At 44.6% G+C, this 70,895-nt stretch overlaps 5 protein-coding genes and 2 non-coding genes across 8 annotated transcripts; 5 read left to right on the top strand and 2 right to left on the bottom strand.

Annotated features, from left to right (window-relative positions):
• Positions 1 to 45,697: 45,697 nt before the first annotated feature.
• TRNAG-CCC (transfer RNA glycine (anticodon CCC)) lies at positions 45,698 to 45,768 on the top strand. Its single transcript has one exon. It is a non-coding gene; the product is annotated as a tRNA-Gly (tRNA).
• A 295-nt stretch (positions 45,769 to 46,063) lies between these two features.
• On the bottom strand, positions 46,064 to 46,945 carry LOC109739267 (photosystem I reaction center subunit N, chloroplastic). Its single transcript, XM_020298355.4, has 3 exons — positions 46,618 to 46,945; positions 46,391 to 46,516; positions 46,064 to 46,302 (listed from the first exon to the last, which is right to left on the bottom strand). The coding sequence occupies exons 1-3, from the start codon at positions 46,837 to 46,839 to the stop codon at positions 46,213 to 46,215; spliced, it is 438 nt and encodes a 145-aa protein (XP_020153944.1). The 5' UTR covers positions 46,840 to 46,945; the 3' UTR covers positions 46,064 to 46,212.
• A 376-nt stretch (positions 46,946 to 47,321) lies between these two features.
• On the top strand, positions 47,322 to 47,392 carry TRNAG-CCC (transfer RNA glycine (anticodon CCC)). The gene has a single exon. It is a non-coding gene; the product is annotated as a tRNA-Gly (tRNA).
• A 369-nt stretch (positions 47,393 to 47,761) lies between these two features.
• LOC109739266 (uncharacterized) lies at positions 47,762 to 50,585 on the bottom strand. Its single transcript, XM_020298354.4, has 2 exons — positions 49,895 to 50,585; positions 47,762 to 48,033 (listed from the first exon to the last, which is right to left on the bottom strand). The coding sequence occupies exon 1, from the start codon at positions 50,460 to 50,462 to the stop codon at positions 49,896 to 49,898; it is 567 nt and encodes a 188-aa protein (XP_020153943.1). The 5' UTR covers positions 50,463 to 50,585; the 3' UTR covers positions 47,762 to 48,033; position 49,895.
• Positions 50,586 to 53,100: 2,515 nt separating this feature from the next.
• Positions 53,101 to 53,779, top strand: LOC109739263 (uncharacterized). The gene has a single exon (XM_020298350.4). The coding sequence runs from the start codon at positions 53,294 to 53,296 to the stop codon at positions 53,597 to 53,599; it is 306 nt and encodes a 101-aa protein (XP_020153939.1). The 5' UTR covers positions 53,101 to 53,293; the 3' UTR covers positions 53,600 to 53,779.
• Positions 53,780 to 56,446: 2,667 nt separating this feature from the next.
• Positions 56,447 to 64,453, top strand: LOC109739265 (probable histone-arginine methyltransferase CARM1). Of its 2 annotated transcripts, none has more exons than XM_020298352.4 (15): positions 56,447 to 56,811; positions 56,954 to 57,025; positions 57,700 to 57,808; positions 58,302 to 58,445; positions 58,618 to 58,721; positions 58,811 to 58,909; positions 58,999 to 59,068; positions 59,724 to 59,820; positions 60,785 to 60,839; positions 62,129 to 62,212; positions 62,902 to 62,979; positions 63,076 to 63,179; positions 63,298 to 63,470; positions 63,573 to 63,727; positions 64,003 to 64,453. In XM_020298352.4, the coding sequence occupies exons 1-15, from the start codon at positions 56,635 to 56,637 to the stop codon at positions 64,090 to 64,092; spliced, it is 1,611 nt and encodes a 536-aa protein (XP_020153941.1). In that variant the 5' UTR covers positions 56,447 to 56,634; the 3' UTR covers positions 64,093 to 64,453. The 2 variants fall into 2 exon arrangements, with proteins under 2 accessions (XP_020153941.1, XP_020153942.1); XM_020298353.4 differs by having other exon boundaries at positions 56,464 to 56,811; positions 56,954 to 57,164.
• Positions 64,454 to 65,868: 1,415 nt separating this feature from the next.
• On the top strand, positions 65,869 to 67,913 carry LOC109739264 (stress-related protein). Its single transcript, XM_020298351.4, has 3 exons — positions 65,869 to 66,040; positions 66,142 to 66,357; positions 66,868 to 67,913. Exons 1-3 carry the CDS (start codon positions 66,017 to 66,019, stop codon positions 67,633 to 67,635), a joined length of 1,008 nt encoding a protein of 335 aa, XP_020153940.2. The 5' UTR covers positions 65,869 to 66,016; the 3' UTR covers positions 67,636 to 67,913.
• The last annotated feature ends 2,982 nt before the right edge of the window (positions 67,914 to 70,895 follow it).

Genomic DNA, 70,895 nt, shown 5'->3' with positions numbered 1-70,895 from the left:
CTACTCATCTACGTTGGAGATGAGCCGATGAACAAACCGGCAGTCTAAGCATCATTGGCGGCTGGCTCGAAGATGCCTGAGCCACCGGCGCCCTCCTCTCTAGCGTATTTGTCGCGCTTGGAGTCCTCATCTTCAAGGTCCCAAAGAGGATGGCGCACTTGGTGTCATGGATGAACTCGAAGATCGCCCGGTTCTCAGCAACGAGCTCTGCGTCCGCGAAGAGCGGGAGCATGATGGCGGGATCCGCGAGCTTTGCGTCAATTTTTGGCTCGTCCAACGCGAGGTGGTAATGCTCCTCCACCTCCTCCATGGAAAGGAGGCGGACGTCATTCCCCCACCTATCGTGGTGTTGGCCACCTCTAACCCCGCGGCTGCAAAATTGGCGGCGGGGTCAACCGCCATTAGTTCCTCCTCCTCTTCCTTGTGCTCCTCCATGGCGACTGATACGTCTCCAACGTATCTATAACTTTTTATTGTTACATGATGTTTTATTATCAATCTTGGATGTTTTATAATCATTTTATAGCCATTTTATATCATTTTTTGGCACTAACCTATTGACATAGTGCCAAGTGCTAGTTGATGTTTTTTGCATGTTTTTTACATCGCAGGAAATCAATATCAGACGGAGTCCAAATGCCACAAAACTTCACGGAGATTTTTTATGGACCAGAAGGAACATGTTGGGTCCTGGCTATGCCTGGGGGGAGTCCCGAGGAGGGGACAACCCACCAGGGCGCGCCAGGAGGCCCAGGCGCGCCCTGGTGGGTTGTGCCCACCTCAGGTGCCCCCCAGACCGCCTCTTTGCTCTATAAATACCCCAATATTCCAGAAACCCTATGGGAGTCGACGAAATATTCATCCAGCCGCCGCAGAGTCCAGAACCACCAGATCCAATCTAGACACCATCTCGGATGGGGTTCACCACCTCCATTGGTGCCTCTCCGATGATGCGTGAGTATTTCTTTGTAGACCTTCGGGCCCGTAGTTAGTAGCTAGATGGCTTCCTCTCTCTCGCTGAATTCTCAATACAATGGTCTCCTGGAGATCCATATGATGTAACTCTTTTTGCGGTGTGTTTGTTGGGATATGGTGAACTTTGAGTTTATGATCAGTTATATCTTTTTATATCCATGAAAGTTATTTGAGTTTCTTTGATCTCTTATATGCATGATCTCTTATAGCCTCGTATTTCTTCTCCGATATTTGGGTTTTGTTTGGCCAACTTGATATATTTATCTTGCAATGGGAAGAGGTGCTTTGTAGTGGGTTCGATCTTACGGTGCTTGATCCCAGTGACAGAAAGGGAAACGACACATATGTATCGTTGCTACTAAGGATAAAACGATGGGGTCTATCTCTACATAGATAGATCTTGTCTACATCATGTCATCGTTCTTATTGCATTACTCCGTTTCTCCATGAACTTAATACACTAGATGCATGCTGGATAGCGGTCGATGTGTGGAGTAATAGTAGTAGATGCAGGCAGGAGTCGGTCTACTAATCTTGGACGTGATGCCTATATAATGATCATTGCCTGGATATCGTCATGATTATTTGAAGTTCTATCAATTGCCCAACAGTAATTTGTTTACCCACCGTTTGCTATTTTTCTCGAGAGAAGCCACTAGTGAAACCTACGGCCCCCAGGTCTTCTTTCTCATATTTGCCTTTGCGGTCTACTTTTCCTTTGCATATATTTTCAGATCTATTAAACCAAAAATACAAAAATACCTTGCTGCGTTTTATTTCTATTTATTTTATTTGGCGTTCGATTTATCAATCTATTACAACGTTCTCCCGTCCACACGCCGTTTCTGGCGCCATTACCCGAAAGGGATTGACAACCCCTTTAACACGTCGGGTTGCGAGGTGTTGTTATTTGTGTGCAGGGGCTGTTTACATTGTGTTGCTTGGTTCTCCTACTGGTTCGATAACCTTGGTTTCATATCTAAGGGAAATACCTACCGCCGCTGTGCTGCATCATCCCTTTCTCTTTGGGGAAATTCCGACGTAGCTTCAAGCAACATCAGTGACCCCGCCATCGCCATGGGGTCACCCTCCTCCTTCTCTTCCTCCGAGCTTGCCTACACAGAGCTCGAAGGTTGGCTGGCCACAATGCAAGCCGCACGCCGGGCTTTGCGACGCTTACCTCGGAGACGTTTTCTGCGCGCTGCTCTGGCATGAGCATCTTGTAGTATGTGATCTTTTGTCGAGCCATGATGACATTGGACAACCTCACGGCGAGATCGACTATGAGCGGCGAGATCGACTATGAGCGGCGAGATCGGCTATGAGCGACGACAACGGCGAAAGTGCGTGGGACAGTTAGGGTTTGGGGGTCGTCAGCCTCCTTTTTAAAGCCGGGGACGCTCCTCGGGTTGTGAATTGACTATCGCACTATGAATGCAGGTAGGCGAAGAGACGATGAGCTTCCATTAAGTGTGAAACCACGAGCACCGGTTGGACTTTTTGATGGTTTTGGATTGTCGGAGTCTTACATGACAGACGTCTAGATTTCCCTATACCACCACTGATTTGAGGTTGTGCTAGGGAGTTTTGGGTGTCCAAACCAGACCGGCAATATGGACGGCCGTATTGGAGGCCTAAAAGTGTTCGGTTTAGACAAATAGGTTTTAGTGTTGTTCGGACGTATAGGTGAGGGGATATTTAAGGAAGATGCCCTTATTAGACTGGATTTACGATTGTACATGTTCTTCATGGATGTGTCTATATGTCCCCTATAACGACGAGCATTGCTTTGTCTTGCTTAGAGCAAGATGGACGGTGTGCTCGCCTCAAGCGGTCCCATAGATGGGTTGGCCTAGCGTGTGAGAAATGCCGCGCTCTGGTGCATTTTCTTTTTTTCTTTACTTAGATCTCTAAAGTGGAAAAGAATATAAATTTTAAAAAACATTCATCCTGTCTTCAAAAAATGTTTATAGAATGCCAAAAAAGGTTTGTGTAATACAAAAAAATACATGTGACATTTTAAAAATGTTCACGTGTTCCAAAAAAATTAGTGACATTTAATAAATGTACAATATAAAAAAACACTAGTGTCAAAAATGTTCTTATATTATGGGACGGTGAGAGTACCATACAAAAAATGTATGTGACACATAAAAATTATTTACAGAATTCAAAACAATGTCGAAAAAATTTCACAAAAATATTTATAAATGATAAAAATGTTTTCTTAATTCAGAAAAATAATACTTGAAAATTAAAAAAAATGCGTGTTCTAAAATTATACTCGGTGACATTTTATGAATAATATTTATACAGTGTAAACAAATTTCGTCATAGTTCAATACAAAAATTTGTGGTGGTTTCAATGTGTATTTGAAAAATGTTTGACATGTCTTCGAAAAAGTATTCAAAATATGTATTTGAAAATAAAGTACTTCACGTATTTGCAACGTGTATAAAAAAAGTTCTACGAGTATAGGAAAACATACATTGTTTATTGAAAACAATAGACATGAGCTGAAAAAGAAAAAGGAAAAAGAAATGCAGAAAAGCTGAAGAAACAAACTAAAAGATAAAACAAAAGGACAAGAATAAAAAATACAAAAAATCGGTGGAGAAACATAGAAACCCCGAAGAAATATGTTAAAAATGGAAACGAAGAAAGGAAGGAAAAAAGAAATAAAAAGAGTAAAGAAACACAGAAAAACGAAAGAAGCAAACTGAAAATAAAAAGGAAAAACTGGAAGAAAACCAAAGAGAATCGCGCGACAGGGCCGGCCCACTAAAGGAACTATATCAGGCGGGAACGACTCGCTATAAGCAAGAAATAGCTTTCGCGCTATAGCGACAGGCAAATCCTATTCGGCGCCTGTTGCGCCCGTTAAAGGCAACGGCGCAAACGGGCGCACACCCCACCACCTCAGTCGATGTTGCATGGGCCCGCCCAATTATCGTTTTTCTGTTAAACTTTTAAAAAATGATGCAGGTGACAAGGATCGAACACAAGACGTCATCCTTCGGATACAGCGCGGGTTGCCACTACGCCAACAAAACCCTAATTATTTTCTTCTTTATATTCTTTTGTTAAATTCGTTTCCCAGCTGGGGTTTTTTTCATTTTTTGATACGTTTTCTTTCTGGACCGAATTTGTTTCATTTTTTTCTCTTTTCCTTTTTACTGTTTCTTTTTTCAAAATGCGCAAGCTTTTTACAATATTGATTAAAAAAATATAATCGATGAACTTTTTCAGATTTGATGAACGTTTTTCGATTTGATGAACATTTTTCCAAAATCGATGAGCTTTTTTCAAAATTTGTGACCTTTTCAGAATTGATGAACTTTTTTTGAAATTGATGAAATTTTTTCAAAATCAATGATTTTGTTTTAATATCGATGAACTTTATTCAAAATCAATGAACTTTTTCTTCAAATTCGATGAACTTTTTTCAAAATCGATGAACTCTTTTTCAAAATCGATGAACATTTTTTCAAGTTGATGAACTTTTTCTTCAAATTCGGTGAATTTTTTTCAAAATTGATGAACTTTTTTCGAATTAAATGAACATTTTTCCAAATTGATGAACTTTTTTCAAAATTGATGATTTTTTTCCAATATCGATGAACTTTATTCAAAATCTATGAAATGTTTTTTCAAATTCAATGAACTTTTTTCAATATTGATGAACTTTCTTTTCAAAATCGATGAACCTTTAAAAAAGTAATTAACTTTATCTTCAAAATGGATGATCTTTATTTCGAATTTCTTGATTTTTTTTCTAATTTTTTTACTTTTGTTTCCATGCCGGTGAACTTTTTTATTGCAAATCTATGACATTTTTTTCAATTTTATGTTTTATTTCTTTTAAATGATTTATCTAGTACAAATATATATATATCAATGTTGTACAAATAGAAGTATTAAAAACCTCTGTTTTGTACTTGCAGTCAACTAAGAGCTCGTGGTCCAGTGGTTAGTGCGAGGGTGTTGGTCTGACGACATTGTGCTACCTGGTTCGAATCCCAGGTCTCTCATTTTTCCTGAATTCTTATTCACGCAACTACGCTGGTTCGTTGCCTGATCCGACCAGGTGGCGTTACGGGATAACGCGGGGCGTGCGGCGTGTGGTGGGCCCGGCTCCTTTATTCCAGGCGAAACCGCCCGCACCCTGCTCCTCTTGTTTGAAACCTCCCGCAAAGATTTCATTCGAACTTCCCTCGTCTCCTTCCTCTCCTCTAGCAACGACCGGACGACGCGAGGTGCTGCGTTGGTGGATCCCGTGCGGAGTCGCCGGTGCGGGAGGCCGTCCGCGAGCGCCGCGAGTCGCCGGCTACAGGCGGAGGTAAACACGGCACCTATTCTCGCTCTGCTCCCCGGTTGCGGTCCAGATTCGGGTGGTGGAGTTCGTTTTGCAGCGTTTAGGGTTTCGGTGACGGGGCGGGCACGAGGTTGTCCATGGCGCCCTCGGGCTCCATGTTGCCATGGCCGGGGAAGGGCGCGACGTTGCTATGGCGGGGAGAGAGCTCGGCGTTGCTATGGCGAGGGGGTGGGGTGGTGGTGGGGGGAGGCGGAATTGAATCGCTGTAAGGGGATACACGCGACCGAATCCTGGTGACCGGGGCACAGGATTCATTTTTTTATGTTGCTTGCTTCTCAGGACGCAATTGTTCATAAATTTGATGGTAGTTGCTTAGATTTTTCTTGCAATTTGCGAGATGGAGGGGCAGGGTAAGGGGATGCATCTGACTTGGGCAGTTGTTCATCAATTTGATGCAGGCAGCAGCCCCTCCCACGCAAAGTGCGGAAGCAACTGCTGTGTTGGAGGAAGCAACCCCTGAGCAGGAGCAAGCAACTGTTAAAGCAACAGCCTAGGAATCAACAGACAAGCCTCCGGTACTCCCCAACAAGCAAGCGTGCTCTGCAAAGGGGAAAGAAATCTCATTCCATGATATTAGGGGCATCAACGAGTTGCTCGAGAAGTGTGTGATCCCAGGTTCGACGCCACCGCTCGCGAGGAGTAAATATGCTGGCACCATACCTGTAATACGGACATCAGCTGCCATCAATCTACTAGCAAACAAAGGAGCATGTGATTCAGGTGAAGAAGCACGATTGCTGCAAAGATCAAAGTCTAGAAGTGCTGTGTTGGATGATTACTATCCAGCTCCACCTTTCGATCTTGGGATAGATGAGCCAGCAGGAATAACAGGTGAGGAGGGCAAGGCAGCAGAGGATAAGGGGGCGGCAAACGCACCTGCCACCGACGACATTGAGTGGGGAATTGACTGGGGCAACATGGATTTCGATGAAGTTGTCGAGGGGGCAGTGAAAATGTTGTAGGACAGAGTGTGGGGCACATGTCACCTGCCGGTTTCAGTACACCAACTGAAGTTACAAAAACTACTGCTGAGGGGGAATCGGGCAAAAGTGCAGCCAGCAGCTCGGAAGAGCCCGTTCCTGAGAAGCGCGAGAGGGGGATACTGAAAGCTCCACCATCACAGAGGTCACCATATGTGAATGTAGAGATGAGGAAGGATTTCACATGCAATGCAGAAACAAACAGAGTGTACGCACTAGTTTTGTTGCTTGGAGGAGGAGGGACGAGAAGGACGTCGCAGGGTGATGATACAACGTGTGTGTTTCTTCCAGTAGCCACTTTTTTCCTGCTTTTTCCCTTTGCATTCAATGATCTTTCTTATTGTTATTTTTCTCATCAGAGCCTTTCTTTTGTTCTATAGGCCGTAAATCATAAACTATCGTGGTTACTTTTGCACAATCAAGGAGCTTGCTCGATCAATGAGGAAGGCAGGATGGATGAAGACACATGTCTTTGAGTTAGGGATTGAAGCAATCATGTACAACAGACAAGTGGGGTCCAAGAAAATAATCATGCATGTTAGGTTTTCGGTAAGAGAAATAAAACCCACAGTTTTTCCTTTTGTTTGGCACTGAAGTTGTTTCTTTATCATCTCATTCTACCCTTTTTCACAGACTTGGCTTCAAAGACTTGATTTCGATGTGAAGGAGCTGCATGACAGGTTCAAAGAATCAAACCATTTGGATGAGCAACACATGGTATGCTCCATGTGTTTACTAGTTGTTCCCCTTTTAAAAACATATTTAGTTGTCTATAATCGTGTGTGTGTGTTGTTGCCTAAATTTCTATGACCTGTGACACATAATTAGGATGGCTTTAGGTGCATGTACAAACCACAGTGTTGTGCATGTACAAATCACCCTACTGTGTACCTACTATAATAGCCCCCTCAAGATATGAGTGAGCAGTATCTGTCAGTTGGATTTTTTTTACATATAAGTTGCCTGTTATAGAGTGCATTGTTGCCTAAAAAGTGCATGGTTATAGTGACATTTTTTCTGCACAGGTTGAAAACCAAGTGCATTGCCTGTGCTTTGTTGTTCAGAAGTCAGATTTTTTTTTTGGTTTTTACATATCTGTTGCACCGACTCAAGTAAAGTTGCTCCTACAAACTCAGGGTTGCCTGAAATCACATCAGAAAGTTGGTGTTTTTTCTAAGATCATTTTTTCAGAAGTTGATATCGGGAAATCATAGGGAGTTGCCTGAATCACATCACAAGTTGCTCATAAAAACCCACAGAGTTGCCTGATAAGCCATACCAGAAGCTTCATACACATGTCAGAAGTTTTTTGATGTTTTTTTGTGTTTTGAGAGCCATATCAGAACTTACCTAAAATTATTGAGAGTTTCCTGAAAATTATATCAGAAGTTGCTCCTAAAACATATAGAGTTGCCCAAAATCATATCAACAGTTGATGTCCTTGTTATGCACCACCTTTTCTGTTATAGCTGACATGGTTTTTTTAAGGTTATGATTCATGTGCTTGAAAATTTAGATCCAGATAATGACGAAGGTGCACACCACTACTGGCTATTCAACATCAATCTGAGGGACAAAAGGTTCAAAGTGTTTGACTCATGGAGGATGTTAAAAAAAGCAAGAGGCTAGATGATGTAGCAAGGGCTATTGTAGCAACAGTTCGTGTGTTGTGGGACAAATACTATCCAAAACAAGCAAAGACAATGGACAAGTTCCCGCTTCTGGATATCGATGCACCAAAGCAGACTGTATCGTAAGGACTAACCCACCTACATACATCTCGTTGTTATAAGACGGAGTTTTGCCTTTTTTTGCAAGTGCTTTCTCGACATTTTGTCTTTTTTGCAGTGGTGACTGTAGCATATTCGCATTGATGAACGCGTTATTGTGGAACGGGACATGGCTCCTAAACTACGGACAAAGCAACATACCAAACATCAGGAAGAAAATGACCATCTCCATGCTAAAGTGTGACCTGAATAAGATTCCATGGCAGGAGATCCTCAAACCGGTCAACAAGTGAACGAATAACTAGGTACATTTTTTTTATTTTTCCTGATCAATATGTGCCATTAGAGAACACAAATGCGAATGCTAATGTGTTCCATTAGAAAACTCGCAAAAGTTTGTTCCAAAACCACCTATAACAAGTTTGCATAAATCATAAGCGTCCATAGGTTTTGCAAGTTTATGAGTAAGGAATATAAGCACAAATGTCAAGCATCCACCTCCACATTTGTGAATTTAAAGCTAGGAAAACACATAGATTAAAACAAGTCCCTGCAAATCATTTCATAGTTGCTTTTTTAAACTGGCATTTGCTTGATTTCCCTTCTACATCTGCTCAGAAACCAGACCACGATTGCTTCATCTACCAGGACACTCTTGCTTTTTTGCTTCAGCTAGTTTGCAAGCCCAGGGGTCATTATCTTCATGTGGTAACGATCACAGCAGCTTCCCTAGGCATGTCGCAGTAGGGTGATCGATTGATTCACAAATGTTGCACTTGTTCTTTTTCTTAGGGTGTAGCTCCAGGGTTGATTTGAAGCGCTTGTTGCGGCTGTGCCCTTTTGTGACTGGCCGAGGTGGATCCATAGGAGCAGGGGCAGGGGGGCAGGAGGTTGGTTTGAACAACTTGGGGCATTATGGTTTGATGCTTCCCTAGCCCGAGCCGCTTCTCGGGCTGCCTTTAGCCTCTTCTTCCTTAGTTTATTCAGCTTAGTGACCTCAATATCTGCTGCTTTCATGTGCCTCCTAGCTGCAGCGGCTGCCTCATCACTAGTCATTGCCTTCTTGGCTAGCTTTGAAAAATCCATTGTCAGAGTCACTTGCCGAACCTGGTTCTCCGACTCAGCGAGCAAGTCCGGTGGAGGGCCCTCGTTAGTTGGCGGTGGTGCACTTGGCACCGTATCCTGCGTCCAGTGGCGCTTGATGTAGTGTGCAGGTATCTCATTGACGCCAAGGTGTGTGAAGATTTTCAAGACATGGCAACAAAGTATGTTGTCCCTATGCCACTTGCAACATTCACAATCATAGATTGCTGGCTCTGGCCTCACTGTGACTAGGTACTTCCTTGAGCCATACCCTAGAACTTCTTCTGTATTGGGCTCAAGGTGATAGAAGTTGATTCCAGCTGGGCGCACATCGTACTGGCCAATCATCTGAAACTCAGTTCTAAATTCCACATAGATGTCCCTAGTGTATGCCTTGTAGGCATGCTTCTCGATGGGGAAACACGACCATCTTTGTGCATCTAGATGCTCTGTTCGGTAGTCGTTCCCGCCCTCCCTCACGAGTATGTGTACCTGAATCTTCTCATGTTGCTTGACGAAGTTGAGAATTGACTTGTGTGGGTTCTGTTGGGAATCGTAGCATAATTTAAAATTTTCCTACGCTCACCAAGATGCATCTATGGAGTCTACTAGCAACGAGGGGAAAGGAGTGCATCTACATACCCTTGTAGATCGCGAGCGGAAGCGTTCCAATGAACGTGGATGACGGAGTCGTACTCGCCGTGATCCAAATCACCGATGACCGAGTGCCGAACGGACGGCACCTCCGTGTTCAACACACGTACGGTGCAGCAACGTCTCCTCCTTCTTGATCCAGCAAGGGGGAAGGAGAGGTTGATGGAGATCCAGCAGCACGACGGCGTGGTGGTGGATGTAGCGGGTCTCCGGCAGGGCTTCGCCAAGCTTCTGCGAGAGAGAGAGAGAGGTGTTGCAGGGGAGGAGGGAGGCGCCCAAGGCTGTAGATGGCTGCCCTCCCTCCCCCCCTTTATATAGGCCCCCTTGGGAGGGGGGGCGGCCAAAACCCATCTAGGGTTGGGGGGCGGCGGCCAAGGGGTGGAAAGGGGTGCCTTGCCCCCCAAGGCAAGGAGGAAGCTCCCCCCCTAGGGTTCCCAACCCTAGGCGCATGGGGGGAGGCCCAAGGGGGCGCCCCAGCCCACTAAGGGCTGGTTCCCTTCCACTTTCAGCCCACGGGGCCCTCCGGGACAGGTGGCCCCACCCGGTGGACCCCCGGGACCCTTCCGGTGGTCCCGGTACAATACCGGTAACCCCCGAAACTTTCCCGGTGGCCGAAACTTGACTTCCTATATATAATTCTTCACCTCTGGACCATTCCGGAACCTCTCGTGACGTCCGGGATCTCATCCGGGACTCCGAACAACTTTCGGGTTTCCGCATACATATATCTCTACAACCCTAGCGTCACCGGACCTTAAGTGTGTAGACCCTACGGGTTCGGCAGACATGCAGACATGACCGAGACGCTTCTCCGGTCAATAACCAACAGCGGGATCTGGATACCCATGTTGGCTCCCACATGTTCCACGATGATCTCATCGGATGAACCACGGTGTCGAGGATTCAATCAATCCGTATGCAATTCCCTTTGTCAAACGGTATGTTACTTGCCCGAGATTCGATCGTCGGTATCCCAATACCTTGTTCAATCTCGTTACCGGCAAGTCTCTTTACTCGTACCGCAATGCATGATCCCGTGACTAACGCCTTAGTCACACTGAGCTCATTATGATGATGCATTACCGAGTGGGCCCAGAGATACCTCTCCGTCACACGGAGTGACAAATCCCAGTCTCGATCCGTGCCAACCCAACAGACACTTTCGGAGATACCCGTAATGCACCTTTATAGTCACCCAGTTACGTTGTGACGTTTGGCACACCCAAAGCACTCCTACGGTATCCGGGAGTTGCACGATCTCATGGTCTAAGGAAAAGATACTTGACATTGGAAAAGCTCTAGCAAACGAAACTACACGATCTTTTATGCTATGCTTAGGATTGGGTCTTGTCCATCACATCATTCTCCTAATGATGTGATCCCGTTATCAATGACATCCAATGTCCATAGTCAGGAAACCATGACTATCAGTTGATCAACGAGCTAGTCAACTAGAGGCTTACTAGGGACACGTTGTGGTCTATGTATTCACACATGTATTACGATTTCCGGACAATACAATTATAGCATGAATAATAGACAATTATCATGAACAAAGAAATATAATAATAACCATTTATTATTGCCTCTAGGGCATATTTCCAACAGTCTCCCACTTGCACTAGAGTCAATAATCTAGTTCACATCACCATGTGATTAACACTCACTGGTCACATCACCATGTGACCAACATCTAAAGAGTTTACTAGAGTCATCAATCTAGTTCACATCACTATGTGATTATCACCAATGTGTTCTGGTTTGGTCATGTTATGCTTGTGAGAGAGGTTATTAGTCAACGGGTCTGAACCTTTCAGAACCGTGTGCTTTACGAATATCTATGTCATCTTGTGGATGCTACCACGCGCTATTTGGAGCCATTTCAAATAATTGCTCTACTATACGAATCCGGTTTACTACTCAGTGTCATCCGGATTAGTGTCAAAGTTCGCATCGACGTAACCCTTTACGACGAACTCCTTTCCACCTCCATAATCGAGAAAATTCCTTAATCCACTAGGTACTAAGGATAAGTTCGACCGCTGTCATGAGATCCTTTCGGGATCACCATTGTACCCTCTTGACCAACTCATGGCAAGGCACACTATATGTGCGGTACACAGCATAGCATACTATAGAGCCTACGTCTAAAGCATAGGGGACGACCTTCGTCCTTTCTCTATCTTCTGCTATGGTCAGGTCTTGAGTCTCACTCAATACTCACACCTTGTAACACAGCCAAGAACTCCTTCTTTGCTGATCTATTTTGAACTCTTTCAAAATCATGTCAAGGTGTGCTGTCTTTTGAAAGTATCATCAGGCGTCTTGATCTATCTCTATGGATCTTGATGCCCAATATGTAAGCAGCTTTATCCAGGTCTTCCTTTGAAAAACTCCTTTCAAACAACCCTTTATGCTTTCCAGAAATTTTACATCATTTCGGATCAACAATATGTCATTCACATATACTTATCAGAAATGTTGTAGCGCTCCCACTCACTTTATTGTAAATACAAGTTTCTAACAAACTTTGTATAAACCCAAAAACTTTGATCACCCCATCAAAGCGTATATTCTGACTCCGAGATGCTTGCTCTAATCCATGGAAGGATCGCTGGAGCTAGCATACCTTTTAGCATCCTTAGGATCGACAAAACCTTTCTGATTGTATCACATACAACCTTTCCTTGCGAAAACTGGTAAGGAAACTTGTTTTGACATCCATCTGCCAGATTTCATAAATGTAGCTAATGCTAACATGATTTCGACGGACCTAAGCATCGCTACGGATGAGAAAAACTCATCGTAGTCAACTCCTTGAACTTGTGAATACAGTCCATGTCCGTCTTCTTCTTAAAGATCCATTTATCTCAATGGCTTGCCGATCAACGGGCAAGTTCACCAAAGTCCATGCTTTGTTCTGATACATGGATTCTATCTCGGATTTCATGGCCTCGAGCCATTCGTCGGAATATGGGCCCACCATCACTTCTCCATAGCTCGTAGGTTCATTGTTGTCTAGCAACATGACTTCCAAGACAGGATCACGCATTACTCTGAAGTAGTGCGCATCCTCGTCGTCCTACGAGGTTTGGTAGTGACTTGATCCGAAGTTTCATGATCACTATCATAAGCTTCCACTTCAATTGGTGTAGGTGCCACAGGAACAACTTCCTGTGCCCTGCTACACACTAGTTGAAGCGACGGTTCAATAACCTTATCAAGTCTCCACCATCCTCCCACTCAATTCTTTCGAGAGAAACTTTTCCTCGAGAAAGGACTCGTTTCTAGAAGCAATTACTTTTGCTTCCAGATCTGAAATAGGAGGTATACCCAACTGTTTTTGGGTATTCTATGAAGATGCATTTATCCGCTTTGGGTTCGAGCTTATCAGCCTGAAACTTTTTCACATAAGCATCGCAGCCCCAAACTTTTAAGAAACGACAACTTAGGTTTCTATAAACGGTGTCGTCTCAACGGAATTGCGTGCTGCCCCTTTTAAAGTGAATGCAGTTGTCTCTAATGCCTAACCCATAAACGATAGTGGTAATTTGATAAGAAACATCATGGTATGCACCATATCCAATAGGGTGCAGTTATGATGCTCGGACACACCATCACACTATGGTGTTCCAGGCGGTATTAATTGTGAAACACTTTCCACAATGTCTCAATTGTGTGCCAAACTCGTATCTCAGATACTCATCTCTATGATCATATCACAGACATTTTATCCTCTTGTGACGACGATCTTCAACTTCACTCTGAAATTACTTGAACCTTTCAATAATTCAGACTAGTGTTTCATCAAGTAAATACACTCAGCATCTACTCAAATCATCTGTGAAGTAAGAACATAACGATATCCACTGCATGCCTCAGCACTCATTGGACTGCGTACATCAAAATGTATTACTTCCAATAAGTTGCTCTCTTGTTCCATCTCACTGAAAACGAGGACTTTCAGTCATTTTGCCCATGTGGTATGATTTGCATGTCTCAAGTGATTCATAATCAAGTGAGTCCAAACGATCCATCTGTATGGAGTTTCTTCATGCATATATACCAATAGACATGGTTCGCATGTCTCAATCTTTTCAAAAATGAGTGAGTCCAAAGATCCACCTACATGGAGCTTCTTCATGCGTCCTACACCAATATGACTCAAGTGGCAGTGCCACAAGTATGTGGTACTATCATTACTATCTTATATCTTTTTGGCATGAACATGTGTATCACTACGATCGAGATTCATTTTAGGTGCAAGACCATTGAAGGTATTATTCAAATAAACAGAGTAACCATTATTCTCCTTAAATGAATAACCGTTTTGCGGTAAACATAATCCAATCATGTTCAATGCAAACACCAAATCTCGATGGTAGAGGGAGCATGCGATGCTTGATCACATCAACCTTGGAAACACTTCCAACACACATCGTCATCTCACTTTTAGCCAGTCTCCATTTATTCCGCGGCTTTTATTTCGAGTTACTAACACTTAGCAACCGAACCAGTATCTAATACCCTGGTGCTGCTAGGATTACTAGTAAAGTACACATTTATATAACGTATATCCAATATACTTCTGTCGACCTTGCCTGCCTTCTCATCTACCAAGTATCTAGGGTAGTACTGCTTCAGTGACCGTTCCTCTCATTACAGAAGCACTTAGTCTCGGGTTTGGGTTCAACCTTGGGATTCTTCACTAGAGCAGCAAACGACTTGCTGTTTCATGAAGTATCCCTTTTGCCCTTGCCCTTCTTAAACTAGTGGTTTTACTAACCATCAACAATTGATGCTCCTTCTTGATTTCTACTCTCGCGGTGTCAAACATCGCGAATAGCTCAAGGATCATCATAACTATCCTTGATATGTTATAGTTCATCACGAAGCTCTACTAGCTTGGTGGCAGTGACTATGGAGAACTATCACTATCTCATCTGGGAGATTAACTCCCACTCGATTCAAGCGATTGTGGCACTCAGACAATCTGAGCACACGCTCAACGATTGAGCTTTTCTCCCTTAGTTTGCAGGCTTAAGAAACTTGTCAGAGGTCTCATACCTCTTGACGTGGGCACTAGTTTGAAATCCCAATTTCAGTCTTCGGAACATCTCACATGTTCTGCGACGTTTCAAAAACGTCTTTGGTGCCACAATTCTAAACCGCACTGAACTATCACGTAGTCATCAAAACGTGTATGTCAGATGTTTCGTAACATCTACAGACGACGCTGAGGTTCAGCACACCGAGCGGTGCATTAAGGACATAAGCCTTCTGTGCAGCAATGAGGACAATCCTCAGTTTACGGACCCAGTCCGCATAATTGCTACTACCAACTTTCAACTAAATTTTCTCTAGGAACATATCTTAACCAGTAGAACTAAAGCGCAAGCTATGACATAATTTGCAAATACCTATTTGACTATGTTCATGATAATGAAGTTCATCTGATTATGAACTCCCACTCAGATAGACATCCCTCTAGTCATCTAAGTGAAACATGATCCGAGTTTAACTAGGCCGTGTCCGATCATCACGTGAGACGGACTAGTCAAGATCGGTGAACATCTCCATGTTGATCGTATCTTCTATACGACTCATGCTCGACCTTTCGGTCCTCCGTGTTCCGAGGCCATGTCTGTACATGCTAGGCTCGTCAAGTCAACCTAAGTGTATTGCGTGTGTTCCGAGGCCATGTCTGTACATGCTAGGCTCGTCAACACCCGTTGTATTCGAACGTTAGAATCTATCACACCCGATCATCACGTGGTGCTTCAAAACAACGAACCTTCGCAACGGTGCACAGTTAGGGTGAACACTTTCTTGAAATTATTATAAGGGATCATCTTACTTACTACCGTCGTTCTAAGCAAATAAGATGCAAAAACATGATAAACATCACATGCAATCAAATAGTGACATGATATGGCCAATATCATCATGCTCCTTTGATCTCCATCTTCGGGGCACCATGATCATCTTCGTCACCGGCATGACACCATGATCTCCATCATCATGATCTCCATCATTGTGTCTTCATGAAGTCGTCACGCCAACGATTACTTCTACTTCTATGGCTAACTCGTTTAGCAACAAAGTAAAGTAATTTACATGGCGTTATTCAATGACACGCAGGTCATACAAAATAATAAAGACAACTCCTATGGCTCCTGCCGGTTGTCATACTCATCGACATGCAAGTCGTGATTCCTATTACAAGAATATGATCAATCTCATACATCACATATATCATTCATCACATCTTCTGGCCATATCACATCACATAGCACTTGCTGCAAAAACAAGTTAGACGTCCTCTAATTGTTGTTGCAAGTTTTTACGTGGTTTGTAGGTTTCTAGCAAGAACGTTTCTTACCTACGTATGACCACAACGTGATTTGCCAATTTCTATTTACCCTTCATAAGGACCCTTTTCATCGAATCCGTTCCGACTAAAGTAGGAGAGACAGACACCCGCTAGCCACCTTATGCAACTTGTGCATGTCAGTCGGTGGAACCTGTCTCACGTAAGTGTACGTGTAAGGTCGGTCCGGGCCGCTTCATCCTACAATGCCCCCGAAACAAGAAAAGACTAGTAGCGGCAAGAAGAATTGGCAAACTCAACGCCCACAACTGCTTTGTGTTCTACTCGTGCATAGTAACTACGCATAGACCTGGCTCATGATGCCACTGTTGGGAATCGTAGCATAATTTAAAATTTTCCTACGCTCACCAAGATGCATCTATGGAGTCTACTAGCAACGAGGGGAAAAGAGTGCATCTACATACCCTTGTAGATCGCGAGCGGAAGCGTTCCAATGAACGTGGATGACGGAGTCGTACTCGCCGTGATCCAAATCACCGATGACCGAGTGTCGAACGGACGGCACCTCCGCGTTCAACACACGTACGGTGCAGCGACGTCTCCTCCTTCTTGATCCAGCAAGGGGGAAGGAGAGGTTGATGGAGATCCAGCAGCACGACGGCGTGGTGGTGGATGTAGCGGGTCTCCGGCAGGGCTTCGCCAAGCTTCTGCGAGAGAGAGAGAGAGGTGTTGCAGGGGAGGAGGGAGGCGCCCAAGGCTGTAGATGGCTGCCCTCCCTCCCCCCCTTTATATAGGCCCCCTTGGGAGGGGGGGCGGCCAAAACCCATCTAGGGTTGGGGGGCGGCGGCCAAGGGGTGGAAAGGGGTGCCTTGCCCCCCAAGGCAAGGGGGAAGCTCCCCCCCCCCTAGGGTTCCCAACCCTAGGCGCATGGGGGGAGGCCCAAGGGGGGCGCCCCAGCCCACTAAGGGCTGGTTCCCTTCCACTTTCAGCCCACGGGGCCCTCCGGGACAGGTGGCCCCACCCGGTGGACCCCCGGGACCCTTCCGGTGGTCCCGGTACAATACCGGTAACCCCCGAAACTTTCCCGGTGGCCGAAACTTGACTTCCTATATATAATTCTTCACCTCCGGACCATTCCGGAACCTCTCGTGACGTCCGGGATCTCATACGGGACTCCGAACAACTTTCGGGTTTCCGCATACATATATCTCTACAACCCTAGCGTCACCGGACCTTAAGTGTGTAGACCCTACGGGTTCAGGAGACATGCAGACATGACCGAGACGCTTCTCCGGTCAATAACCAACAGCGGGATCTGGATACCCATGTTGGCTCCCACATGTTCCACGATGATCTCATCGGATGAACCACGGTGTCGAGGATTCAATCAATCCGTATGCAATTCCCTTTGTCAAACGGTATGTTACTTGCCCGAGATTCGATCGTCGGTATCCCAATACCTTGTTCAATCTCGTTACCGGCAAGTCTCTTTACTCGTACCGCAATGCATGATCCCGTGACTAACGCCTTAGTCACACTGAGCTCATTATGATGATGCATTACCGAGTGGGCCCAGAGATACCTCTCCGTCACACGGAGTGACAAATCCCAGTCTCGATCCGTGCCAACCCAACAGACACTTTCGGAGATACCCGTAATGCACCTTTATAGTCACCCAGTTACGTTGTGACGTTTGGCACACCCAAAGCACTCCTACGGTATCCGGGAGTTGCACGATCTCATGGTCTAAGGAAAAGATACTTGACATTGGAAAAGCTCTAGCAAACGAAACTACACGATCTTTTATGCTATGCTTAGGATTGGGTCTTGTCCATCACATCATTCTCCTAATGATGTGATCCCGTTATCAATGACATCCAATGTCCATAGTCAGGAAACCATGACTATCAGTTGATCAACGAGCTAGTCAACTAGAGGCTTACTAGGGACACGTTGTGGTCTATGTATTCACACATGTATTACGATTTCCGGACAATACAATTATAGCATGAATAATAGACAATTATCATGAACAAAGAAATATAATAATAACCATTTATTATTGCCTCTAGGGCATATTTCCAACAGGTTCACATAGCGCTTCAAGACAGCATTGAACCCTTCGCTACGTTGCGTTGACTGAAGGAAAAGGAAGAACCTGAATTTGAATTAACACTGCACCCATGTAGCGTGGTATTCATAGAGTTTCTCAAAGTGGCCATGCATAAGACCTTCATATTTCAATTGAAGCGCAGCCCATTTCCTTTCAAACTCAGCCGGGGTGAAACTAAAGTCAGTGCATTCATTGAAGTCTTTCACCAAATCTGGGTTCCTAGCCAACACAGGGCCAAGCTTCTCTTGTGCTTTATTCATTATATGCCAACGGCAACAGCGGTGAATCATTGCTGGGAACTTCCTCTTGATAGATTGTGCCATAGCAACATCTTGGTCTGTGATGATGTTGTCCGGAGCCAAACCATCCATTGCCTCTAGGATAGCATCAAACAACCAGTCATAACTTGAGGCTAGTTCCTGTTGCACAAATCCACATCCAAGCATAATTGACTGCCCATGTCTGTTGATGCCAATGAAGGGGGCAAACGGCATATTGTACATGTTCGTGAGATAAGTTGCATCAAATGATATGCAATCATGATAAGCCTCCGCGTATGCTTTCCGCGCCACACCATATCCACCCAAAACAAGTTTTATGTCCTGCCTTCCGCATCTGTCTTGCATTTAAAGAAGAATCCTGGGTCGTTTTCCATCACCTTGCAAAAGAAGTTTAGTGTTTCTTCAATCTCAATGTCCTTAGTTGGGGCATTGACCTTCAAACAGTGGTTATGGATGGCTTTAGCTATGTACGGAACAATTAACTCCGATCCGTAGTATGATGACATTATCATCATCATCTTTCCTGTCATAAAAAAACAGAAACTTGTGTTTCAAGACAAACTAACCACAATGCAGTGAGCAACTTGTTTTTATAGAGAACATAAAGCAACAATTATGCGTAAGTAGAACAAGACCAAGTCTGTTTCCTCACCAAGTGTTTTTTTCTGTTGGGTGATGCTTTTTTTTATTTGTCATAGTTGCACCAAAAGTGAACATAGTTGCCTTAGTTTAGTGTTCAAGTTGTCTGGGTTTTTTGCTGATCAGGGTCGCCCATGAACCCTAAGCACCTTATACTAGGATAGGAAAGAAAGCCAAGTAGTTGAGGTAGGAATAGGCAACACCAAGGTTTTCTGTTGGGTCATGCTTTATCAGAGTTGAATAAAAAATGAACATAGTTGCATAAAATATGAACATAGTTGCCTCAGGTCAAAGTACTTGACGCAGGAATAAGTAACAGTTCTCTAGTAACAAGATTTAATTCAATGTGAGTTGTACCTGCTGTCAAGTTGCAGTCGTTAAGGTGAGTAAGAAATTTTTTCTCTTCCGGCGGGATGCCTTGGTGAGAATGGAGGTATTTCAAAAGCGATGGCTTGTCAATCAGTGGGTGGTTGTGATCTGCAATAAAAGTGATAACCTCACATCTGTCATCTATAAGCTTCACCACCATCTTAGCACGACATTTTGTTTGCTTCACAGTTTCTCGCTTCCTCTTCTTCTTGTAAGTGTGTTCCTCGCCATCCTCTTCAACATCTTGTTCAGGTGAACTCAAGCATGTAGTGTTTTTGCTTGACAAGGCAACATCCGGGATCTCAATCCTCTCAACTGGTTTGCGGAACTTGTTACAGTAGAATTGTTGTTTTTCCAGCACGCATGTGTAGGCTAACCTATAAGACATACTCCCTCCGTTCCTAAATATAAGTCTTTTTAGAGATTGCAACATCGACTACATACGGAGAAAAATGAGTGAATCTACACTCTAAACTACGTATACATACATCCGTATGTAGTTTGTAGTGGAATCTCTAAAAAGACTTATATTATGGAACGGAGGGAGTATTCGACTTGATAGAAAAACCCTCCATCAAAGCATAACGATTGTAGTGTTCCCTCGCATCCTCTAATGTGTCGAAGCGCATGCCAACATAAGGTTATTGTGGCTGTGACCCAGCTTCTTCGTCTTCCAACTCATGTGCCTGCTACCTCTTGAGCACTGCGTTGGTTTTCCCTTGAAGAGGAAAGGGTGATGCAGCAAAGTAGCGTAAGTATTTCCCTCAGTTTTTGAGAACCAAGGTATCAATCCAGTAGGAGGCCACGCACGAGTCCCTCGCACCTACACAAACAAATAAATCCTCGCAACCAATGCGATAAGGGGTTGTCAATCCCTACACGGTCACTTACGAGAGTGAGATCTGATAGATATGATAAGATAATATTTTTGGTATTTTTATGATAAAGATGCAAAGTAAAATAAAAGGCAATAAAAATAACTAAGTGTTGGAAGATTAATATGATGGAAAATAGACCCGGGGGCCATAGGTTTCACTAGTGGCTTCTCTCAAGAGCATAAGTATTACTGTGGGTGAACAAATTACTGTTGAGTAATTGACAGAATTGAGCATAGTTATGAGAATATCTAGGTATGATCATGTATATAGGCATCACGTCCGAGACAAGTAGACCGACTCCTGCCTGCATCTACTACTATTACTCCACACATCGACCGCTATCCAGCATGCATCTAGAGTATTAAGTTCATAAGAACAGAGTAACGCTTTAAGCAAGATGACATGATGTAGAGGGATAAACTCATGCAATATGATATAAACCCCATCTTGTTATCCTCGATGGCAACAATACAATACGTGCCTTGCTGCCCCTACTGTCACTGGGAAAGGACACCGCGAGATTGAACCCAAAGCTAAGCACTTCTCCCATTGCAAGAAAGATCTATCTAGTAGGCCAAACCAAACTGATAATTCGAAGAGACTTGCAAAGATAACTAATCATACATAAAAGAATTCAGAGAAGATTCAAATATTGTTCATAGATAAACTTGATCATAAACCAACAATTCATCGGTCTCAACAAACACACCGCAAAAGAAGATTACATCAAGTAGATCTCCACGAGAGAGGGGGAGAACATTGTATTGAGATCCAAAAAGAGAGAAGAAGCCATCTAGCTAATAACTATGGACCCGAAGGTCTGAGGTAAACTACTCACACATCATCGGAGAGGCTATGGTGTTGATGTAGAAGCCCTCCGTGATCGATGCCCCCTCCGGCGGAGCTCCGGAACAGGCCCCAAGATGGGATCTCACGGGTACAGAAGGTTGCGGCGGTGGAATTAGGTTTTTGGCTCCGTATCTGGTAGTTTGGGGGTACGTAGGTATATATAGGAGGAAGGAGTACGTCGGTAGAGCAACAGGGGGCCCACGAGGGTGGAGGGTGCGCCTGGGGGGTGGTAGGCGCGCCCCCTACCTCGCGCCCTCCTCGTTGATGTCTTGACGTAGGGTCCAAGTCCTTTGGATCACGTTCATTCCGAAAATCACATTCCCGAAGGTTTCATTCCGTTTGGACTCCGTTTGATATTCTTTTTCTGCGAAACTCTGAAATAGGCAAAAAACAGCAATTCTGGGTTGGGCCTCCGGTTAATAGGTTAGTCCCAAAAATAATATAAAAGTGTATAATAAAGCCCAATAATGTCCAGAATATAATATAGCATGGAACAATCAAAAATTATAGATACGTTGGAGACGTATCAAGCATCCCCAAGCTTAATTCATGCTCGTCCTCGAGTAGGTAAATGATAAAAATAGAATTCTTGATGTGGAATGCTACTTGGCATAATTTCAATATAATTCTTCTTATTGTGGCATGAATGTTCAGATTTGATATGATTCAAGATAAAAGTTTAATGTTGACATAAAAACAATAATACTTCAAGCATACTAACTAAGCAATTATGTCTTATCAAAATAACATAGCCAAAGCAAGTTATCCCTACAAAATCATATAGTCTGGCTATGCTCCATCTTCCCCACACAAAATATTCATATCATGTACGACCCCGGTTTTGGCCAAGAAATTGGTTCATACTTTTAACGCGCTTCAGCCTTTTCAACTCTTACACAATACATGAGCGCAAGCCATGGATATAGCACTATGGTGGAATAAGGTATAATGGTAGGGGTTATGTGGGAAGACAAAAAAGGAGAAAGTCTCACATCAACGAGGCTAATCAACGGGCTATGGAGATGCCCATCAATTGACGTTAATGCGAGGAGTAGGGATTGCCATGCAACGGATGCACTAGAGCTTTAAGTGTATGAAAGCTCAAAAAGAAACTAAGTGGGTGTGCATCCAACTTGGTTGCTCATGAAGACCTCGGGCATTTGAGGAAGCCCATCATTGGAATATACAAGCCAAGTTCTATAATGAAATTTCCCACTAGTATATGAAAGTGACAAAATGAGAGACTCTCTATCATGAAGATCACGGTGCTACTTTGAAGTACAAGTGTGGTAAAAGGATAGTAACATTGTCCCTTCTCTCTTTTTCTCTCATCATTTTTTTTATTTGGGCCTTTTCTCTTTTTTATGGCGTCTTTTTTTAGTCTGGAGTCTCCTCCCGACTTGTGGGGGAATCATAGTCTCCATCATCCTTTCCTCACTTGGGACAATGCTCTAATAATGATGATCATCACACTTTTATTTACTTACAACTCATGAATTACAACTCAATACTTATAACAAAATATGACTCTATATGAATGCCTCCGGCGGTGTACCGGGATATGCAATGAATCAAGAGCGACATGTATGAAAGAATTATGAACGGTGGCTTTGCCACAAATACAATGTCAACTACATGATCATGCAAAGCAATATGACAATAATGGAGTATGTCATGATAAATGAAACGGTGGAAAGTTGCATGGCAATGTATCTCGGAATGGCTATGGAAATGCCATGATAGGTAGGTATGGTGGCTGTTTTGAGGAAGATATAAGGAGGTTTATGTGTGATAGAGCATATCATATCACGGGGTTTGGATGCACCGGCGAAGTTTGCACCAACCCTCAAGGTGAGAAAGGGCAATGCGCAGTACCGAAGAGGCTAGAAAATTGCGGAAAGGTAAGTGTGCGTATAATCCATGGACTCAAATTAGTCATAAAGAACTCATATACTTATTGCAAAAATTTATTAGCCCTCGAAGCAAAGTACTACTACGCATGCTCCTAGGGGAAGGGTTGGTAGGAGTTAACCATCGCGCGATCCCGACCGCCACACAAAGGAAGACAATCAACAAATACTTCATGCTCCGACTTCGTTACATAACGGTTCACCATACGTGCATGCTACGGGAATCACAAACTCCAACACATGTATTTTTCAATTCCACAATTACTCAACTAGCACAACTATGATATTACTACCTTTATATCTCAAAACAATTATCAAGCATCAAATTTCTCATGATATTAATTAAAGCAAATTGCCATGCTATTTTAAGACTCTCAAAATAATATAAGTGAAGCATGAGATATTAATAGTTTCTATAAAACAAATCCACCACCGTGCTCTAAAAAATATAAGTGAAGCACTAGAGCAAAAACTATATAGCTCAAAAAATATAAGTGAAGCACATAGAGTATTCTAATAAATTCCGAATCAAGTGTGACTCTCTCAAAAGGTGTGTACAGCAAGGATGATTGTGGTAAACTAACAAATAAAGACTCAAATAATACAAGACACTCCAAGCAAAACACATATCATGTGGTGAATAAAAATATAGCTCCAAGTAAAGTTACCGATGGAAGTAGACGAAAGAGGGGATGCCTTCCGGGGCATCCCCAAGCTTTGGCTTTTAGGTGTCCTTAGATTATCTTGGGGTGCCATGGGAATCCCCAAGCTTAGGCTTTTTCCACTCCTTGTTCCATAATCCATCAAATCTTTCACCCAAAACTTGAAAACTTCACAACACAAAACTCAGCAGAAAATCTCGTAAGCTCCGTTAGCGAAAGAAAACAAAAGACCACTTCAAGGTACTGTAATAAACTCATTCTTTATTTATATTGGTGTTAAACCTAATTTATTCCAACTTCTCTATGGTTTATAAACTATTTCACTAGCCATAGATTCATCAAAATAAGCAAACAACACACAAAAAACAGAATCTGTCAAAAACAGAACAGTCTGTAGTAATCTGTAACTAACGCAAACTTACGGAACTCCAAAAATTCAGCCAAAATAGGAAGACCTAGAAAATTTGTTTATTGATCAGCAGCAATTGGAATCAATATTTTATCACGTGCTGGTGATTTTTAACAATTATTTTCGTGAACAGAAAGTTTCTGGAATTTACAGCAAGATCAAATAACTATCATCCAAGAAGATCCTATAGGTTAAACTTGGCACAAACACTAATTAAAACATAAAAACACATCTAACCAGAGGCTAGACCAAATATTTATTCCTAAACAGAAGCAAAAAGCAAAGAAATTAAAAATAAAATTAGGTTGCCTCCCAACAAGCGCTATCGTTTAACGCCCCTAGCTAGGCATAAAAGCAAGGATAGATCTAGGTGTTGCCATCTTTGGTAGGCAATCCATAAGTGGCTCTCATAATAGATTCATAAGGTAATTTTCTTTTCTTTCTAGGGAAGTGTTCCATGCCTTTCTTTAATGGAAATTGGAATCTAATATTCCCTTCCTTCATATCAATAATTGCACCAATCGTTCTAAGGAAAGGTCTACCAAGAATAATAGGACATAAAGGATTGCAATCTATGTCAAGAACAATAAAGTCTACGGGTGCATAGTTCCTATTTGCAACAATAAGAACATCATTAATTCTTCCCATAGGTTTCTTAATAGTGGAATCCGCAAGGTGCAAGTTTAAAGAGCAATCAGCAAATTCACGGAAACCTAATAAATCACATAAAGTTTTTGGAATCGTGGAAACACTAGCACCCAAATCACACAAAGCATAGCATTCATGATCTTTAATCTTAATTTTAATAGTAGGTTCCCATTCATCATAAAGTTTTCTAGGGATAGAAACTTCCAACTCAAGCTTTTCTTCGTAAGATTGCATCAAAGCATCAACGATATGTTTGGTAAAGGCTTTATTTTGACTATAAGCATGAGGAGAATTTAGCACGGATTGCAACAAGGAAATACAATCTATCAAACAGCAATTATCATAATTAAATTCCTTGAAATCCAAAATAGTGGGTTCATTAATATCTAATGTTTTGATCTCTTCAATCCCACTTTTATCAATTTTAGCATCAAGATCTAAAAACTCCGAATTTTTGGAATGCCTTCTAGGTAAAGATAGATCATATTCAATCCCATCATTATCAAGATTCATATTAAAAACAAAGATTTAATAGGGGATACATCAATAACTTTTAGATATTCATCTTTATTTTCATAGAAACTAGAAGAACACGCTTTCACAAAGCAATCTTTCTTAGCACGCATCCTAGCAGTTCTTTCTTTGCACTCATCAATGGAAATTCTCATGGCTTTGAGAGACTCATTAATATCATGCTTAGGAGGAATAGATCTAAGTTTTAAAGAATCAACATCAAGAGAAATTCTATCGACGTTCCTAGCCAATTCATCAACTTTAAGCAATTTTTCTTCAAGCAAAGCATTGAAATTCTTTTGCGAATTCATAAATTCCTTAACACTAGTCTCAAATTCAGAAGGCATCTTATTAAAGTTTCCATAAGAATTGTTGTAGGAATTACCATAGTTATTAGAGGAATTGCTAGGATAAGGCCTAGGATTAAAGTTTCCTCTATACGCGTTGTTACCAAAATTATTCCTACCAACAAAATTCACATCCATAGATTCATTATTATTCTCAATCAAAGTAGACAAAGGCATATCATTAGGATCAGAAGAAACACTCTTAGTAGCAAATAATTTCATAAGTTCATCCATCTTTCCACTCAAAACATTAATTTCTTCTATCGCATGCGCTTTTTTATTAGTAGATCTTTCAGTGTGCCATTGAGAATAATTAACCATAATATTATCTAGGAGTTTAGTAGATTCTCCTAAAGTGATTTCCATAAAAGTGCCTCCTGTGGCCGAATCTAAAAGATTTCTAGAAGCAAAATTCAATCTGGCATAAAAATTTTGTATAATCATCCACAAATTCAAACCATGCGTAGGGCAATTACGTATCATTAATTTCATCCTCTCCCAAGCTTGTGCAACATGTACATGATCAAGTTGCTTAAAATTCATAATATCGTTTCTAAGAGAGATGATCTTAGCGGGAGGAAAATACTTAGAGATAAAAGCATCTTTGCACTTATTCCAAGAATCAGTACTATTTTTAGGCAAAGATGAAAACCAAGCTTTAGCACAATCTCTAAGCGAAAAAGGAATAGCTTCAATTTAACAATATCATTGTCCACATCTTTCTTCTTTTGCATATCACACAAATCAACGAAGCTATTTAGATGGGTAGCGGCATCTTCACTAGGAAGGCCGGCGAATTGATCTTTCATGACAAGATTCAACAAAGCAGCATTGATTTCACAAGATTCAGTATCGGTAAGAGGAGCAATCGGAGTGCTAAGGAAATCATTATTGTTGGTATTGGTAAAGTCACACAATTTGGTATTATCTTGAGCCATCGTGACAAGTAAGCAATCCAACACACGAGCAAACAAGAAGCGAGCGAAAAAGGCGTACTTGAAAAGAGAGGGCGAATAAAACGGCAAGGGTGAAGTGGGGGAGAGGAAAACGAGAGGCAAATGGCAAATAATGTAATGCGGGAGATAAGGGTTTGTGATGGGTACTTGGTATGTTGACTTTTGCGTAGACTCCCCGGCAACGGCGCCAGAAATGGCTCGTTGTCGGGAGTCCAAATCTTGACTTGACCTTGCGTAAGCCTCCCCGGCAACGGCACCAGAAATCCTTCTTGCTACCTATTGAGCACTGCGTTGGTTTTCCCTTGAAGAGGAAAGGGTGATGCAACAAAGTAGTGTAAGTATTTCCCTCAGTTTTTGAGAACCAAGGTATCAATCCAGTAGGAGGCCACGCATGAGTCCCTCGCACCTACACAAACAAATAAATCCGTGCAACCAATGCGATAAGGGGTTGTCAATCCCTACACGGTCACTTACGAGAGTGAGATCTGATAGATATGATAAGATAATATTTTTGGTATTTTTATGATAAAGATGCAAAGTAAAATAAAAGGCAATAAAAATAACTAAGTGTTGGAAGATTAATATGATGGAAAATAGACCCGGGGGCCATAGGTTTCACTAGTGGCTTCTCTCAAGAGCATAAGTATTACGGTGGGTGAACAAATTACTATTGAGCAATTGATAGAATTGAGCATAGTTATGAGAATATCTAGGTATGATCATGTATATAGGCATCACGTCCGAGACAAGTAGACCGACTCCTGCCTGCATCTACTACTATTACTCCACACATCGACCGCTATCCAGCATGCATCTAGAGTATTAAGTTCATAAGAACAGAGTAACGCTTTAAGCAAGATGACATGATGTAGAGGGATAAACTCATGCAATATGATATAAACCCCATCTTGTTATCCTCGATGGCAACAATACAATACGTGCCTTGCGGCCCCTACTTTCACTGGGAAAGGACACCGCAAGATTGAACCCAAAGCTAAGCACTTCTCCCATTGCAAGAAAGATCAATCTAGTAGGCCAAACCAAACTGATAATTCGAAGAGACTTGCAAAGATAACTAATCATACATAAAAGAATTCAGAGAAGATTCAAATATTGTTCATAGATAAACTTGATCATAAACCCACAATTCATCGGTCTCAACAAACACACCGCAAAAGAAGATTACATTGAATAGATCTCCACGAGAGAGGGGGAGAACATTGTATTGAGATCCAAAAAGAGAGAAGAAGCCATCTAGCTAATAACTATGGACCCGAAGGTCTGAGGTAAACTACTCACACATCATTGGAGAGGCTATGGTGTTGATGTAGAAGCCCTCCGTGATCGATGCCCCCTCCAGCGGAGCTCCGGAACAGGCCCCAAGATGGGATCTCATGGGTATAGAAGGTTGCGGCGGTGGAATTAGGTTTTTGGCTCCGTATCTGGTAGTTTGGGGGTACGTAGGTATATATAGGAGGAAGGAGTACGTCGGTGGAGCAACAGGGGGCCCACGAGGGTGGAGGGCGCGCCTGGGGGGTCTTGACGTAGGGTCCAAGTCCTCTGGATCACGTTCGTTCCGAAAATCATGTTCCCGAAGGTTTCATTCCATTTGGACTCCGTTTGATATTCTTTTTCTGCGAAACTTTGAAATAGGCAAAAACAGCAATTCTGGGCTGGGCCTCCGGTTAATAGGTTAGTCACAAAAATAATATAAAAGTGTATAATAAAGCCCAATAATGTCCAAAACAGAATATAATATAGCATGGAACAATCAAAAATTATAGATACGTTGGAGACGTATCAGTGCCTCATGAACTAAAGCATTAGCAGGAGCAACCATAGGTGGGGGAGCAGCAACACGATTGTTCGGGACATGAGTAGTGTTAGAGCCAACGTTGGGGTCAAGAGACTCACCAACCTCCTCCTCCAAATGTTGATGCTCCTGCTCATCCCTTGCATGCAAGAAGGGTGCACCCAACTCGACTGAAATGTTGATGGACTCTACGTCAAGCGGTAGTTCATTCTGATCAATCATCATGAACAATCAACCCGCAACAAACTGTGTGTTAGCCCACCACAAAAAGCATGCATGACCTTTTCGAACAAACTAGTTGTAGAATAAAAGGAGCAACTATAAACACTTGTTTGGGCAACTATAAAGTTAAACAGGGGCAATTTTTATCTTCTTTTTTCTCAAAAGTTTCTTGTTTCTCTTTTTTCTTATACGTTTTATGTTTCTACCAGTATGGCACACATATATAGCAGCAAAGATTTGTTTTACATGACATGCGCTTTTTCATTTGTGCCTTTTTTCAGCAGCAGATTACAACTTTTGACGATGGGAAATAACGTGCATATCTTACGAAGAGCTTGCCAGGAGCAGAAGGCCTATCATTTGGTGTAGTTTATGCCTTTTTTATTTATTTTTTAGTGAGAACATATGCAATGTAGCAAAGTATCTTAGTGTGGCATTGTTCGAATCTGTTTATTACGTGTCCGTCGTTTTATGCGTTTGTCGTTTGTGTCTTTTCAGCGAGAACCATTCTGATATGACAAAAGTTGTGTGTTAACACATGCAAGTTACTACTTTCTACCTCGCTTCTAACATGCATTTTATGTTCTTGGTAGTGCATGCTTTCATGCACAGGCAGTTGCATGTGTTTTAGTACTAGAGTTTGCCATGTTCTTACATCTGGAGGCAACTCTAGATTATTTGAACAGATACGCTTGCACAGCTTTTTTTATCAGAGTTGCATCAAAAATGAACATAGTTGCCTCAGTTAACTGTTCAAGTTGCCAGGTTTGTTTCCTGACCAGGGTCGCTCATGAACCCTAAGCACCTTATACTAGGATAGGAAAGAAAGTCAAGTAGGTTTCAATGCATACAATATAGAGAAATTAGGTTTTGGCGTTGCAATGCACCTGCAAAACTGTGCAATGGTCCTGCATTTTTTTCGCACTAGAGTTGCCCTATTTTTGTACTGGTGTTGCTTTTTTGTCTCATAACAGTTGCTCAAGATGCATGCCATACATAGGGTTGGCTGAAAGCAGTCTACAAGTTGCTCTTATTTTTTTACCAGATCAAAAGAACGAACTAAAAACTAGTTGATGTTCAAGTAGGGAAGGGCTGGGGTGGTTGAGTAGGGAAGAGTGAGGAGTCAGGGGAGGGGGGAGGTAGGTCTCCTTTTTTGTCTCCAGATCTAATTTTTGGAGAAAGGAGGAGGAAGGATGTTACGCCCTCGATTCAATCATACACTAATCATACACGCAAATGTGTACAATCAAGATCAAGGACTCACGGGAAGATATCACAACACAACTCTAGACATAAATTAAAATAATACAAGCTTTATATTACAAGCCAGGGGCCTCGAGGGCTCGAATACATAAGCTCGAATACACAAGAGTCAGCGGAAGCAACAATATCTGAGTACAGACATGAGTTAGACAAGTTAGCCTTAAGAAGGCTAGCACAAAAGCAACATCGATCGAAAAGGCAAGGCCTCCTGCCTGGGAGCCTCCTAACTACTCCTGGTCGTCAGCGGTCTCCACGTAGTAGTAGGCATCGGCGGTGGCATCTGGCTCCTGGGCTCCGACATCTGGTTGCATCAACCGGAAAGAAGAAGAAAGAGGGGAAAGGGGGGAGCAAAGCAACCGTGAGTACTCATCCAAAGTACTCGCAAGCAAGGATCTACACTACATATGCAACATTATCAAAGGAAGGCTGTATATGTGGACTGGGCTGCAAAAATGCCAGAATGGAGAGAAGGCCTAGTCCTATCGAAGACTAGCATCTTCTGGAAACCACCATCTTGCAGCAACAGGAGGGAGTAGAGTAGCATAAAGTAAAGTAGTAGTACTGTCATCAACCTCGGCCAGAGATCCTTTCTCGACTCCCTGCGAGAGAGCAATCCCAGAGCCATACTATCCAATTCTCATCACAATCCATTTCTCATCACAAGTATCCAGTTCTAGTTGTATCGATCGGGATACAACTCCAAGTGTCCGTTACCGTAGGACAGGCTATCGATAGATGTTTTCTTCCCTGCAGGGGTGCACCAACTTACCCATCACGCTCGATTAACTCCGGCCGGACACACTTTCCTGGGTCATGCCCGGCCTCGGCCAAACAATACGCCGCAACCCGACCTAGGCTTAATAGAGAGGTCAGCACGCCGGACTAAACCTATGCCCCAGGGGTCATGGGCCATCTCCCCGGGAACTCCTGCACGTTGCGAGCGCGGCCGGTGAGCAGACCTAGCTACCTCCTTCAAAAAGGCAGGTGCTTACGCAGTCCAACCCGGCGCGCGCCGCTCAGTCGCTGATGTCTATTAAGCTTCGGCTGATGCATACGACGCAGAACGCCCATACTATGCCCACGTGATGGTTAGTACTATCAGGCCAGAGGCCCCTCGGATCAAATATCCAAATCGTAGTGGATTAGGAGCACACGGTAACAAGCAGAGACTCACGAAAGATGTGACCCCGTTGCCCCGTCTCGAGGACTTGCGGCAAGGGCTAGGAATGCCCGGCCACGCCTCATAATTATCTCGCGAGCACCCTCCAGGTCAACCCGTCTCCACATCACTCGCGGGTACCCCTCAGGGTCGACCCGCCTTTCCAAGTAACAGTGGTAAAGTCCAAGTATCCGTGTGTCCAAACATCAAGGGGAAAACCCGAGGAATCACCCCCGGTGAATTCCACTCGATGTAATCATCAAGGTGAACGTAAGAGGAACCACCCCCGAGGTTCACACTTGAGGGGTTGCACGACAGAGTCGTATCGGAAGTGGTTAAGGCGGAATCACCCTCGATGACCACGACCGAATAGCTACACTACAAGGTTAACATCAGAAGTGTTGTAGAGGTCTCACCCTCGGCACTCGATAGTAACCTAGTAGTGTCGAGCAACTAAGGGGAAAGTGATGTGTGGTGCCGGGGCCTGGTCTTCAATCCCGTTGATTGGGTCTTCGATGATGAAGCAGGGGCAACAAGGACAAGGTGGGGGTCACTGATGGATCACTAACCAACCTATACTAAGCAGTTTAGGATAAGCAGGTAAGGTACAATAAGCAGGTTACAAAAGCAGGCTATGCATCAGAATAGGAGCAAACAATAACAATAGCAAAATCTAATGCAAGCAAGAGAGAATGGAATGGGCGATATCGAGATGATCAAAAGGGGGGCTTGCCTGGTTGCTCTGGCAAGGAGGGGTCGTCATCGACGTAGTCGATCACAGGGGCAGCATCGGTCTCGGGGTCTACCAAAGAGAAGAGGGGGAAGAAACAGTAAATATAAAGCAAACATAGCATCACAAAGCATAACATGGCAATATGATGTGCCGTGTGTGACCTAACGTATGGCTACAAGATAAAGGTGAAGGGGGAATTCAACCGGGAAAGTTTTCCCGGTTTCGGACCTGTGTCAGACAGATGACCGGAGGGGGAATGTTCCATGTTCAGATAGTTAGAGGCATCTGACAGCTAAACGGACCGCGTATTCGGATTCGTTGGATTTTTCTGAGCAACTTTCATGTAGAAAACATTTTCATCCGAGTTACGGTTTATTTTCTATGAATTTCTGAAGATTTAAACAATATTATGCAAATATCTTTAATTCAAAAAGGGGGTACTGCGTCAGCACGATGTCACCCAGACATCAGCAGTCAACCAGTCAGTTTGACTTGTCAAGCTGACGCCTAGGACCCACATGTCATGGGCAGAGGGTTAATAGGGGGTTCTAACTTAATCAGATTAGTTAAATAACAGGCTGGGCCCACCAGTCATTGATTAATTAGCTTAAATAAATTTTAACTAATTTAGTTAATTCAAAAAGCGGTGGGGGTCACTCGTCAACGACTGGACCAAGTCTAGTCAGCAAGTTGACTCGGTCAACAGGGACCGTGGGACCCAGCTGCCAGTGACACAGAGGGCCCAATGGCAGGGCCACATCGGACCGGCACCGGAGTGAGCTCCGACGAGTCCTGCTCGCGGCGGAGGGCTCGGGCGGCCATCGGGATTCGTCCCCCGTCGTCCGTTTGACGCGCGCGGGGGTGCGTTCAGTCGAGGGCGATGAGCCGCATCGAACTGGGGCGGTAGCCGGACCGGGGGCGGCCGGAGACGGCGCCGGCGTCGACGCGTCGGCGACCAAAGAAGGGCGGAGCGCGTCGGGTTCGCGTCGCAGGTGCCCATTTGGCACGCGGCGCGGTGCGTTCGGATGCGGGCAAGTCACCGCGTCGAACGGTGCAAGTGGCTGGAGCGGGGGAGGTCCCAAGCATCGCCGGTGATGAGCAGAAGCGACGGCGGCTTCGGGCAAACGCTGGCGCGGGGCTGCGATGCGCGGCGGGGCAGTGAGCGAGCGTGGGTGGCTCCGTGGCGATGCACCAAGCACGACCACGTGCTCAGTGGCAGGCCATAGCGGCTGTGGCTGTGACGGCGAGGCGGGCGACGACGGCGAGCTCGCAGGTGCGGCGACAGCTAGCTAGAGAGGGAGGCGGCCTACTTGAGAGAGGGGAGAAGGGGAGGAGCTCACCGGGTGGGCGCACGAAGGCCCGGCGTGCAACGGGAGCGCAGTGGCGATGAATCGCGACGACGGCGTCGCGATGGCCGGAGAAGGGGATCGGGTCGCCGGCGTTGCTGTGCTGCTCCCCGACTTGATCCAACGGCGCCGGACGAAGGGGTCGACGTCGCTTGGGCTCCCGGATAGTTCGGCGGGGTCGGAGGGACCCGGTGGCCGCAGGCTCGACCGGCGCACGGCGACGGTGGCGCTCGGGAGGAGCGAGCGCGTGAGGGAGAGGGGAACGAGCGAGGGGGAGGAGGCGGATCTGGGTCTGGCTAGGGTTTGGCAGGGGCGGGGTGGCCTTATCCGCCGGGGGGAGACGATGGGGAGGCGCGGGATGGCCGGCGCGTGGCCATCGCGGCCACGGGCAGTGATACGTCTCCGTCGTATCTATAATTTTTTATTGTTCCATGCCAATATTATACAACTTTCATATACTTTTTGGCAACTTTTTAAACTATTTTTGGGACTAACATATTGATCCAGTGCCCAGTGTCAGTTCCTGTTTGTTGCATGTTTTATGTTTCGCAGAAACCCCATATCAAACGGAATCCAAACGGGATAAAAACGGACGGAGAATATTTTTGGAATATTTGGAAAATTCCGGAAGAAGAATCAACGCGAGATGGTGCCCGAGGTGGCCACGAGGTAGGGGGCACGTCTGCCCCCCTGGGCGCGCCCCTGACCCTCGTGGGCCACCCGTAAGGCAGTTGATGTCCTTCTTCGGCCGCAAGAAAGCTAATTTTTGGCAAAAAAATCACGGCGAAGATTTCAGTCCAATCGGAGTTACGGATCTCCATATATACACGAAACGGTGAAAGGGCAGCAGGAAGAACACAGAAACAGAGAGAGACAGAGAGACAGATCCAATCTTGGAGGGGCTCTCGCCCCTCCCACGCCATGGAGACCATGGACCAGAGGGGAAACCCTTCTCCCATCTAGGGAGAAGGTCAAGGAAGAAGAAGAAGAAAGAGGAGGGGGGCTCTCTCCCCCTTGCTTCCGGTGGCGCCGGAACGCCGTCGGGGGCCATCATCATCACCGCGATCTTCACCAACACCTCCGCCATCTTCACCAACATCTCCATCACCTTTGCCCCTTCTATCTACAGCGGTCCACTCTCCCGCAACCCGCTGTACCCTCTACTTGAACATGGTGCTTTATGCTTCATATTATTATCCAATGATGTGTTGCCATCCTATGATGTCTGAGTAGATTTTCGTTGTCCTATCGGTGGTTGATGAATTGCTATGATTGATTTAATTTGCTTGTGGTTATGTTGCTGTCCTTTGGTGCCCATCATATGAGCGCGCGCGTGGATCACACCATAGGGTTAGCTGTATGTTGATAGGACTATGTATTGGAGGGCAAGGGTGACAGAAGCTTCAGCCTAGCATAGAAATTGATGCATACGGGATTGAAGGGGGGCCAATATATCTTAATGCTATGGTTGGGTTTTACCTTAATGAACGTTAGTAGTTGCGGATGCTTGCTAATAGTTCCAATCATAAGAGCTAAGAGCATAGAATTCCAAGTAAGGGATGACATGCTAGCAGTGGCCTCTCCCACATGATACTTGCTATCGGTCTAGTAAAGTAGTCAATTGCTTAGGGACAATTTCGCAACTCCTACCACCACTTTTCCACACTCGCTATATTTACTTTATTGTGTCCTTATCTAAACAGCCCCTAGTTTTTATTTACGCGCTCTTTATTATCTTGCAAACCTATCCGAAAACACCTACAAAGTACTTCTAGTTTCATACTTGTTCTAGGTAAAGCGAACGTCAAGTGTGCGTAGAGTTGTATCGGTGGTCGATAGAACTTGAGGGAATATGTGGTCTACCTTTAGCTCCTCGTTGGGTTCGACACTCTTACTTATCGAAAGAGGCTACAATTGATCCCCTATACTTGTGGGTTATCAAGACCTTTTTCTGGCGCCGTTGCCGGGGAGTCATAGCGTGGGGTGAATATTCTCGTGTGTGCTTGTTTGCTTTATCACTAAGTAATTTTTATTTGTTGTTCTTAGTTGTTTTCTATCTTTAGCTATGGGTAGGAAACGCAAAATACCAAAAAAATTAGTTGTACCTACTGAACCAATGGTTGAAGAACCACTCAAAATCTATCACACTCCTGAAGCTTATTACTTGGACCATCTTCGATCCCTATGTGCTCGGGCTGAAACCCCAACTAGCTTAGTTGAGGGCAAATCTTTAGATGAGCATGCTTGTTATGTACGACACCGTATATCTGAAAAAGGGAAACTTTTACTGGGTCAAATTCATCGTTTGCAATGCTATGCTTGGAATTTATGTTATATATATGATTTTACTTGTTGTTCTGAAAACCCTAAGAAACACCTTCCCTACCAATGTGAGTTTAGTGATAATGGAATCTTATCTTCTTATGCTAAAGGTGTTTATAATTACCATGATGTTCAACAAATTGAAGAATTTGTTGCTTTTAAGGGTGCTTATGAAATTGCTTCTTTGATTGAAAAGTATGATGCTACTCTTTACAAATCTGAAAAATTTGCCATACTTAAATATTGCTATGATAATTATGCTTCTAGTGCCTATGTTGAACCATATATTGAGGACTACTCCGCTGTCCAAGAAGAGACTAATATTTTGCAGGAATCTATGGAAGAAGAAATTGATGAAACTGTGAGCTCATTGGATGAAAAAGATGATGAGGAGAGCGAAGAACAAAACGAGGAAGAGCGGATTAGCTACCCGTGCCCACCTTCTAATGAGAGTAACTCTTCAACTCATACATTGTTTAATTTCCCTTCGTGCTTACCGAAGGATGATTGCTATGATGATTGTTATGATCCCGTTGATTCTCTTGAAATATCCCTTTTTGATGATGCTTGCTATGCTTGTGGCCAAGATGCCAATATGAATTATGCTTATGGAGATGAACTTGCTATAGTTCCTTATGTTAAACATGAAATTGTTGCTATTGCACCCACACATGATAGTCCTATTATCTTTTTGAATTCTCCAAACTACACTATATCGGAGAAGTTTGCCCTTATTAAGGATTATATTGATGGGTTGCCTTTTACCGTTGCACATGATGATTTTGATGAATATAATATGCATGTGCTTACTGCTCCTACTTGCAATTATTATGAGAGAGGAACCATATATCTCCACCTCTCTATGTTTCCAACACGATAAAATTGCAAGAAACTGTTTATACTATGCATTGGCCTTTACTTTGTGTGCATGAATTGTTCTTTTATGACATGCCGATGCATAGGAAGAGAGTTAGACTTCGTTGTTTCATGATATATGTTACTTCGTGCTCACTACTAAATGCCAAATCATTGCTAATTAAAATTGGCTTTGATATACCTTGGGATCCGGGTGGATTCATTACTTGAGCACTAAATGCCTAGCTTAATGGCTTTAAAGAAAGCGCTGCCAGGGAGACAACCCGGAAGTTTTAGAGAGTCATTTATTTCTGTTGAGTGCTTTTACATAGTTTAAAAACAAAAAAAATAAAGAGGGGAACCTAAAACTTTTCAAAAAGGAAAGTGAAAGTGAGAAAGACAAGCATTGTTGAAGTGGGAGAGCTCCTTGAACTTTGTTCATGCTCACGGAAACTTTGTGAATCTTGATTATAGAAACTTTTCAACAGAAATAATTATCCTCTTGTACAATTCCATTGTATTATAAAAATAATGTGTCAAGGTTTGCCTTTAGGATGTTGACAATGCTTGTTGGTTTGTGCGGTGCAGGACAGAAACTTTGGATGTAGTGCGCGATTTTTAATTTTTTACTGGAACGTCAACTGGTTCTGATTCTGTTTGAACTGTCTTTGTATACAAATTTTTTATTTCTCCTAATTTTGGCAGATTTTTTCAAGTATCAGAAGTATGGTGAATGTTCAGATTATTACAGACTGTTCTGTTTTAGACAGATTCTGTTTTTGATGCATAGTTTGCTTGTTTTGATGAAACTATCAATTTATATCAGTGGACTAAGCCATGAAAAAGTTATACTACAGCAGACACAATGCAAAAACAAAATATGAATTGGTTTGTAACAGTACTCAGAGTAGTGATTTGCTTTATTATACTAACGGATCTTACCGAGTTTTCTGTTGAAGTTTTGTGTGGATGAAGTGTTCGATGATCGAGAAGGTCTCGATGTGAGAAGAAGGAAGAGAGGCAAGAGCTCAAGCTTGGGGATGCCCAAGGCACCCCAAGTAAATATTCAAGGAGACTCAAGTGTCTAAGCTTGGGGATGCCCCGGAAGGCATCCCCTCTTTCTTCAACAAGTATCGGTATGTTTTCGGATTCGTTTCGTTCATGCAATATGTGCAAATCTTGGAGCGTCTTTTTCATTTAGTTTTCATTTTTCTTTTACGCACCATGCTGGTATGAGATAGTCCTTGGTTGATTTATAGAATGCTCATTGCACTTCACTTATATCTTTTGAGTACGGCTTTATAGAATGCTTCATGTGCTTCACTTATATCATTTGAAGTATGGATTGCCTGTTTCTCTTCACATAGAAAACCGCCATTTGTAGAACGCTCTTTTGCTTCACTTATATTTGTTAGAGCGTGGGCATATCTTTTGTAGAAAGAATTAAACTCTCTTGCTTCACTTATATCTATTTAGAGAGATGACAGGAATTGGTCATTCACATGGTTAGTCATAAAATCCTACATAAAACTTGTAGATCACTGAATATGATATGTTTGATTCCTTGCAATAATTTTGCGATATAAAGATGGTGATATTAGAGTCATGCTAGTGGGTGGTTGTGGATTGTAGAAATACTTGTGTTGAGGTTTGTGATTCCCGTAGCATGCACGTATGGTGAACCGTTATGTAACGAAGTTGGAGCATGAGGTATTTATTGATTGTCTTCCTTATGAGTGGCGGTCGGGGACGAGCGATGGTCTTTTCCTACCAATCTATCCCCCTAGGAGCATGCGCGTAGTACTTTGTTTCGATGACTAATAGATTTTTGCAATAAGTATGTGAGTTCTTTATGACTAATGTTGAGTCCATGGATTATACGCACTCTCACCCTTCCATCATTGCTAGACTCTTTGGTACCGTGCATTGCCCTTTCTCACCTCGAGAGTTGGTGCAAACTTCGCCGGTGCATCCAAACCCCGTGATACGATACGCTCTATCACACATAAACCTCCTTATATCTTCCTCAAAACAGCCACCATACCTACCTATCATGGCATTTCCATAGCCATACCGAGATATATTGCCATGCAACTTCCATCATCATCATATACATGACTTGAGCATTTATTGTCATATTGCTTTGCATGATCGTAAGATAGCTAGCATGATGTTTTCATGGCTTGTCCGTTTTTTGATGTCATTGCTACGCTAGATCATTGCACATCCCGGTACACCGCCGAAGGCATTCATATAGAGTCATATCTTTGTTCTAGTATCGAGTTGTAATATTGAGTTGTAAGTAAATAAAAGTGTGATGATCATCATTATTAGAGCATTGCCCCAGTGAGGAAAGGATGATGGAGACTATGATTCCCCCACAAGTCGGGATGAGACTCTGGACGAAAATAAAAATAAAAATAAAAATAAAAATATATATATATATAAATAAAAAAGAGAGAGAAAGGCCAAAAAAAGAGAAGTCCCAAAAAAAGAAAAAAGAAAAAAAATGAGAGAAAAAGAGAGAAGGGGCAATGTTACTATCCTTTTACCACACTTGTGCTTCAAAGTAGCACCATGTTCTTCATATAGAGAGTCTCTTGAGTTATCACTTTCATATACTAGTGGGAATTTTCATTATAGAACTTGGCTTGTATATTCCAATGATGGGCTTCCTCAAATGCCCGAGGTCTTCATGAGCAAGCAAGTTGGATGCACACCCACTTAGTTTCAGTTTGAGCTTCCATACACTTATAGCTCTAGTGCATCTGTTGCATGGCAATCCCTACTCCTCACATTGACATCAATTGATGGGCATCTCCATAGCCCGTTGATTAGCCGCGTCGATGTGAGACTTTCTCCTTTTTGTCTTCTCCACATAATCCCCATCATATTCTATTCCACCTATAGTGCTATGTCCATGGCTCACGCTCATGTATTGCGTGAAAGTTGAAAAGGTTTGAGAACATCAAAAGTATGAAACAATTGCTTGGCTTGTCATCGGGGTTGTGCATGATGTGAATATTTTGTGTGGTGAAGATGGAGCATAGCCAGACTATATGATTTTGTAGGGATAACTTTCTTTGGCCATGTTATTTTGAAAAGACATGATTGCTTTATTAGTAGGCTTGAAGTACTATTGTTTTTATGTCAAATGATAGACTATTGCTTTGAATCACTCGTATCTTAATATTCATGCCATGATTAGACATATGATCAAGATTATGCTAGGTAGCATTCCACATCAAAAATTATCCTTTTTATCATTTACCTACTCGAGGACGAGCAGGAATTAAGCTTGGGGATGTTGATACGTCTCCATCGTATCTATAATTTTTGATTGTTCCATGCAAATATTATACAACTTTCATATACTTTTTGGCAACTTTTTATACTATTTTTGGGACTAACATATTGATCCAGTGCCCAGTGCCAGTTCCTGTTTGTTGCATGTTTTATGTTTCACAGAAACCCCATATCAAACGGGATAAAAACGTATGGAGAATATTTTTGGAATATTTGGAAAATTCCGGAAGAAGAATCACGCGAGACGGTGCCCGAGGTGGCCATGAGGTAGGGGGCGCGCCTGCACCCCTGGGCGCGCCCCTGACCCTCGTGGGCCACCCGTAAGGCGGTTGATGCCCTTCTTCCGCCGCAAGAAAGCTAATTTTTGGAAGAAAAAAATCACGGCGAAGATTACAGTCCAATCGGAGTTACGGATCTCCATATATACACGAAACGGTGAAAGGGCGGCAGGAAGAACGCAGAAACAGAGAAAGACAGAGAGACAGATCCAATCTTGGAGGGGCTCTCGCCCCTCCCACGCCATGGAGACCATGGACCAGAGGGGAAACCCTTCTCCCATCTAGGGAGAAGGTCAAGGAAGAAGAAGAAGGAGGGGGTCTCTCTCCCCCTCGCTTCCGGTGGCGCCGGAACGCCGCCAGGGGCCATCATCATCACCGCGATCTTCACCAACACCTCCGCCATCTTCACCAACATCTCCATCACCTTTCCCCCTTCTATCTACAGTGGTCCACTCTCCCGCAACCCGCTGTACCCTCTACTTGAACATGGTGCTTTATGCTTCATATTATTATCTAGTGATGTGTTGCCATCCTATGATGTCTGAGTAGATTTTCGTTGTCCTATCGGTGATTGATGAATTGCTATGATTGATTTAATTTGCTTGTGGTTATGTTGCAGTCCTTTGGTGCCCATCATATGAGAGCGCGTGTGGATCACACCATAGGGTTAGTTGTATGTTGATAGGACTATGTATTGGAGGGCAAGGGTGACAGAAGCTTCAGCCTAGCATAGAAATTGATGCATACGGGATTAAAGGGGGACCAATATATCTTAATGCTATGGTTGGGTTTTACCTTAATGAACGTTAGTAGTTGCGGATGCTTTCTAATAGTTCCAATCATAAGAGCTAAGAGCATAGAATTCCAAGTAAGGGATGACATGCTAGCAGTGGCCTCTCCCACATGATACTTGCTATCGGTCTAGTAAAGTAGTCAATTGCTTAGGGACAATTTCGCAACTCCTACCACCACTTTTCCACACTCGCTATATTTACTTTATTGTGTCCTTATCTAAACAGCCCCTAGTTTTTATTTACGCGCTCTTTATTATCTTGCAAACCTATCCGAAAACACCTACAAAGTACTTCTAGTTTCATACTTGTTCTAGGTAAAGCGAACGTCAAGTGTGCGTAGAGTTGTATCGGTGGTCGATAGAACTTGAGGGAATATGTGGTCTACCTTTAGCTCCTCGTCGGGTTCGACACTCTTACTTATCGAAAGAGGCTACAATTGATCCCCTATACTTGTGGGTTATCAGGCGGCTGGCCGTCGTCCACCTCCCCTTTGTGAACAGAGTAGGAAGGAGAGGGGTAGGTGGGTTGGGCCTCACTGTAGTTAGCAGGCCTAAGTGCACAGTGCACTTCGGCCTTTTTCTTTTCTTATCCTGTTTTTCTTTTTATTTAATAAACAGAGATGGGTAAGAAAATGTTGGGCATGCTATTTACTTGGGAAAAATATGGGAAGTGCCCCTTTTATTCCCTGGTGATCTTAGGAAGTGCCACAAACAATTTGGAGACCAAAAGAATTCATTCGGTATTTTTCATAAATAGGATTGCATTTAAAAATGCTCAATTGGTGCTGTTATTATTGCTACTGCTCATCTTTGCACAAAAGTGATGTTGTGTTCCTTAACAAATAATTGTTATGGAAATTTTGAGAACTGATGAACATTTTTCCAGCAATTTTTTAGGAACTTCAAACTTCACTTGAATTTGAATTGACTGGAATTTCAAATGGGATATTGAACAAAGGTGATTAAGCACTGTTTGGAAAAATGATTAGCTTAATCACAGTGAGCTACTATAGCATGACACTGGGGTGTTACACAGGAGGCGTTCCTGCATCGGCTTTGTTCTTCAAGACGCCATCGATGGGGCAGATCTTGTTTAGAGGAAGAAAGGAGGAGCAAGGAGGAAGAAGGGGACCCTTGCGTGGGCTTGTGCTTCAAGGAAAAGGTAGGAGGGGGTCGCGTGAGGCGCGTGAAGCCGCGTGAGTCGCGTGAGCAAGGGAGCGTGGGCGGGGGTGTGGGAGGGGGTGGGGTCCGACGACAGGAGCGACGAAGCGTGGGGCACCAGCTAGTCGGGTCCGGGCGCGCGCTTTCCTTTTTCTCGTGTCCGCTCGGGCGCCATCGCTTTCTTTCCTAATATAGCAGGGCGCTCGCTGGAGCGAACGGGCACTCAGGCGCCAGCTAGTCGGGTCCCTCATTTTTTAACGCTGAATATTTCTTTTCTTTGCTTTTGTTTTTTAGAACGTTGTTGGGCCGGCCCGCTAGGCGTTGGGCGTGAGCGCCACGAGCGCTCAGGGGCGCTGAAAGCGCCAATTAGGAGCTCTCATAGCGACACGCAGCGACTGTCGGTGTCAAAACCGGCAGATCTCGGGTAGGGGGTCCCGAACTGTGCATCGAAGAATCGAAGGTAACAGGAGGCAGGGGACACAATGTTTACCCAGGTTCGGGCCGTCTCGATGGAGGTAATACCCTACTTCCTGCTTGATTGACTTTGATGAGTATAGGGGTTACAAGAGTTGATCTACCTCGAGATCTTGATGCTAAACCCTAGATGTCTAGCATGTATGATTATGATTGCCTATATGGACTAAACCCTCCGGTTTATATAGACACCGGAGGGGGCTAGGGTTGTACAGAATCGATTTACAGAAAAAGGAATCTTCATATCCGCACGCCCAGCTTGCCTTCCACGCCAAGGAGAGTTCTATCTGGACACGGGAGAGAGCCTTCTATCTTGCATCTTCACGGCCCATGAGTCCGGCCCATGTCGCATAGCCCGGACGCCCGAGGACCCCCTAATCCAGGACTCCCTCAGCGACCACTCGCATGTGTGTCCCCTTTGAGGAATTCCAGCGCACTAGCGGCACTTTCGATAAAAAGAATTAAAAAACAAGCGGCACCAGGTTTTTTCCTTCTGGTTTGATTTTTCACATTTATTTTTCTATTTTGATGATTTTTTGAAATCTTCTAGAAATACATTTCTTACACAATGAATATGTTTTCTAATTAAAATTATATTTTTTAAATACACAACAATGCTTATTTGAAAAGACTATGACCTTTCTTAAATACACAATGATTTGTTTTCAAAAATATGTTATAAACATTTAGAAAACGCATGATAAAACTTTCTAAGATCAGAGTTAGCATTGTTTTTAAAAGGACAATTTTTAAAACACACAATGAACATATTTTTTAAAATCATGATGAATATTTTTACAACATGCCATACTTGTTTTGAAATATGTGATGAGCACAAAGGACATTTTTTTAGAAACATATACAAAATTTTCAAATACACAGTGAACATTTTTTTAATATTAGATGAACATTTTTTGAATGCATGATGGGCGGCCTTTTTCACAAATACTACCATTACTTTCTGTAAACACGATGACCATTTTTAAAATTCATAATGAACTTTTTTTAGGTACACAATGAATAATTTTGATAACACAACCAACAATTTGGGAATATGAACCTTTTTAAATACACGATGGAAAGGACAATAATAGAAAAGAACCAACAAAGAAAAGTTAGAAAAATAAATGAAAGTAAAAATGATCTTGTATTTAAATAAAACAGGATACGAAAAAATGTAATTCCAAATTTGTTCACCATATTTTATAAAAATGTTCATGTAATTAAACAAAAAAATAAACTAAAATGGATGAACAAGAAAAAGGAAAGGAAAAGGAAAAATAAAATAAAATAAAACATGAAAAGAAATAAGAAAGATTAAAGACTGGTTGAAAACAAATTGAAAAAACAACAAAAAATCGTGGGAGTAGTTCCTGTTCGTGTCGCGACTGGGCTGTTCCACGTTCTTCGCCCTATAGGCGAGCGCTAACTAACTGTCAGAAATACATAGCCTTTCGGGTTCTTGTCCCCACTACCCCTCCAATTTCTTATTGTGGACTCCCTGATTTTTACTTGTTGGTCTTCACGTCACACATTAAGCTTCACTTGGGAGTTATGTACATGCATCACACAATCCAAAATTTAAGGCTATGTACAAAAGACCCAAAGCAGACGAACCCTTCCTCAAACCCTCCACAAGCGGGAGCTATATGCACCAAGCTGGCCTTTTTTTGCTTCTTCAATTTACTTACTCAGTCTTGCAAGCGGTGAATATCAATATCTTCGGCAGTGTTGGCAAGACCCGCGGTGGCACAATTCGCGGCTTATAGGGTCGTGGTCTAAGGATCAGGTCGACTAGTTTAGAAACATTCCAAGTTACGATGTTCACTTTTTGATTGCTAATTACGGTGCTTTGATTCATTGGTACAATGTTTATTTTTAGAATGCTAATTACGGTGATTTGATTTATTGACACGATGTTCCTTTTTGGGAACGCCAATTACCGTGATTTGATTGTCACTCCGATGCTTTGATTGCTAATTACGATGCTTTATTGCGACAACATTATTTGAGCAATATAGGTCATCGGATCTAAGATAATGAAAGGCTGGTATTTAATGTTTCTACCACAATTCGCTTGTTTAATATTATTAGTAGTCGGGGAGATAAGTAAAACAAAAACCGGCGAATGTAGAGTCACTCATTTTTGCTCATGAACGATTAGAGACCAAAACACCTCCTCCCACTCACTTGTCTAAAGAAAAACCTTCTACTGACTTGACTCGCGCAACAGCTCATTTGCTATACCTATACTAGCTCCATTCTAAATTAGATGAAGTTTTCTACGAAGCCTGTAGGGCAACTTCTATATCTTTCTACCACTAATTAATAAATTACTAGTGGACTATCAAGATAAATTTGAACCATAGGATACATATCTATATCTATACTATCTATACTACTACATAGTGTACGAGTTTTAAAATTTTGAATCCGAAGTCTTAGAAGCATTTTCCGCCGTTGATGACATCAATCCTATGGCCCAAAGTAGAGGGATTCGCATCTACAGTAGTACTCACTGTGCATGCGTACTACACTCTGGAGAAATCTAGAACCTCCGGAATTGTTTATTGTGGGCTGCTTCGACACTTCCTGTACATGCAGCGCTGCGGTTTGCAGCCACTCCAGTGTTCTGTGATCCACTCTTTGATCTTCTCATACGTTAGCACCATTGGATTTCTTGTGGCCATACGCAAATAACAGAGGATGGTGTGTGTGGCAAGTTGTTGCTTTTCACGTGTGGTAAAGACATCACAGGATTTTATGTGGCCAAACTCTTTCCCGTTTATGCAGAATATTACGTTTTTTGGAGTATAACACGATACTAATATCTGAGACTGATAAATTTTTAGTGTGTTTACAACCATAAAAAATATTATTCTTCCAAGAATAAATGTGATTATATGATAATTCTTTTATATGGCATGCATCACTAAACAAAACTTTATTACATTTGCATCAAAACCACCCACGGTAGGAGTGATAAGTGGTATGATAACTGTCACAACAACTTTTGTGGGGGGTGGGGGGGGGGGGGGGGGGTGGGGGGGAGAGAGATAAGAAACAAAGCATAAAGGTTATTTGTTAGAATTTTCAAGAGTCGTGTGTTTGCTTTTTCTTTTGCGAAAAATCAGATGAAAGATTTGTATCCATGAATTGAATACGTGCCACGCACGTACCGGCGTACTAGTACGTTCAAGTTGTACAACGGACTTTGGAATTTATTCTGTACACTACAGTTAGCTTCATCAAGGTTCAGTGCAAGACAAGCGCATCTGGTGTAGTGGTATCATAGTACCCTCCCACGGTACTGACCAGGGTTCGATTCCCTGGATGCGCATATTTTTGTTTTTTTTCGATTGCTCATTCGTATAATCAAAAACAAAATTAATCTATGTGTTGTAACCTAACCTTGGGAATTTAACTAGGAGGAATTATCCTGGATGACGTAGCTGGCAGGTATTTAATCAAGGTTCAACAACATGAATATTTCTTATACTTATGATGATACTATCTTCTTTAGGTGTTACTATGTAGGAGTATAAATTTTTTGCGTTTTCCTATCTGATCTCGAATTTGCCTAAGCAGCTTTCTTGAAAGATTCTAACTGATGAATGTTTGTGTTCTGACAAGCCTGATAAAATTACAGAATTCCACTTGATGATAAAATTACAGCGACGATAACTTCACAGTCGAAACACGTGCGCAGCTTTGAACATCTAGGTACACGCGGTGCGCTGGCGTACATCAGCACTCGCCATATTGCCTGGCAGATCGATGAGCTTCACCATTTCCAGAAGACGTTGGATCCGCACTTGAACTTCTCCTTCCCCTCGCACTCGATCTCCAGGTCGTCGGTGATGAACGGGACTTTCTGCGACCACACAAGAAGACATGATCGTCAGCCAGCCAGAGCTTAGAGTTCATCCGGCCATGGAGAGTTAATTAAACAGGAGAGCTACCTTCTGCTTGGCGAGGTCCTGGCAGCCGGTGAAGTTGTAGGGGAACTTGCAGCTGCCGAACTGGACGGTGTAGGCGCGCGCGAAGTTGGCGCCGCTCGTCGCCGCCCTCTTCTTGTCGTTCAGCTCCTGATCACGCGCAAAAACCATCAAAAAAGATCGTCAAACTCCGATGAGAAATGAGCAACAAACTGACGGTGATGACAGGGAAGGAAGGAAACAGAGCGGACCTTGTTGAGCTTGCTCTTCTCGAGGTACTCGTCGAAGACGCTTGCCCTGGCCGACCCGGCGGAGGCGGCCGTGACGGCGAAGACCGCCGCCAGGCCGAGAAGCGCCGACCGCCGGTCCTTGGCCGGGGCGACCTGCACGCGCTTTGCCGCCGCCGGCGAGGCGGACTGCGGCACCGCCGCGGCGGGCTTGAGGCCGACCACACTGGTGTTCACGCCGGCCATGATCCTCTCGGGGTTTTCTTGATTGATCTGGTGTGTGTTCGTGCGCGTGTGTGGCCTCAGGGGAGGGGGGCGTGGTGATGGTTTTGTTTTTGATCGTGGAGGATGCTGTGGAGGGAAAACGGCGCTGCGGTGGGCGTGTGGATAGGGTGAGGCTTGCTTCCATTCCATTGGCCGGCCACGGCGCCACGCTGGCTCCCATTATCCTCACGGGATGGGGCCCATGCGACACGTGGCAGGACCTCCTTGGCCTTGGCCTGACTGCATCACTAGATTTTTAACCCTTGAGCTCTCACGAAACATATACTAGTAGTTCTATTCAGAACTACATGACGTTTCTAAAGGCGTGCAGTGAAACCTTTATATCTCCGACCACTAATTAGAATCTTTTATTATTAGTTAAATTTGAAACATAGGATAGCTGTGCACTGGATTTTAGAGTACTAATGTTTATTAGCCGTAATCAATGGTCAAAAGGCAACCAAGCGCATCTGGTGTAGTGGTATCATAGTACCCTCCCACGCTATTGACCAGGGTTCGATTCCCTGGATGCGCAATATTTCTCCTCACCGTATTTTTTTGTTCATTCTTATTTAAGAATGAAGTTAATCTCCTTATGCTACCTGACCTTGGAATTGGAATTGTATGTTTTATATCACTGAAGATCAAATCTGCTGGCAATGTATACAGTCATATGTTTTGTCCTGGCAATGGCGAGCCATGTCACCCCATAAAAAGTAAACCAAGAGTACTGCCCATGTGGTACCAAGAGTAGTGGCTAATGTTTGTCTATAAGAATCTTACTATGGCTAACCGTAGCTCTATGGCTGCCAAAGCTTCGCGGCTTAAAGCGTGATGAAACCAGGGGCATTCATGAGCAGGTTAGCTTGCTGGTAAGTAATTTGTCGATCAAACATAGAAACAATTAGGGCTCCAAGCGGAAATATATCATTATCATAATCTTTAGTTCACAGTTCACACGATACAATGCAGTAGCTTACTGATAAGCTACAGCGTGACAAAATTTATAGCCATCAGAACTACTCCGCAACGATCGGATATCCGCTTGTCCTTGCCCTGTATAAAAACTGCAGAATACAGAATGGCCGACGAACTGCACACTGATTGCAAGCACAGATGATCGGTGATCGCAACCATGGAGGGAACACATCTTTCAGCACCACAGTGGCACATCACCTGCAAGCACAAATGCTGTAAATCAGAATCACATGGGGCAAACCAAGTGTGTCATACAAATGACGTGCTCAGGTCACGAAAGAAATATCTACAGGCCACATGACTAAGAGAAAGTGGTGTTGATTGTCACAGTGAGCAACCAGTTTATTTTCTGGTAGTAGAGTACAGATACTACAACTGCAGAGGCAGGATTTCAAGGCCAATCACATGCCAGTCAGTTACAGGGAAATGATAGGCCAAATATTCAAAATCTGCCCTGAAAACCAATCATAGTGAGTACTCTCTCTGTTCCTAAATATAAGGCTTTTTAGAGACTCCAATGCGGACTACATACAGAGCAAAATGAGTGAATCCACACTCTAAAATATGTCTATATACATCCATATGTAGCCCGTAGTAAAATCTCTAAAAGGTCTTATATTTAGAAACGGAGGGAGTATATATCAGAACGAAACCTGTAACCTAATCTTAGTCTAGTATACTAAGCGTTTTATGTTCATGATGGAAAAGCGCCACTTTCTGTCCAAACAGCACAGAGCTCATGTTTCGCCTCAAGTTTTTACTAGTCACGAAAACAAATGATCAGGGAAGTTATTGTTTAAGGGCATTCTATCTTCACATGTAGTGAAGACCACACTAATCTCATGTGACAACATCTACTTCTTTAGTAGTTCGCAGTTCGCACAGCAGTACTACAGAGGACCTCAAGAAACAAAAGAGTGTTAAGTGTACAACCAGAGGTGGGAACAAAAGCATTCCTGTCCTTGATTTGATAGTCCAGGTAAGTCAACACATCACCGCAACAAGCATAAGACAACACTTGTCAAAGTGCCAAAATGAAGATCACAGTGACCATTTATGTTGTTCTATTACCCTGAGTGATGCAACATACTTCTTCAATTAACCAATTCATCTATGTATAAATCAGTTATATGGTTTATTAACACACATAACCAACACCGACTAATAATAACCCAATGGAACAATTCAATCCCAGAAACTACTTTGCTTGATTCATTCCACACAATTCAGTAAGTAGTATGATCCAAAAATCACTCACAGGCAATGTTCAAGAAAGCGGTAAGCGTAAGCGGAGCGGAAGGCCACAGCTTAGAGCAATGGCAGCTTAAGCGCTGCTTAACCGGGATTAAGCGTTTTTTTAAATTGGCCAGAATTTGGCTGTTTTTTTATAATATGCACAAGAAGACAGGAAATATAGCACATAGGTAACTGAAAATCTGAAATAGCACATAAGGTTGAGGTTCAGTGGTTCACACACCGCAACAAATAGCCAGATAACACATAAGGATAAGGTTCAGTGGTTCACACAGCAAGCATAAATGCATAATATTGTCTTAGAATGAGGCAATGAGCATATATAAGATAAATGGCAGCAGCGGCAGCAGCACTCAAGCAGCAACAGCAGGATCAGTCTTCATCCACATAAGTGGGTTAGCTCCCGCCTGACTTTTGGGCCGCCTTCTTCGCTTTTCTATCGCTTAAGCGCGCGCAGCGGCCGCTCAGCCAGCGCTTAGCGCTTAACCGGCCGCTAAATCACGCTTTTTTCCGCTCAACGCTAAAAGTTGCGCCTAGGCCAGAAGCGAAGTGTTTAGCTGTCGCTCAGTGCTTAAGCACGCTTAAGCAGCACCTAAAAACGCTTTCTTGAACATTGCTCACAGGTGAGAAGGACCAATTATCACCACAAATTTGCAATCGCATCATCTCATACTCAATTAATCATCCAGTACATTCATATGCCATATCCAGGAACTCTCGAACAAGATAGTAAGGCATTGGGTCCCTAAATTCACGCATAAGGTCCAATCAGTAAACACAATAACAACCAAGCCTCGACCCTCACCTCACATGAGCTCCTCCTCCTTGCGGAGGTACTCGCCAGCATCCGACTGGTGGAGCACCACCACGGCGTTGGTATCGGCCTTCCTGCAGTCCTGCGCGCCCCTGGCGGCGACCCCGAACCCGAGCGGCACGTCGGCCATGGACATGACGACGACGCCGTCGCCGGACTTGGTGTTCTCGGTGATGCGCGCGAGCGCGGACTTGGGCACGGAGTTGCCGAAGAGGAACGAGCGCTCCGTGTCGGGCTTGAGCCAGATGCGGCGGCGCGCGTGGGCGGCGAGGAGGTCGAGCGCGTGGACGGTGAGGTGGAAGGCGCCGCCGTGGGTGAACTTGCCGATGGGCGTGCCGACCCCGGCGAGGCGCGTGCGGGACACGGCGGTGGCGCGGCGGACGAGCGACTCGGAGGCGTAGAAGACGCGGTTCTTGTGGAGGCGGAGGCAGTAGCGGCCGGGCTCCGGGTCGGGGCCCTCCACGGAGGGCCGCTCCAGGAGGTGCTTCAGGTTGGGGCCGGTGAACTTGAAGAGCTTCTCGAAGACCATCGTGGTCTCCTTCTCGTCGAGCGGCCGCATGATGGAGGCGGCGGCGGGTTTGGGGGCGGGGGGTTGAGGGGGAGCGGCGGTGAAGGTTGGGGACGGACGGCGGCTAGGGTTTAGTCGCGTGCTTCCTCCCCCTTGGTTTTATCGGGACCGCGGGCGTTTAGATTGTCGGCCGTTGGATCGGTTAAATCCTACGGCTGACAGCATTCCTCACAATTGTTTCGCACGCCAATGGTTTTGCGTATACCCGCTCCCTTTGACCATCTTCCATGATTTTTTAACCAAAATTCCTTTTTCAAAAATCGCTGGCCGAATTATGTGTATATGTGGTTCCTAACACCCTGCTCATACATATACATATGACTACTAGAGATAAAGCATACTCATACTCCCTCCGTTCCAAATTACTTGTCGTGGTTTTAGTTCAAATTTACATGTAGATATGACTGCTAGAGATTCAAATCGGAGCGAACCAACATGTGGTTGGATGGTTAGAGGGACAGTGATAGCCCAGCTCAGGGTTCAAATTCTGTTGCTTGCATTATTTCTGGATTTATTTCACGAAGGAGCTGAATCCCTGTATAAAACCGAACACGGAGAATCAACCATTCTGCACGTGCCGATGACGCGTTATGTTGCTACTCTCGAGTTTCACACCATCATGAAGAAAGAGGTACCGTACGAATGCTTAGAGCATCTACCACCGGACTTGTCAATTCCCCTCCCCCCCCCTCCCCAGTCTATATGTTCGTGAACTACGCTCGGTCACCTCTCATTTCCCCGCATCCGTAGCTACCCCCCTTAAATCCCTGCAACCCCATGCAAGGTGATCAACAGTACGTAGATAAATTCAACATAGTATAGTGGGCACATCGAGTTTATACAAATCAGGCATAATAAGTTCACAAAAGATCAGACATAGAAAGTTTGTCGATCGACTACGATATACGACTAAACGATAGATAAAAATAGATACGAGGCATCGAATTTCACCACTTCCTCGTCGGGCCCTTCCCCTTGGTGTCTCTAGAGCGGCTGTAATACTCCTCGGCGTCGATGTCGGTGGTCAAAGGGGTATCGCATCGACACTTGTGGTGTCGCTACTAATGGAGGTGGACAAGGACAAGGAGGGGAGGTCTGCCAGGCGTCGGGCGACGGGGACCTGCTCTTGGCGAGGCGTTGAGCTTTCGCCGTGTTGGTCGTCCTCTGTCGCACGAGCCGATTGAATTCCTCGATACCGAGCCGCTATGTCTTGGCATATTTGCGGCGGCGACAGCAGGCGCTCGTCTCCGTCGTGGGCAAGGAGCGGCGGATGACGTTGCGAAGAAGGTTGTCCTCCAAGTCGGTGGGAAGCGGCCTGGGAGTGAATCTACATGACCTATAGCCGGACTGGCTACATTCGGCCTGCGTCGCCCTGTGCCTCGCGCAGAGAGTGACCCGCGCTTCCGACTCGGGGAGCTGTGACTGTTGGCTCGGCGGTGCAAGCATGAGCACCCGAAATCGTCCATGAGGAGCAAGGACTGAAGTTGCCAGGCGCCACAGCTCACTTTGCCGCCTCAACGGGAAGGGCGCAGACTACGTCGGGCTGGCGCAGGTCGGCGCAAAGCTTGAGCTGCCCCTCCGGGCCACTGAGAAGGGCATAAAGCTCTAGCTCCCACCCCTGTCCATGCGCGGCCAGCAAAGGGCGAGCTCCTCGTTGTCCGGGGCGGAGCTCGAATCTGATTTGGCGAGTGCATCCCAGCCAGTGGAGTCGGGCTCGCTACCGAAGTCAGACATGGTGGCGCTTGGAAGGTACGGACACAAACCGAAGCGAAACATGAAGGAAGTGAAGCCGGCAAGAGTGATAGGGTTTGATCCGATTGGGAATGAGGTGGGTTTTATGTGGCGTCGAGGTGGGCCAACATGGGACGGTCCCACGTGACTGCTGCGTCTGGGCGTATTCAGATCACCTCATATCCATCTAACATGAGTTGGATTCAAGGGATGCAGGACAGCCCAGACATTTGGGTTAGATTTGAGGGGAGAATATCACATGATACCAACACTTATATGCTCCCATGATACCAATTTGAAAAATTCAAATTTAAACGTGTCAAAAAATTCCAAAAAAAATCATAGATGTTCTCAACATATGTGTCTACAAGCCCTAAAAAAATCAGATCCAAATTCGATATACACATTGACAAACAAAAAAAGAAAAATCTGTTGTGAATAGTGTAGTATTTTTACACTATTCATGTTTTGTCTTTATTGACACTATTCATGCTGAATTTGTCTTTTTTGTTTCTCATTGCACAATTTGAATTTGGATCTGATTTTTTTAGGGCTTGTGGAAACATATGGTAAGAACATTCATGATTTTTTTCGGAATTTTTTGAAACGATTAAATTTGAATTTTTCAAATTGATATCATGGGAGTATATAAGTGTTGGTATCATGTGATATTCTTCCTAGATTTGAGGAGTCGGGATGCGATTTTTCGATTGGGGCAGCATCTTACACAGAGGCAGTAAAAGAGATGAATAAACTATCCAAGCCAGTATCTTGATTCGTGTTCCGGCAAGGCAGTAAGAGAGATGAATAAACTAGCCAATTAGTATCTTGATTCGTGTTCCGGCTGGCACCTGCAGGCCGGGCAAAGTCTCCTCCAGCTGCGGAAATGGTAGTGGATCCCCAGTCCTAACGCGAGCCCCAAAGTCAACCGGCGGAGTGGCCACCCACCCGTCCTTCCGACGAACCCTGCTCCTCCTACACGCGTACGTGCTGTTTAAAACCCCGGTCACAACACAAACTCCCCGGCCATCAGCATTCAGCCGTCTCCCAAACCCAAAGCATCCTCGCAACGCGCTGCGACCAGGACAGCCATGGCACGCCGTGCTCTGCCTCTGCTCCTCCTGCTCCTGGCCGTCGCCGCCGTCGCGGCAGCACCCATCGTCCACGCGAGCGCCGAGGACGGCGAGGTCGGCACGAGGAGGCGGTTGCTGCAGGACGTCGGCAGCAACAACAGCACCGACACCAACGGCACGGCGGGGTACATCAGCTACGGCGCGCTGTACGCCAGCACGGTGCCGTGCCCCTACACCGGCGCGTCCTACTACAACTGCCGCCCCGGCGCGGAGGCCAACCCCTACGAGCGCGGCTGCTCCGCCATCACGCAGTGCCGCGACTGATGAACCGACGAGGGAGTAACGCGGTTTCTGCTGCTCGTTGGTTGATGTCGCTGTTTCCTTGGGCCACGGGGGTTGAACTTTCCTTGACATGAATATTTTCCATTCATTTTGGTGTTGTTGTGCTTCGATGTACTATACGTGCATGAGATGATTGATGGTTAATTTCGAGCATTTAACAGAGCGGCTGAGCAGTATCAAATGTGACATGAGACCTATTGCCATTTCCCCCCGTTTTAACACTATCTATTGAGCTACTCCCTCCGTTTCTAAATATTTGACCTTTTAGAGATTTCAAAGGGACTACCACATATGGCTGTATATAGACATATTTTAAAATGTAGATTTACTGATTTTGCTCTGTGTGTAGTCATTTGTTAAAATCTCTAAAAATACAAATATTTAGGAACGGAGGGAGTAGATTAGAACAATATGATCTACTGCCGCCATACCTACGAAGAGCTATTCTGGTCCTCGCACGGAAACGAGGCAGAGCCTGCTAGCATTTTTTCCAATCTCCGTTCACCAAAACAGTCCTCTGTTTCACAGTTCAGCACGGCCAGAACTAATATACGTGTGCATGCAGAACTGATGAGTGATGACCACTAGAAACGATGGTAAAAAACTGGATGGAGGATGTGAGGTCGTACCGGTGTGCATTTGCAAGCATTTTTAATGAGTTTTTGCATTGGCGGTGGCGCCACGCCATTGTTGGTGTTGCAGGTTCCAAATCAGCAGTTCTCTACATGGTAGCCACTAATAAGGCAAGTGTTTGACCAAAGAGACTTAACATGGCAACCACTAAATCTAGCAAAATGAAGGAACGCGCAATTCTTCTGTAGTAAGCTGGCGGTTTGCAAGATACTGGGAATCAGTGTTCGGTAGCTGGAGACGTGTGTTGGCACTAGTATGGAGTATGTTTAATCCAATCATGCAGACGACTTATCCTCTCAAATGTTCTTCAGGTAGCTGTTTTATTTCAGGATATTCTGCTGTGTACGCCTAGGTGCAATCATGGGCAGTCTGTACTCTGTAGGGAAACTATTTGATATTTAATTATGACATCAGTTCCCATCAAATATTATCATCACATCTTGCATTTGTTCTCTGAGCTCATTGTGGGGTGTGCTGGACCCTCTCCGAATTTCTGCAAGCTTCGTTTGCCCATAGAGCTGATCCGACTAATCTAACTATACCCTAAAAGAACTAATCTAACTACAGCTCACATCCAAATGCCTTTGCAGGGGGCACCTACTGAAGCGGCAAATCATTTTCCTTGCGATGTCGGTGCAAAGAACTCAACTATTGAAGAAGCAATTCTCCTGCTCGTACCGTTTTTTTTAACAGGTGTAAGGTTATGTTGTCCATATCGTCGTTCGCCGGGGTGCATCGGTATCACAAAAACTAGGGATAAGATGTTATGTCCTCTCCTATCCCATAGGATTAGAAAACTATAGGAATTTGGATGAAAAAGCGTTTGACGGCACAAGAAAAACAAAATAATTATACTGAGAAGTATGAAGGAAAAATTCATTCAAAATATAGTATAAATGAATCATATAGAAAAAAATCCTAAGGATTCAAATAACATGAATCAAACGACCACTGCAAGGAAAAAATTCCTGAGGATCGAAACCTTCAAAAACCCTATGAAGTTTCTTTAAAATCAAAGGAGCCTTGATTGCACTGGAACTTGGTGCATCGGACATGTTCTCCGAGTGCTCCTATTATACACTCTTTGATTGCATCGAGATGAGTCAACCGCTGACTTCAACGCTCCCTGACCCATTTGTCGCCATCATTCTAATCATATGTCTCCCGGTACCAGCTGCTAGCACCATTATCACGCCGCCTCGTTGCGCTGCCCAAGTCGTCACCTTGTCCCATCCCTTTGAACATTTCCCTTCTCCAACGCCGATGATCCTCCTCACACCCATACCGTTAAGGCACCGCCTCGCCTCCATCGGTGACGCCGTTGTTGGCCATGTCACTCCCAACTCTGACTCAAGTCTCCGACCCCGGTTCAGTCGGTCACATCTATCTCCGACCATGGGGGGGGGGGGGGGGGGTAGGCGGATAACAGTGAAGGTGTGCATGTTTTTGAAAGTGACATCCTAATGGCATCTTATATATGATATTTATCAAGGAAAAAATAGCTACCCCGCAAAAAAAAGCCGATACAATGGAAAGATAACTGGACGCAGGCCGTCAGTCCAATGAGATTACATTGCAAAACATATTAGCCTTTTTCTTCCTCCCATTATGCGCAGCTGAAGATTGAAAACGCCTTAGCCAGTACCAACTTTAGAAATCGCAATAACCACTCGTCCGTTGAGATGAGATTTAGAAGTCGATAAAGAAGCATTTGTCGGAGCATAGAATGATTTTCCATGTTTTTTCGAGTGTATTTAATTTCCCATGTTTTCCGGTCTACAATGAACATCGATGTGACCCAAAACAGTTGGGCCTGCCAACGAACAAATCCAATAGGCCTGAAAGCCCACTCGCACTGATATTTTAGTAACCAGATCCCAGTGTCTAGTGTCAAACTCATCCTTGCCCTCAACTCACTGACTGAACTGTGGGCCCGGGGAAACACTGCACCGGCATTTCCCCGTCGCCTACCAGTCTGCAGTAAAGCCTCACGTCACAGCCGTACACGTCGGCTTTAACCGGTACCGCCGCTACACACACAAGCGAGAACTTCTCCATCTCACTGGCAAACGGGCCCAAACCTCACAGCGCACAGCTCGGTCCACCTGTCAGCGACAAGTTCCGGGAGCGAGCTCGAACTCAGCGCGTCGCGGTGGCACCGGCGGGGCGTCGTCTCCGCCGGAAATTAAAATCCGCAGAGCAACGAGAGGGGAGGAAAGAAAGGAGCACGAGGCGTAAAAAAGCCCAGGCGCTCCGCTCCCCCCACCCCCACGCGTACAAACGCCTGCCAGCTCCACGCGAGCCACCACCCTCCCGCCCCCGCCCCGCCCCAAAACCCTAGCTAGCCCCCGCCGCGGCGCTCGGAACCGCGCCGGGATCCAGGAATGGCGTCGGCGGACATGTTCCCCAACGTCTCCTTCTCCGACGTCAACGCCGCCGCCTCGCAGGAGGCCGCCGGGAAGGCCGTGTTCGGCCCGGACCCCGCCTCCGGGGCGGCGCGCCTCAGCCTCGTCAGGCCCGGCGCGGAGCAGGCGTTCCAGATCGACCTCTCCGACGCGCAGGTACGCGCCGTGATCCCCGTGATTTTGGGGAGGAGTGGAGCGGTGGGAGTGGTCCGGGTGCGGCTGGGCTCGGATTCGTGTGGTTCTGAGGGGCGCGTGCCGTTGCTGTGGGTTCGGAGGAGTAATGTTTCTGGTTCTGCAGATATTCAAGCTGGGGCCGATGGAGTGGCTCTGCGTGAGCGGCGAGACCGAGGCCAAGGCTGGCGTGGAAGAGGTACTCTTCAGTTGCTTCGTTGGGTTTTAGTTTGCTTCGTGCCTCTGTTGGATGTACGGCGTAACCCAGTTGAAAATGCTCGAGGTAGAGAATGCTCGAGGCGTGGAAGGCTGGTTATTGCAGGGTAGATGATATCGAGGTAGAGAATCAATTAATTTCCTCTAGAAATGCTCGAGTGGTGATTTGGTGAATTTTGAAAATACTAGTTCTGTATCATGGCACGAATAATGCAGATTCCATGGCATTTTGTATTCTGTGACACAGTATTTTTGGCACGTTTTATGCTAATAGTGACTTGATCAATAGTAGATGAAATTGTAGTATGATCTAAGCATGACTCTTCTAAATGCGCTTTAATGTAGCTTCAAATTTGTATAAAAAAGCAACAAATCTCGACACCTTTTTCTGTTTGCAAAGGATTGTGGTGCTAGCTATTCTGGAGTAGAGCCTAATAAAACTCTGAATACTTTGTCTTGATTTGGTGTAAAGATGGATCCTGTGCCATGTAACACTTCTCTGTTGCCACCCTCTTGATACCTCGCTAAATTTCCTCCATGTGGGCTAGTGGTGAAGTTCTATGAATATTTGTTAATAATTTTCTGGCCCTGTATATTGGAACTTTCTTGTAGTACATATGAAATGGCTTCATGTTAACTCTCAGTTCTTTGAGGCAGAAATTGTTTTCAAGAGCAATTAAGGTTGTTCTTAGGACAGAAGCCGAGAGCAAAGCCTTCTCTCTAGCTTTTCAACGATGGAAACAACAAACTATTAGTGGAAAAGCTGGTTTGTCCTTTCATTTCTCATTTCATTTCTTGTTTCTGATAATTTAAATAGTATATTTGTTGCATTATCTTGGAGTATTTCTCTTATTATTAGAGTCTCATGCATGCCATCAGCCCCATCTGCAGTATATAAACAGTCAATAGTGACCCTCAAATACAAGACAAGTTCCTTTTCTTTTACATGCTAGCTACCACTGCGGTTTGACACATTATTCTAACACTAGCTGAACGATGCCATCTCCCTCCCCTGCCTTTGGTAGGCACATTTAGAACTAGCACATTTTAATGCTTTATGAATGCTAATTCACTAAAAGTATGTACATCTTTGGTATATCTTGTTTCTGTGTGGCACTGGCACCTGAGAAATAGCAGTGACTTGTTCATCGAATAACTTGCACCAGAAATGATGCCACAAATTAATTTTTCCTTTCTTTTTGGTGGAAAAATAACCATAGCTTCTTAGCATGTCTAACATATTGCTGGTTATATGACAGGTGAATCATTGGAGAATGGATCAATAGTGGCTTGCAAAAGTAAATTTGATACAAAAATTGAGGCATCATCAGCACAGATGTATTTCCACTACTATGGCCAGCTATTACATCAGCAAAACATGTTGCAAGATTTTGTGAGGACAGGTCAATATCTCTACCTGACGTTAAATACTCAACTAAATTTACTCTGTGTATGAAGTTTGAGAAATGTTAACCTTTTTTGAACTAAAATTTTCAGTTATTTGATTCAGTTATCAACATGGCATTAAACTCGTCTTCTGCATATATATAATAAGTGCATTTTCTTTCGCTCCAGGAACATACTATGCTGCTGTAATGGAAAACCGGGCCGACTTCGAGGGTAAAGTTGTGGTTGACGTTGGAGCTGGTAGCGGTATTCTTTCGTTATTTGCTGCACAGGTGCGCTCGAAGCTTCTTCACTGGTTCTTTGACTCTTGTCATTTTGTGTCTGATAACATAACAGGTGCTGTTTGTCATGTAAATGTCAGGCTGGTGCCAAACATGTCTATGCAGTTGAGGCATCTGAAATGGTTGAACATGCCCAACGGCTTATTTCTGGGAACCCATCGTTTGGGCAACGAATCACGGTTTGTTTTATATCAGTTGGATTCAATATGTTCCTTTTCAGTCTTTCCTTTGACTCTACTGAAACTGTACACCCCCCTCTTCTAAATAGATCATCAAAGGCAAAGTCGAGGAAGTTGAACTTCCAGAAAAAGCTGATATACTGATTTCTGAGCCTATGGGTATGGTTTTCAGCTAATTTTCTGGACGGTTCTATCCTTTTGTGCTTTGTCTATCTGTATGCATACCAATTAGTATATATTTTTAGCAATGTTCAATGCACACCTGTTGATATATTGAGAAGTGAGAACTCCTGTGTTTGTCTCAGCCCTTGGTAGCTCTAAACGACACATACCAGAGTACATTATAAACTGCTCCAAAGTGCAATGGTTATAACCTGTGGACTATTTCTGAAGACAAGGTCCTGCTGTATGCTTGATTCAGCAGTTTATTATAGTATGGTTGAAAGTCCAGGTCCAAAGTACTGTAATTTGAGTATTTGACACATAGCACTAGCAGCTTCTCATAGCTGTCATAGCAGGATCACACCTTAACAATTTGCATACTGCTAGCATTCTGAAGTTAGAAATTTGGAATACTAATTCAAAAGTTGATAGGCCCTTAGAATGATTAAATGTCTCCAGAGAATCAGGTATCACGTTTTGATCTAGCCCATTTTCTAGTGCAGGTTTTTGGTTTGTCTGTATGTTTTTGTTCAAAATGTGTTTGTGTTCCAACATTCACTTGTGCGCTCATTATTTTGAGGAATAATAAAATCATTATTTAGTTTATTTTCTGAAATTTGTATTTATGATTTATTATTACAATGTTTTGTAGGAACCCTTTTGGTGAATGAAAGAATGCTGGAGTCCTATGTCATAGCTAGGGACAGATTCCTTGCTCCAGATGGTAAAATGTTTCCAACAACTGGAAGGTGCGTTTCTTATGATTAACTCCGGATAATAATTACTTTTGGCATCTGTCTCCACTTCTCAGTTATTCTGTGTATGGTTATATATTTTCCAATTGAATCATTATTATCCTGGGCTCTTAATCAATTGTTCTTTAGCATTTCTTCTTTTCTTCATGCATGTGCCTGGCTTTTTTCTCCTTGCAAAAGGGGCACTTGCATTAGTTAATCATCCTTAGTAGCCTCCCTCATGGACAGCCCAGTCTTTCGGGCTCGGTCCACAGGCCTGAACTAAAACCTGACATGAACAATGAAATAAGCTAATAGTGCTCAGAAATATAATGCTGAAAAGGCCGGGCCGGGTTCGAGGCCCACAAAATATTGCTATGGCGCCTGCCTTACTAAAAGATTGAAGCTATAAAACGCGCTTGTGAATTTTTGAGAAAATTTATCTGTTATACGATCAAAGAAAAATACCAGATGATGACAGTGCATTTTACATGTTCTTAGAGCAAGGTATCACCACCTATCTTGGTATATATTCATATCATGTAACTCTGGCTAGTGCTTTGGTTCATAAGGCTGTGCTTTGTGTGATTGCATGGTTGTAACTTGGAAAATTGCTTTGGACCTTGTACACAGAATGGATGTGTCGGCAATGTTGTAAATCCGTGTTGACAATACCAACAATTTATCAGCAAATAAAGAACAGGTCACACTGTATAGGCAGTCAGTTTGATAACATCTGTATTCTGGAATTGTCATACACCAATAGAACATCATATCAAAATGATGTCATTTGAAAGTTCCGAGTCATTTTTTTGTGATGGATTGGAATATGTTTAAACTTTGTGCAATACTGATATTAAATGGGTTTACAAGCAGTTTGGCTCTGCCTGAAATGTTGTAAACAAAGAGCTTGCATGTATGGTTCTATAAATCATTTAAAAGTTACTCATTGCTGCTTGACTTCTTGAACATTTTCTAGGATTCATATGGCTCCATTTTCCGATGAATACCTCTATGTTGAAATGGCAAACAAGGTACTGTCATTTGCTAAACCCTACATTCTTATTATCCGGTGTTTTCTGTGGTTTTATTAATCCCACTGTATCACTTTGGTGAATTATAATAAAGCATAGTTACTGGATTTGGTGGTGTATTCGCTTCCGTGTTCTTGTTATGCGTGATATAAGATAGAACGGTACATGATATGAGGCTTCTGTGCTCAGTCATTTGTATGTTTGAGATTGGTGGTTCGTTGATTTAGCTTCAAGTCCAGTCCTTCATCGGTGGATATCTTTAGCATATATAAACTGTAAAGTAGAGAGGAATGTGTGAATCCATCTCTGTTTAAAGCAACCAGCTAATCACAGGAATCGCAAGCATGTCCAACACTAAATTGTTTACAATTGAAAATGCGAAATGTGTCCATAATTTCTGTAAATGGCATTGTTTTTTTTTTTTGGCAAAGTTGAGCATTCATCCTTTTTGTCCTCCTGTCCTAAATGCAAAAATGGTTCTCTGCCTTTTGAACTCCCTTGTTGTCCTACCTGTCACTCAGTCAATTTTTCACTTTCTTTTCTTCATATACGCCTTTCCTAGTAATGTCATTCTACTAGCTGATTTACCTCTCCTATGCATAATTCAGCACGACTACTCCCAAGCTTAATTAGTCCTTAGTTTGTTCCAAGCATGAGGTGCATGGTGCACTCATGTGAGGTTAAAAATTAATCTTTACGAGAATGCATGAGTAAATGAATGCAGAAGGGGGAATATAGTCTTTTTCATTTGGTGCCTTGGTGGAAGTGCGGAAATTCAGGATATCAAGTAATGTGAAATGGAGGGAGTATTTAAGACCTCACAAATGACAAGAATCTAATCAGGACGTCGCAGCTTAAAAATGCAAACTAATATAAAAAGCAGCACAATTGTTGTGTAATGGTACTCCCTCTGTTTGGAAATGTTAGATGTCGCGCTTTTGGAGATTTAACATTGATCAACAATTAGTTCAACAATATGTAGATCACATGATACAGAAGTTATACCGTTGGATTGATTTTCATCGTTTCCAACAGTAACAGTTTTCTAGACACTTTTGGTTCGTTTTCACCGCTCTTTCCAACGGTATTAATTTTACAGCACATACATATATTGGTTGAACTAATTGTTGATGAAAGATAAATCTTGGAAAGCGTGGGCATTCCAAACTGGTGGAGTGCTAACTACCATCTCTGCAGGATTTGCTTTGCGTTTATCTTTTTATTGAAAAGAGTAATCCAGGTCTCTCTGAGTTCTGCATTCTTATCTTGAGTTTTGGTGTACTTTGCAGTCTCTCTTCTGGCAGCAGCATAACTTCTTTGGTGTTGATCTTACACCCTTGCATGGCTCAGCGTTTGACGGATACTTTTCACAGGTGCACGCTACTTGATCTTTAGTTAGCATTTTACATTTCACTGCAGCTAGCCATGGTAAATTGACTGCTAAATGCGTGTTTTCATGTTGTCTGTAAATTAGTTTTAGCTACCTCTGTAAGCATGTTTCTTCCCGCACCATACTTTAGACTGGAATTGCATTGACACTCAGTGTCACTAGTAAATACTTATTTGAGCCGTTTGTAGTTGATCATTGGTTTTGCTTTCATCATGGATAATCAGGTGCTTCAGCTTCTTGCCTCATGTTTTGTTGAAAAGAACCTACTATTCTCCAATATATTTGTATTTAGACACTTAGTATAGTAAGAATAGAATACCTGTAACAAGTTGAGCTGTGAAATGTTTTGCTTTCTGTTTCCGACTAGCTAATTGATAAAATTAATCGTAATCTGTTTCTCATGGATCTCGTAGGTTATCTGGCTGTGATCCGATCTTACCAGTTAATTGCTAAAATTACTCGTGCTCTATTTCTTATGGATTTCGCAAGTTACCGTACTGGCTATTTCTTTCATGATTCCTGCTCGGTTCTGATGCAGTTGAAGGCTCGAAGCATGCCATTACTATTTTTTTGCTACTTTGGTATTTTGTATATGACCCAAGAATGAGTGCTGTTGTTCTGAGCGACTGTTTCTTATTGTCGAATCTAAATGTGTTTGTAATTCTCATGTAGCCCGTGGTGGATGCATTTGATCCAAGATTGTTGATTTCTCAATCTACGTATCATACACTTGATTTCACTAGCATGAAGGTGAGATACATTGAGATGATATTGAAGTTAATTGCATTTTTTGTGGAAGTTGTTATTGTTTGTACAAAATGTGGCATCATCGTATTTCATTTTCAGGAAGAGGACCTTTACGAGATTGATATTCCCCTGAGTTTTGTATCCTCTGTTGGCACTAGGGTGCATGGGCTAGCCTGTTGGTTTGATGTGCTGTTCAACGGGAGGTCAGTATATTTTGATCTGTTAGTATTATTTTTCTGGGTGCTGTATTGCATTAATAGTTCTGTCTTCAATCCCTTTATTCATTTCCCTGGTATTAAAAATCTGGTATGTTTAATGTAGCACTGTGCAAAGATGGCTTACCACTGCTCCTGGCTCCCCTACGACTCACTGGTACCAGTTGCGATGTGTACTTGCACAGCCATTATATGTCATGGCTGGCCAAGAAATAACCGGCCGCCTGCATTTGGTGGCCCACAGTGCGCAAAGCTACACAATATACTTAACTATGTCAGGTTGGACACCCTTTTATTCTTTTTTACTACTAGTAGTCAAATCTATTGCTCTTGAATTTATGAAGCTCATCGTTCCTGTGGTCTTCTGATTCTTACTGGAAGCCAAAATGTGGGGTGTGGGTGCGGACCCAGGCGGCATCCTTCAGACATCCACTGCCAAGCTCGAACTCAAGGAGCCTTACTACAGGCTGTCTCAACCACAAGCTTATATGCCACAAGACCAACAGCAGCTACCGTTGTCATCTTTGCAGGCGCAAGTAAGTTGTTCGCAAATAGTTTTCAACAGTTATCTTCACATCGTATACTGTGATCGTACATCTCTGTTTATGACGGAACATCGACAACACTAGAAATACCACCATATGGCTATTCCCTTCCAAGGCACATGACCCTGCATTGTTCTAGTTTTGCTTCTATGGATAATACCTTTGTATGCGTCCCCGTGCTTTCAGAATTGTTTTGTTTCCACGTAACAACCTTCACAATCACATTTCTTTTGTTTTACTGCACCTAACATGTGTACTGTACACAGGGATCTGGGCAGCAGATGCAAGATGGTCTCAGCCCTGGCATCACTGTAGATCAGGAGAGGGACTCCGCAGCGTTCACTCGACAGGTCTGAAACCTGTGCCGCATGCTTTGCTTCCTGCAACGAGAGCTCAGGTCTGTACAACAACGAGAGCTGCCAATGGCTAACATTGCGTCCAGTTGCGGTAGGAGATCATCATGTCCGAGTTGTGCAGCTAAACGTGCTCGTCCCTGCCCCGCTATTTGATGTCAGAAAACAATAATAGTGATCGAACCGCAAGTCGAAGCTAGAAGACATCTAACAGAGAAGAGGGTTGTACGTTCTTATGTATAATTCTACAAATTGATTGTTGCGTGTGGGAGTAGAATATTGATAGAATGATGGTCATCATTGTCGTCCGCTTACTCAAACTTAATAACAAGTAAAAAGTGAGCCCAGTTTTCTCCGTTAATAACTGCTAATTGGTTTGGGTTAGCTTCCCAGACTACCGTATTTATCCTGCACGGTGCTTGGTTCAATTTTTTGGGTCTAGTGTGAAGAAAGGTTTAATGCTAGATGGTGCACATGCTTCGCTTGTGGCGGACCCAAGAGCCAAGATGAAGGGATCATTCGTTTCGCCCATGGATCTTGCCAACATTCCCCGCTAAAAAGGATCTTTGCTAACATCAGTCAACTGTCCGGCACAATCTGGCATTTCCAGCAGCAGATAGGGGTCTGCTTTGGTGGTTAGTGTGGCATCACCTGCGGGAGCCAATTAATTTAGTACTCCCTCTGTTCCTAAATATAAGTCTTTGTAGAGATTTTACTATGGACTAGATACTGATGTATCTAGATGCATTTTAGAGTATAGATTCACTCATTTTGTTCCGTATGTGGTTCATAGTGAAATCTCTTCAAAGACTTGTATTTAGAAACGGAGGGAGTAGAAACCATCACGACATGTCGAGCGAAGATCTTGTTCCAGCCCGAAGGGCGGGAGATCCAATCTGAGGCCGCGCGCAGGGACTGCGTGAAGGTGGTGACGACCCGACGCATCACACACGTGAGCAAGCGAGCGGTGGCGCAGTGTGATGATCACACAAGCGCATCAACGTGCCGGTGACGGAACTTCTTTCCTTCGTACGTTCGGCCTGTGGAAGCGTTTGATTTCCTGGCACGCGGAATGAACCGTCCTTTGATTGCTAAGGCGGTGTTTGGTTCTCTAGTCCTATGACTTTTTCTAGTCCTTGGAACTAGTCTTTGGAACTTTTTAAAAAAGACTTTCAAGAAGGTGCTTATAAGGACTTTTAGCAAAAAGTCTCAAAAAGTCCCCCTGTTTGATTTGCTAAGGACCTCTTTTTAGTCCCAACATAAAAAAGTCTCTGGAACCAAACACCCCCTAAAAGAGAAGAGGACGCTGCTCAACCACCGTGACAAGGTGTGTTCCTACATAATTCGTCATGTGAAAAAATCGTCCCTTCAGAACTCGCAGCTTAATTTTCAGGCACAGCCGCATTCTCCGATAAACGAAAGCCGACGACGGACGGCCCATACCATACCATCACACACCCATACGCTTCCAGAAGCAAGAGTATACACTACACTACACCACCGTGACATCACGCCGGACTTCGGTCACCACGTCCGTCCGTCCGTCTTTCTTTGCTCTCGGCGCACGGACCGACGAGGAAAAGATACCGGCGCTAGCGACGTGCCCCTCCCGTCCCGGCCACGTGCCCGTCACGCCAGCCACGTCGTACCTGCCCCGCTCCGGAGCCCGGACCCTTCTGGTGCCGCGTCGACGACGGCTGCGATCGAACGCCCTCCCCATCGGACGGCCCCGCGACACCCATCGTGCGCCTATATAGGGCCCCGCCTCCCGGCCCTGCCATTTCGTTCCCCGTTTTAGCTGTAGCAGGAGGGAGAAAATTCCGGCTCCACCGTGTCCCATTCGCATTCCCCCCTCGCCAGCTTCCAGAAACCCCCCGTTCGTTCGTTCGTCCGTTCCTTCCTTCGATTCGCAGGCGGTTCGCGAGCGATGGCGGACGCCAGCCCGCAGGCGGTACGCGGAACGGAATCCCTCCCCTCCCCCCTACCTTCTCGGCGCGGAGTTTGCGCTAATTTGGTTCTGAATTTGGGCGTTTGTTGTTCGGTTGCTTGCAGGAGAGGCCGAGGCTGAGGCGCCTGGAGTTCGTGCACGTGGTGGCGGTGCAGGCGGCCGTGTGCATCGCGGCGCTCTACGCGCTCGCCAGGGACCACTCCGGCTCGCTCCGCCCCAGAGTCGACGCCGTCGAGTCCGCCGTCAGGCGCGTCGCCGGCCCCGTCGCCCGCCGCTTCCACGGCGTCCCCCTCCACGTCCTCGCCTTCGTCGACCGCAAGGTACGTACGGTCCCCCGCACGTCTCGCGAGCCAACCCCCTCCCCCACCGTAGCTTAGGGGCGACATCGGGTGCGGCTGCCCTCGTTTCGCGGCCCCGTTGCAGCGCGGCTGTGCTGCCGCTGCCAAACTGCCATGCTTAGCACACGCCGCTGGATTTTCTAGCGGTGCACATAACCTCTGCAGTTTCCTTCCCGTTCCATCGAGAATTTTCCCGTTCTGGTGCGTGGAGTGGGGCCTAGTTTGGTGGGTAGGGCTGTGTGGTCGAGAATTCTCCCGTGCTTGGTGCGTGGAATCTGCCCGCGTCTCGATCCCGACTAGATTCCTTTGATTCCGGCGCACTGGCGGAGACCCCGAGGTGGCGCCGCGGGGAATCACATGCCTCGATCGCATTTCATTTTATTTTGTCGCGGCAATCCAGCGACACTTGTCGTCAATTTCAAGCATGGCACTGTTCCAACGATGTTGCCTGATGTTGCTAAAATAAGATGTGGCGTGCATTGGCAATGGCAGGTGGACGACGCGGTGCAGGAGCTGGGCCGGCACCTCCCGCCGGCGGTGAAGTCCGCGTCGGCGAAGGCGTGCCACGCGGTCCACGCCGTGCCGGAGCTGGCCAGGGAGATCGCCGACGGGGCGAGGCGGTCCGGCGTGAAGGGCGTGGCCAAGGACGTGTACGGCATGGTCCAGCCGGTGGCCAAGGGCCTCTACGTGCGCTGCGAGCCGGTGGCCAAGGACCTCTACGTGCGCTACGAGCCGGCGGCCGAGCACCTCGCCGTCTCCGCCTGGCGCTCGCTCAACGGGCTGCCGGTGTTCCCGCAGGTGGCGCACATCGTCGTGCCCACCGCCGCCTACTGGTGCGAGAAGTACAACAGGGTGATCTCGTTCGCGGCCGGGCGTGGGTTCCCCGGCGCACGGTTCCTCCCCGGCATCCCCATCGAGCGCATCGCCAAGGCGTTCGGGCCGAGCTCGGCAGGCGAGCGCTCGCCGGTTGCCAAGCCGACGGAACCTGATGCCCAGACTTCCAAGGAGCGCTCGGCGGATGCCAAGCCGACGGGACTTGATGCCCAGACTTCCGAGGAGCGCTCACCGGATGCCAAGCCTATGGGACTTGATGCGCAGACCGCGGAGGAGAGCTCGTCTGATGCCAAGCCTGTGGGACCTGATGCGCAGACCGGGGAGGAGAGCTCGCCGGATGCCAAGCCTGTGGAATCTGACGCCCATGCCGCCGGGGAGAGCCAGCCGGAGGCGGCCAAGACTATGGATCTTGGGGCACAGGCCTAGGTGTGCCGCCGTGCAGCTATCATGCCCTGATGGACGAGGTATGTCGCCCTTGGCTGGAACTGAATAAGATAATGTGGATCCAGGGCTAAGAAGATACTGGCATCCTGGGTTTAGTGTCCTAGATACGTGCTCACGGGTGATGCTAATGATAATGATGTTGTACTAGCTACTATGCTTTTGTGTGGTGCGCGTCTCTAATGTTCTCCGTGCTTTTGTACAAAAGTTGCTTGATGTCGCCTTCGTCGACTTGATCCAATGCAATTGGGTTCGTCCTTCTATGGATTCGCGAGTTCGTCTCTGTGGACTGTGGCCACTAGTTAAGCACTGTTTTGGTTTTGGTGCGTCGTTTTCCTTTTCTTCCCTTTATTTATGCTCCGGGGTCTGTGGGCGGGTGGTGTCGAAAGCGCTTGTCGTCGTCGACAGGTTCCGGCGAAACCAACCGCGATTTGCGATCAAGTCCTCGCGCTCGCTGCCGTCCACTTCAATCCGCTCGCCTCGTCTGGCCGCTGAGCTGCTGCGTCGTTTTCCTGCGATGGACGGATGGTGTCCTGCGCTGCTCTCGCACGGTACCACGCCCCGAACCCGATCGAATTTACCAAACCGTCTCTGCATTACTCCCACGCGTGCGACCTGTTATGCTCCGCATGGCGCACCATGTCCACCGGCGCATGCCACTTGCCCAGTTGCGCTGCCCATTCGGGCGGGAGCCACTTGCTTCAGCGAGAGCCCAAAGGGACGGAACGAGGCGGGCTTCACAGATCGCAGCCTCCACGCGACCACGTTTTCGATGCTGGACGCGTGCGCCGGCGGACGGAACGGCCCTGCCGCTCGCTCCTCCGGTCTCCCTGGCTTCCACGGCAGAGCAACGGGACACACACGCCAGCGCCAATTATATATCACCTCTCCGCGACCGATCCCCGATGTACACGGCGTGCGTCAGGATTTCATCGTACGTGGACAGCGGCGACGGCGACGGCACGGCAGGCCGGCGTCGACGCTTCGGTCTGCCGAGGTACACCCGAGTGAGTGATGATGGTGAGGGGCAGCCTAGGACAAAACACCGGCCGACGGCCGGCCGTGGCCGTTGCACCGACAGGGGCGAAGCCCTTGACTGTGAAATCGTCCCGGCGCGGCCTGCCAATCGTCGAGGATACTACTGTGATGAATATAAGAGTTTTTTTTTACAAGGACGGAGGGGGTAAATGATACGCTGCACGCTGTCGCGGGAATCGGGTATCGGTTGCAATGCATTTCGATGGGATGATTTGATTGTGTGGAATATAAATATTTAGATGAATAACACGTGAACCAAAATTTAAAATACACAACGACTTGTTATATTTGATTATGTATAGTTGTATGTATATACATCACGTGAGCTGAGGGTTTTCAAGAAAAAACTGGACAGATCGATAGTCAACCCGTGATGAATAATAATGATCCAATTTAGTTTTTGTAGTACACATATTGAATTTTAGAAGTTTAAACTTTGAATTATGAACATAAGAAATGTCTGACGACGATGATAGGATCCCGGAGTGTGACTACTGCGGCGACGACCGGGGTCTGTGCGTGAGGCCTCACCTGAAAGATGGTCGGCGCTTCAGTATTAAGATCGACGAGACCTTCGATGTTGAAACGGTACGCAACGACGACAAGTCTTTTTCCGTAATTAAGCATGACTTCTGCTTCTTCAACATGTAATTTCCGTCTTCTATAATTCGACTAGTGCATCTTCTGTCATGCAAGACGCTATGACTTGGAGAAGCTGAATTTCGAAGATCATGAGAATATGGAGACAAAGATAGTTCACCTCAGGACCCATCATGGTTATGCTTTTGCCGTAAATCTATACAATGCGGAGAGCTACTCCCATTTTGGTTGCTTGAATTGGGAAGCACTGTGCAAGGCGTATGGTTTTCAGGAGGGTATGCATGTCACCTTCGATCTTGGTGATCCGGAAGATGACATCGACAAAGATAATATTGACGAAGCTAATATCGACATTTGAGTCGTTATTGATACACTTCCACTTCTACCTTTATGTGAGTTTCTCAAACATATTTATTAAGTAATTTATATTTCTTTTATAAAAATAGTTGACAGCTTATTCCCATTCTTCAAAAAATGTTCGGAAAGTAGTAGACAAAACCTACTACACTGATAGCTCTGAACTAACTTACGAGGAGAAAGATCATCTTGTCTCCTTTATTATTGATTTTGGGACTTTCAATAAGAATTATGAAACTCCTCCACATTATGGTCAATACGTGCCACTAGTTCACGTGTTGAACTACAATAACATCCATGGAAATGGCATGGTAAGATTTTTTTCATTATTATGACACCAGTGCATCTTTTGCATACATTCTTCTAAAGCTAAACTACATTGCTAACTACGTTACTATTATGCTCTTCAACAGAAAGTCCCGAAGGATTGTGTGCCTGATCTGATGTATGAGAAAGGTTACATAGGTGTTGTTAGCTTACGAACAAGTCTGCCTACGGGGTTGGTTATGACTATGATGATGAGTATGACTTGTTATTATGATAACGAGTAGAAGTTGTTAGATGACTATATATGATGATGATGATGATGATGATGATGATGAGTATGACTTGTTATTATGACAACGATGATGAGTTATTATGATGATGATGACGCTGAGTTGTTATATCAGTACGATGAGTTATTATATATATCAGTGGGTGAAATAAAAATAGATTAGATTCAAGTGAAGGCAACATGGTGCAGATTGAAAGTACTACTAATCCAAACTAAAGTGATCAAGTTTGGATTAGTAGTACTTCGATTTGCACCATGTTGCCTCTACTTGAGTCTAACCCATATCTCTTTCACCCTACAGTATTGCAATCAATAACACGGCCGAAATCACTATTCTGACCTTGTCAGCGTTCATAGTCACAAACTGAACTCGACGTGAAAGTATTTCACGATTTGACCCTTTTAGAAACGCCAGGGCCGGCGGCGTTTCCAACCAACACAGAAACGCCGAGCAAGCTAGCGTTCCTGACCTGGCCCACTGCCAGGCCGAGGACGCGTTGTTTGCTGACGTGGAGTGGCGGAAATGCCTAGCAAGCTAGCGTTGCTAGAAACGCCATTGACCTTGGCGTTTCTGGTGCAGATATTTTAGGTGGTCGTGGGGCTTTCACCCACCACTCACCTTTCACTCTCTTCTCCCCCATTGGCCTATCCCGAGCTCTTTCCCTTTTCCCCCTTTGTGTCCCTCACTTAGCCC

This window comes from Aegilops tauschii, chromosome 2, assembly GCF_002575655.3.
Source record: "Aegilops tauschii subsp. strangulata cultivar AL8/78 chromosome 2, Aet v6.0, whole genome shotgun sequence".
NCBI classification, from domain to species: Eukaryota; Viridiplantae; Streptophyta; class Magnoliopsida; order Poales; family Poaceae; genus Aegilops; species Aegilops tauschii.
The sequence above is the reverse complement of the archived record's forward strand: the minus strand, read 5'-3'. Positions and strand labels throughout refer to the sequence as shown.

Excerpts from the sequence above, each read along its gene's own strand:
- LOC109739267 (XM_020298355.4), bottom strand. The coding sequence starts at position 46,839 with ATGGCCGGCGTGAACACCAGTGTGGTCGGCCTCAAGCCCGCCGCGGCG. Across the intron at positions 46,517-46,617 it reads AGAAGAGCAAGCTCAACAAG|GAGCTGAACGACAAGAAGAG; the intron begins GTCCGCTCTGTT and ends GCGCGTGATCAG. Across the intron at positions 46,303-46,390 it reads AGGACCTCGCCAAGCAGAAG|AAAGTCCCGTTCATCACCGA; the intron begins GTAGCTCTCCTG and ends GTGTGGTCGCAG.
- LOC109739266 (XM_020298354.4), bottom strand. The coding sequence starts at position 50,462 with ATGCGGCCGCTCGACGAGAAGGAGACCACGATGGTCTTCGAGAAGCTC.
- LOC109739263 (XM_020298350.4), top strand. The coding sequence starts at position 53,294 with ATGGCACGCCGTGCTCTGCCTCTGCTCCTCCTGCTCCTGGCCGTCGCC.
- LOC109739265 (XM_020298352.4), top strand. The coding sequence starts at position 56,635 with ATGGCGTCGGCGGACATGTTCCCCAACGTCTCCTTCTCCGACGTCAAC. Across the intron at positions 57,809-58,301 it reads AACTATTAGTGGAAAAGCTG|GTGAATCATTGGAGAATGGA; the intron begins GTTTGTCCTTTC and ends GTTATATGACAG. Across the intron at positions 58,446-58,617 it reads GCAAGATTTTGTGAGGACAG|GAACATACTATGCTGCTGTA; the intron begins GTCAATATCTCT and ends CTTTCGCTCCAG.
- LOC109739264 (XM_020298351.4), top strand. The coding sequence starts at position 66,017 with ATGGCGGACGCCAGCCCGCAGGCG. Across the intron at positions 66,041-66,141 it reads CGGACGCCAGCCCGCAGGCG|GAGAGGCCGAGGCTGAGGCG; the intron begins GTACGCGGAACG and ends GGTTGCTTGCAG. Across the intron at positions 66,358-66,867 it reads TCGCCTTCGTCGACCGCAAG|GTGGACGACGCGGTGCAGGA; the intron begins GTACGTACGGTC and ends TGGCAATGGCAG.